The 54,089-nt window shown below is 35.7% G+C and overlaps 1 protein-coding gene across 1 annotated transcript; it reads right to left on the bottom strand.

The window, feature by feature from the left end:
• Positions 1-12,873: 12,873 nt before the first annotated feature.
• On the bottom strand, positions 12,874-44,327 carry LOC150101485 (cytochrome P450 2J2-like). The gene is made up of 9 exons (XM_090400805.1): positions 44,197-44,327; positions 41,556-41,672; positions 32,494-32,621; positions 25,109-25,215; positions 21,421-21,716; positions 17,209-17,324; positions 14,985-15,240; positions 13,302-13,489; positions 12,874-13,052 (listed from the first exon to the last, which is right to left on the bottom strand). The coding sequence occupies exons 1-9, from the start codon at positions 44,244-44,246 to the stop codon at positions 12,874-12,876; spliced, it is 1,437 nt and encodes a 478-aa protein (XP_090256931.1). The 5' UTR covers positions 44,247-44,327.
• Positions 44,328-54,089: the final 9,762 nt, after the last annotated feature.

Here is a 54,089-nt window from a genome sequence, read left to right as displayed (position 1 = left end):
CTTTTATATGTGAACTGTAGGTTAGTTTTCTATCCAGCAGTACACCCAGATATTTGGCTTCTGGTTTCCAGGGAATCTTGGTATTAAATAGGAAGATGTCATCTTTGGGTATGGGTATCGTTATCCAACAATTCACGAAAGGAAATATAAACCTAATACTACAACACGACCTCTGTAGGCAGTGATATGCAACTTTCATTATTTCATGTTATTGTCAAAAAAATCAACTAACGCCTTTTTATTCCCTAATAGGGAGTAGGCGAGGCCTTTATACCCTATCTAGCTTTTGGAGACTGAGTGGGCAGTTCAATTTCCACCTGTAGCCAATCAGAGATAGTTGGCCCATGTCTATCACTAATTATAGCAGCCACCGATGAAGAGGCTAGCAAACAAGTGCTGCCATCTCTTGGTACCTAACCCTAACAAGATATGTCACTGTCTGAAATAATGTGGGTACTACGGTCGATTTTCTTGAGTTTACGGGACGAAAAACCCGAGTTTCCGGGAGGAAAAACCCGCTTGCCCATGCCAGAGATCGACTAACTTGGGAACCGGTCGAAGATAGGCTTAGAAAAAGTTCCTCCAGTCAGCGACTAGACTAGAACCTAGGTCTAACTTCAAGCGGCCAAGCGCAGAGGACGCAAGCGCCACTTCCACTGAGCTACACAGGCTCATGTTATTGTTGTTTTTTTAATTCAACCGAAATATTGGGTTCTTCTTAGACATTTCTATAAACATCTGATATATTTATAAAGAGTTTACATACAGTTTTATAGTATAATACTGTATTCATCAACGATTATCTGATTAAATTTCGTCACATTTCCTTGTAAGTGTTTTTACTCACAGGCATGTAGTTTATGGTTTAAAATCGTTACATTTGAAATGTTTTCAACAAACAATTTATTTCTGTTGAAAGGCATAGGAAACGTTGCTCGTGTAATTAACATAAATAATCTTACAATTAATTTTAAATAAATATATAAATAACTGTTTAGGTATTTATTTAAACGTGATAGTTCGTAGGACTAAATCTTTCTAAATTCAATGAAAATATAAACAAAAAAAATATTTCGGAAAAAAATGTTGCCCATAATGTTTGTCTTTTAAAAGGAAAGTTTAACTTCTGGAGTAATTAAATATTTATTAAAATACTTTCACATATATGGCAATGAAATTAGGAATCAATTTATCAGTTCTATGGTTGTTCGTGAGAAGCGCCATCTTAGTTGACATTTAATTAATATAAATATGACAATAAAATAGCAAAAGTGTAAAGGAAAGAGGTTTAAAAATAGAGATGTGGTATCACGACTTCTATAAGATATCATCCAAAGTGTGTCGGCAGTATTCCATAAATGGACGTATTTTGAATTCATGCTGTGTTTGATGTGGTGAAGAACTACAACATAGGTTAAGTGCGATACTGGAGTTGTAGACTCGAACTATTTCAGCATGCTAAATTTTCAATATGCTCCTTAGACTGCCTTGACAATGTTGTTGTTGGAAAAACATGGTTAGGATGGTAGTCGGATATATTGAGCTGTGAAGACCGCCTGGTCTATTGTAGGCTAATATTAGTGCCCAATTTATGATTCATTTATACATTTATTCTTTCCTGGTTGAGTTGTGTATGTGTGTGTGGAGATCTTGGTGTAAACAAAATAAGGAAAAAGGAAATAGTATCTTTCTTGTGAGAAATCTGATAGGGCTGTGTTTTGATGATATCGAATTTCAAAAGGCTATCGAGATCTCACTTAAGAAATGCAACGAGATGAACTTAGGACATTAGTGAAAAAGGACCTTGTTGCTTCTAAAGATTGGACACTACCAGGTTTGTCAAATAAGGAAAGGGAATGTACAGTCACCTGCAAGCTGCGAATAGAATTTGAAGCCAGTAAAAGAAGATCATTTATATACAAGAGAAATAGGGTCGATAGGAGGACAATTCTGGGATACTCCTGCATTGATGGGGGAATCTGAGGACAGAAAACCATCTATTATGGCACATAGAGCGCGCGACCTTAGGAAAAGCTGACGACTTGGTTGCAAAAGATAGTAAGTAGACCATAGGATGATAGCGTACTGAATAGGTATCTATGAGAAACCAATTTAAACCTTTAAAAATGTCAAAGAAAACTACGTAAGTTTCTCCAGACCTTTCGATGGCTTGTATCCTAAGTTGAATGAAAACTGGGAGAATGGCTGAAGAGTGAGCGTTGGGAATCCACATAGCTGGTTACTAATTAGCTAGCAGGTCTCCAGGCGTTGACGAAATTAATGATTGATGACTTCCATGGTTTTGGGGAGATTGAAGTACGAGTAACTGGACAGAAGTTTAGCGACTGAAGTTTATCTCTTTTATGGAATAGCTTGAATGGCCTGAATGGAATAGGCTTCTTTTCATGCTGTATCATGGAAAGGAGACTGCATTTTTCCATGCATTCATGCCCGCTTAATCAGTGTAATTGGAAGCCAGTTTGCATTACGGATGTGGAAGTCCTGATCTCCATGTGATGGTCTCCATATTTCATGATTTTCGACTTCAGAAAATCAAGATTTAGATATAAATAGTCAAAGAGGTCCGAACAGTTAGCTTTTAAAAACCGGTGAAACTGATAGAGACGGCAAAAGCAATGTAGCAAAATTCAATAAAGACATTTTGAGAAATAGTACATCAAACGGGAAGGGGGACTTTGAGGGTTTACGTCTTGTAATATAGGATTCAGTTCTGATGAATGCACAAACACTGATCTAGTGGCAGATCGAATTATGTAAGGTGCATTTTGGGTAGTTAAGATAAATGGTAGTTATTGAATTCGCTAACTGAGGATTCGTTAGGAATAATAGGTCAGGTTTGGATGGCTGTAAGTGGCGACGCAAATCATTTATCCTACTGTTAAGGCCACGAATATCGTTAAAGTGGAAGCGAAAGCTGTGGTGTTGCTTATTTTGATTTCTAGTTGGACGTTCATTTTTTCAGATTTTTGGAACTGTGTTTATTGCTGAAGAATTTGTGATCGCAGTAAATCTATTTCATTCGTTGTCTTTCAGTTCGTGTGGAGAAAGACTTAGGAATAGGGGATCCTACAAGTGGAAGTGGAAAGACTTGCAAACATACCGCTCACACAAGAAGAAACAAACCCATTCAACCGTTCGCTTGTGGGATCGACTGGTCTCTCGTAAATAACACCATACTTTGACTCACTCCATGAATGATAAGGTACAATAAATAGTAGCACGAGTTTGCGATAGCTGATTGGCAAGCCTCCTAATTCGTTATTATTAGATGGTTCGTCACGAGTACTGTCCCACGGCCAGCCTAAGGACCTGTTTTCCTGTTGTATCTCAAATCGGGGTAGGATCTAGTTTCTACAGTGTATTTGGTAGATCATTGAAAGGTATCAGCTACACTGCCTATGACAAGAGGGGCAATGGGACATATTATCAGGGCCTAGCTATAACTAAAATACTAATAAGGTTTAATAACACACATATCGATAAAATTTCCGTTGAACTAAATTATTATGCAATATTATTTTACGTTAAGGTATAAAGCAGTCTATTGAATATTTCGTTGGCAAATACTGTTGACAAAATAATATTAGTCATATCTAAAAATTAATGCCCTAATCGCTTCTCATTTATCGGATTTAAATTTATTAATATCTCCCTGTAAAGAAATTTCTCTAAAAATGAAAATATAGTATGAGTGAACTCCACAGCAGTTCGAAACAAATAGTGGAGTCCTGGTTGAAACATTTAAACGACTTTTGATTTCAGTGAATCGCTATACCAGTCGGAAATGGACGTGAATTCATATTTCGAAGGGGGTTCCTATACTTCAACTGTGTACGAGGTTATTCCATACCTGAGATACAGCCCGTTGTAGCCGTGTGAACATCGACAACATGCAAAGCCGATACACGAATCTCTTGAATCACTTCATTGAAAATAATCAGAATAGCATGCAAGACTTGCCCGGAGTTGTGTTCAGTGCAATGGTTTGTCCTCTGCAAGTAGTAATTAACCCAACATTCTGACTCATTATTGTTGCATAATGATGAATACGTAGATGACCTTACACGTGTGAAATTCAACGAATGAGCTAATTTACTTATTTCTCAAAATTATGTTAATAAATATTCATTTAAGATGTTTGCTGATATTAAAAAAAAAGAAATTATCTTGCCTAGAATTCTTTTATTTTGTTCCCTACTAAAAATATTGTAATCCGTTAATTTAATATGGCATCTACAAATGTGTGTAATCTTCAACAATAAGCTGATCAGATTGTCGACGTCATCACGGATTGAACGATTTCTTATTGCCAAGTTGGCATCTTAAGCCGATAATGAGTTTCACAAGGCATGTACATTAAAACAAGGAATAGCCAATGAACACCACTATAAAATGTCCTTCAAAAGTACTTATTAGAGTTAATGTAGAGACTCACGAGCAGGTTATTTTTAACTGTGTATTTTCTGAGTCTCCAGAAAATTCCTAGAAAGCAATTAATCGAAATATATTTTATTTCAACACACGATAATTTATTAAACATTTCAGATATGAACAAAATTCAAAGAAACAATAGAAAAGGGCTTAAAAAGATTCATCCTTTTTAAGGATGAATCTTTTTATGTTTTTTTTTTGATAATTTTTTAATTTTTTTATTGATAATTTAATTCATATGAAACATACATATGGAAAACATCTGTTCTAAATTAAAGTAATTAGTATCTTAAAATATAACATGTTTATGTTATTCGTAATATGCTTTCAATCTAGTTCTTTCTGATGGATTTCGTAAAAAAATATTAAATTATCGTTAAATAAAGCATAATTGCTAATCTTTCGGCAGCATGTAAATTCATTCCTTGTCGATAGTGGCTCCATCTGGTAGCGTAATATCAAACCGCTGCAATATAGTCATAAAATGCAAGAACATCAAAATTTCCTATTTTTTTCACCACGTCAAGACCGTTTACCTATAAAGGTAAACAGATTTACATTTTTAAAAATGTAAAGAGCTGTTTAATCATTTACAGAGATGGTTTCATTTTTAACCATCATTTTTAGGTCTATTTTCAGAGATTGAAATGTGAATCAAAACATCGGGTTTTTTTTGGGGGGGGGGTTAATGTTGGGTCTGTACAGGAGAGTTTGATACCGTGTATGCGAATAGATTTCGGAAAGGAGGAAGTTGTTCATATTATATGCAAAAGATCGTGGATGTAGCAACGAGAGTAAGCGGAATTTATGGTAGATTGCTTGAACGGTAAGACTAAGGGCGAAAGTGGCGATGAGATGTTGATTGGTAAGACAGTGGGCGTAGGTGGCGGAGAGTTAGCTGCGGTAAGACAACGAACGTGTTTTTTATTTACAAGGGAGTGAAAATGCGATTTGCGGAAATGGCACAAGGTGCACAAGGTTTGTTTTTCCAGAAGGTAGATGAGCAGGGTGGTTGAAGCATTGGATAAGAAGAGCAAAAGAGTTGGTAGTGGTAGTTGGCACGAATGATCTGACTGGTAACAAGAAAAATTTAAGAAGGGATATCAGGAGAATGTTAAAGACAGTGAAAGATAACAGTGTGGTAGGTGAGGTAGTCAATGTGTTGACAAGGTATGATAATGATGAGTTGAGAAGGCGAGCGAATATTATGCATGGTATGCTAGCAGAGTTCTGTAAGGAGAAAGGATTTGAAAGGATTTGGTGTGAGTCACTTGGAGAAACTGGTTAATCGTTGCTCCAATAGAAAATGACTGTGTGAATGAAAGACTTGAGGTTAGCGGCATGAGTGAAGAAATAAGAGAGAAGGAACACAGTGGACCGAGGAAAAGGAGAAGTCAGGGGAAACATTGCGTGAAAAGTGTAGATGATAGTCTCAGGAGTAGATGTGCGAGTGCGCAAGAAAGGATTAAGATAATCAAAGATGTGACAGTTAGGTCATATTCGAGAAGTGGGATTAGTGGGACTTGTTATAGAAACAGAAATGAGCTGGTGTGTGTGTGTGTATGTTTATAAATGCTAGAAGTATTCGAAACAAGGGGAATGAAACTTTATCATTGATACAACTCATTCACCCAAAAATTGGTGGTATAAGTGAGATGTCGTTGAACGTGGTTGACATTCTGACAGGAACAGGACTGAGGAGACAGCATCAGGAACCAAAGAGAATGAATTCCTTGAGTTTTTAAGGGATAACCACCTTAAGTAGTACTCACCAGTGGTCACACGTGGATCGAGGGTCTTAGATTTGATTATCTCATCAGAAGATATTGTTGTAAATGAAGTGTCGCATCTTCCTCCAGTTGGTGAAAGTAACCATAGAGTGATCATATGGGTGGTAGCCAGCCATATCAGGACTTTTGTGAGAGAGGGTTATATGTGGAACTCTAAGGCAGGTGATTATGCAAGCTTAGGAGGCGGTTTGCAGCGACATCATGAAATGGAGAATTACATGAGAAGAAAGTCAATGCTGCTTGGTCTCTGCTCAGAAAGTATATGGTGGAAGCATTGAGTGTGTGTATTCCAAAGGTCGAGAGATTAAATAAGGTAGATGTAAAATGGATGACTGAAGAGGTGAACGTGCAGTCTAGAAGAAAACTTCTAGAAGAACGTTGCGGCACAAGATGAGCGGAAATAGTCAGTTACGTGATTAATACAAAGAGCAAGCAAGGAAGATGACTCACTTAGTAAGGGTAGCAAAAGTATGAGCAGCAGGTAGCAAATGAGACTAAAAGAAATCCTAGGTAGTTTTTTCGATATGTCGCCAGTAGAAGGAAGTGGGATTATGGGAGGATGGTGTTAGTCAATGATAATGGTAGAATGATAAACACTGAATAGGATATTGTAAACGTGTTAAATGAGCAGTTAATTAAAGTATTCCATCCGTGTGATTATAACATAATGCAGAACTTGAGAGCAATGGGAATGGGGGAAGAACCAATGATGGTAAGTGAACAGCAGCTATATGAGGAATTGAGTAAACTTGATGTGAATAAAGCCATTGGAATTTATATCACCACCTGCCTTGAAGGAATCTTCCAGGGAGTTAACACCTTTAACGGACATTTTCAACATGATTCTTACGTTAGCCCAGGTTCCAAAGGAATGGAAAGATGGCAAAATTGTTCTGCTTCATAAAGTGGATGAAAAGACTAAGGCTTCAAATTATAGGTCAATCAGTTCGTCTGGAGTTGTGGTCAAGGAGAAGGACAGACAAATATTCAGAACTGGGTAGACAGCAGTAGAATTCTCTTTAATGGAGAGCATGGGTTTGCTAAAGGAAGATCGTGTTTTAGTAATCTGCAGCAATAAGACTCGTATATTTAGATTTTGCAAAGGCTTTCAATAGATTGCTACATGACAAGCTACTAGTTAAATTGGAACAGATGCGGTATGCGGTTGAATAGTAGATTAAGTGTGTTGGACTGAAGATTGGCTGTCTGATAGGTATCAACAGTTTATATTTGGGGATGATATCCCAAAACAAATCCCTGGGGCATGCCACTAGTGTCCCATGGATCTGTTTTGGAACCATTGTTGTTTAATTTGTATGTCAATGCCCATTGTAAAGGGCTTAAATGGTGATACGCAGATGACGCAAAGATGAGGAGAGTTATGAGAAGTAGTGCAGATGTTGTAGCTTTGCAAGAGAACCTAAATAGACTGTCCGAATGGGTATCAAAATATTGTTTTGGTATCTCTGACGTGTAGTGTACAACTGCTACACTTAACAGCCCATTCGATTGTTTGTCGGCTGCGCTGTGTTAGATATGCTCGGAATAATATCCCGTCAGTGGGCTTTGTTGCTGAGGTGTTTTTTTTTTTTTTTTTTTTTTTTTTGCAGTGGGCATTAGTGTTAGCTTGCTCGTGGCCGATATCATATAAATAAAAAAGATGGGAAAATTTTTTACTTACTGGTTTCTCCAAGATATTAAACCTTTTTGAGAATTGCTGCTGCGGTTTCACTTGGTAAAAATTTACGCAAGAAATCACTTTTAAAAGGAGGAACACCTGTTTAGTTCATCATATTCCAAAACGTCACGAAGTGGCCTCGGATTCACCAAGTTTAAATGAATCTGCTTTTGTTGTTATTTTCATGGATTAATCACACGTGTGTATGTTTGATTACACTTTGTTAAAAGAAATTATACGAATGAAATCAGTCCAGTCGTAAAAAGAAAACTTTCAACTATTAGAAATGTTTTATTTGTGTTCACTTTCTCCAAAAGGTTGCTAAATTAACATTTTTGCCAGTGTGTTATGTTTGTTAATATCATGTGATCTTCCATTAATATGCCTGTTTTTCGGGATAAAAAAAAAAAGTTGCTGAGTTTCTAGGAGGAAAAAATCATGCCATCTCCGTCATCCGCTAACTTACCTTTCTCTTAAAATCGTTTATTTAGACTGTTTGTTTTTCTAGAAGAAATTCGAGTCAGCACTTCTTGGTGAACTTGGTGAATAATCCACTTGGTGAAGTGGATTATTATACTAATAGGAATTGTTTAAATGATACATTCAGGGTAAAATCTTGGATCAGAAGAAGAAAATAATAATCCAACAAATGAGACCTAGAAGTCGCAAGGATAGCTTTACTTGTCAATGTTATCATGATTGAGAAACTTGGATGAGTGTTGATATATAATTATCGCTGCATAGAAAGAGGAATTAACCAGATTGCGGTTGCTTGGATCGAAATTGTTTAGAGAAAAACACCATTCACAGGATGCTTATAAAGATCATTAGTAAGAAAAATCTAAAGAGAACTAGAATATCTGAAAAATGATTAAAATTGTCTAGTATTCTGGTAGGCATGAAAACAGTGATGTCAGTACATGCTTTAACATCTCTTTCTTCCTTCTGTGGAATTGTGAAGATTAAAATCTCCAAGGAAAATGTCTTCACTATTACGAAAATTCAACTTGGGGAAATCAAAAATTTCAGAATAGTCGCGCTTGGTGAAATGTGGCAGAGATTTTTAACTAAAGAAGATCAAAAACGATGAGATTCAAATTTGGAAAATCAGAAAAATTAGAAACTCACCATATTTCAATTTGGTGCTGAAGAAACTTAGATTTCAAATTCTATTAGAAATGTAGGGGTAGTTTTTCGGATTGAACAAAAGATTGATCTCCGTAATACATATAAAACATTGTAGATTTCTGTCTTAATAATAATAATAATAACACTTACAGGCCTTTAATGTCCAAGATCTGCCTATATGCTTTCACCATAATTTAGGCCAAAATGGTTAGTTGTATGCCTAACTACAGATTTCTGTGTTTAAATTGCGTGTGTTCTGCTGGGCAGTTTCTTGTTTGCATAATGAAAAACCTGAGTTTACATAAGAAAAACCTTCCACCTCCTTATGGACAACTAACTCACCTCCAATTGTAAACCTTTGATAAAGCTTCTGTCTCACATTCTAGAAAGGATTCGAACACAGTTATTTCTAAACAAAGGGTTGCGTTCAAACCGACTGCGCTACGAGGCTCTAAATATTCTCTCTTATCACTTCATATTCCACCTACCTTCGGTTATTTTATTTGTTTTGCCATATTTTTAATTATACGAGGTAACAGGTAACATTTGTGTTGTAGGCTTACTTCATTTGGTTATATCAGGTTCTTACTTTTTTTCTTAAAAAAAAATACTATCAGTTTCTATCACTTTAACTACTGATTTAATCATGAACCTTTCCTAGTACTTTTATACTAGTATTATTAAATTTGAAGTGCTTTTCTTTATGCTTAGATTTTTTTCACCTGTTGATTAATTATCAGCATAGCATTGAATATGTTATATGCTTCTTGGTGTCGTCCCAAATCATGAGAATTGGTCAGAACATAAAGCATAGATTCAGTTTTTTTTCTTAAATTTAACCTCAATCTCAGTTAAAATAAATGCTGATTTCAAAGAAGTACAATCACTAGTTCATAAACTAGGAGCTTCAGAAATTTACAGTCATCAAAACGAAAACGCTGTATTGCATTTTACTCAATAAAAACTGCGGTGAACTATTTGCATTAATGCCAAAATTATGCGGTTGCCATTATAAAAGGTCTGGTGGTCAAAACATATCCGATATTTAATGCTTCTTACTGGACTTATTGGTAATTTCCTCCTTCCCTTATTATCAATTTTTGTTTATCTCTTAATAAAAATATTCATATTCCTATAAAGAACGTTGAACGACTATACACTTCTTGGAAAGAAGTCAATGGATACCATAGTGCTGGCCTCGTTGGCCAAGTGGTTACCGTACCCGTTCTTCAACTAGCAGGTGGTGGGTTCGAAACTCGCTCTGGACATGAATGCTTGTGATTGCCTTTAGGTGGGAAATGGATTTCATCTCCGGTGTCAAACCACCTACCCGCTTATTGGAGGTGGCTTAAAAAAACATGTTTGGTCTGTGGAGCAGGGTTTTCGAATTATATAAAAAAAATAAATAAATATAAATAAATTTATATATATATAAATTGATAAAATGGGAGGAATTCTCAGCCCACCCGCGGTATAAATAACAAAACTATAGATTTACAAATAGCCTTCGCTGAGTGGGAATCACATAAAAAATAGTGAGGAACATATACAACCATGTCGTCCACTTAATAAGATGAAGGACCTTTTTCACTGCAATGACGCAGCAATCCTTAGAGCATTTGTGGAGCACACTTCCCGCAAGCGTACGAGAGCGATCAATACGAATTTTTTCCTGTGCTCATGTAACAAGATCCTGGACTGGGAGGGCGTCCCTTGCCTCACCCGACTTCCAGTTCATCGCACAGATGTCCAATAGGGTTGATCAGGGTTCTGAGGGGGTCAGTCAAGTATGGTAACGTTCATGTCCACAAACTATGCAGTTACAGGAGCAGCCTTATGACAAAGTGCATTGTCTTACTTAAAGAGACAATGGTCATCTCGGTGGAAATGCCACAAAGTAGGAAGCATTACATTGTCCAGAATGTTCAGACACTTCTCAGAGTTCAATGTTCGTGGCACCATAAACAGATGTCGGAAGCCAAACCAGGAAAAGCAGGAACACAACATCGCACCGTAACCTCCGAATTTCATAGTTGAGGATACACATTCTTGTACGAGACGTTCACCGGGCATCAACCGCACCTACACACCCATCCATCTGCTCGGTAGAGGGGTGTGGCGTGCTTCGCCCCTTCATAACACAGCTTTCTGAGCTCCCTCGTCCCACTGCACGCTCTTTGCACCACTGCAGATGACGCTGCCTTTTGGCTCGGTTAATGTGGCGCTTGCATATTGCAGTCCTACATTGAAAATCCGTATTACGAGCCTCGGTTTTGAATGTTTTTTGTGTAGATTCGTGTTCCTATAGATACTCGGAACTCCACATTCAACGTGTCGGCGGTTTTTACATATAATCCTTTGTAACACCCTACAGTTGCGTCTGGTAAGGGTGGTGCATTGTCCACTGTGGATATCACTTGCGGTTGACTCCCTGCCGAATGCGATGCCACACTGAGATGGACGCACCATCACTAATTTTTGACCTGGGATAGTCCATTTGTCAACAATTTGCCGGACATATAGGCCTGTAACACAAAACCTCCTTCAAACTCGTTAGATGGAACGATGCAACTTGCTCATTGGGGTGTCGGTTGACTTCGTGCCAAACAATGTATTTGATTCGTCCGAAAGCCAAACATCGTTTTTTATTTAACCAGTATTTGTTTAGCATACATTAAATGAAGATGTAATTATGATGTTTGACAAGATTTAAGAATAGTTGTTGTGTGTTCTTTTCTGGAAAGAGAAAGAGAGATAGAGATACCTTAATTTCTCTTAGGATAAAAAAATAATAATAAAAGTATTTTTGCCAAATGCACAACGATATAAGTATTCTGAACCGTATAGATCACAGTATGTATCTATGTATCAATATATTTGGACCATTAATGAACTAGTAGTGGTCAACAGCCTCTCCCTGTGATGACAGTTTCACGTTCCCGTGGTATAGCCTGTTTCCACAAATGGGACTCTGGCAAGGTCAGTATTGCCTCCTTATAAACTAGTTAGAGGTAATTCCAAGTAGACTGCAAGGTAGTAGATGACTTTCAATGCCTGTTGAAACCACTGGCTTGTTTGTTGAAGGATTGAGGGGGCTCGTTACCGTGCTTTGCTCCAGAGTAGAGTCCTCGGTTTCTGTCTTCTGTTTTTCTTTTCAGCAACGTAGGTGATGCTTTGCTTAGCATCACACGACACACTTTGTTTAAAACACATACCTGAGCTATAGTTGAGCAGACTCTCACAGCTCTGCCATTCAATACTGGAGATCACCGAGACTTTACACGCATGCATGGCCATGTTACTACATTGCCATGTGCGTGTGTGTGTGTGTGAGAGAGAGAGAGAGAGAGTAATATCTTTTATTTGGTTATTAATTTATTTGAAAAGCATATTTACAGGTTAAGTTCGATCGTACAGAATGTCTGAATATAGTAGCTCAATCACTAAATGTGGAATCTTACGTTCCACATTTAGTTGCTATGGTAACGTTGCATCACATCTCACTGCTAGGAATATTTCACATAACATCGCCTAATTGGTGTTACGTCCAGTTGCCCTGGTATAGATTTATCAGCATCCAATACAGAATAGTCCTTAACATATGAATACACAGATGAATTCATAAAAGAGGAAATAATTTGAATTGCGACTGTTCAAAAAAAAAGCATTGACATATATACGCATGCACAGGAAATACATACATCTTGAAAATATGATAATTAATATTTACTCGAAAAAAAACAACATTAAAATTCGAAAATGGATTTCAAATTCCATTAATTTTCAAAAAAAAGACTGCTATTTCCGAACTCATATTTTATTAGCTCATAATCTTTTCACTAAACACAACTTCTGAGGAACTGGTCGATAACTTGATTCATTAAAACCTTTCAAGTTAACAGTGCTTCCCTCTGGTGGCTTAATATTAAAATTTTGTAAAATTGTGGTGAAAAAGAGAAATACTTCAACAGATGCTAATTGCTCTCCAGGACAAGCTCGTTTCCCTGAAATGCAAAAGTAAGAGGCGTTAAAAAAATTAAAATAAAAATTGAGTTCTTTGATTTTCTTGAAAATACGTAAAGTTCTACGAGAAAAATACATTTTCTTATATAACTTTACGTATTTCCACACGTGTGTGTGGGGGGGGGGTTTGCACTGTATCTCGGAGGGTTGGTGAAAAATCGAATTAGTTCAATTAAAGTTAGCTAAATATGAGATCTGAAGCAAAAGAAAATGAGGAACAAATAACTTACCAATGGAAAACGGAACCAGGTATTCGGGTTTCTTCATGAGATTTCCATCCTCGGTAAGAAATCTGTCTGGTATAAATTTGTCTGGATTCTTCCAGTAGTTGGGATCACGATGAATTGCCCAAAGGTTGGGGATTACGACTGTCCCTTTAGGAATGTCATAGCCTGCTACAGTAATATCTTCATCAGTACTAAACATTAAAAAGAAAACAATATTTCCATCATGAAATAATAATAAATTAATTTATTATATAAACTTCATACGATAAGCATTCGATGACTATTGAAGCATCTACCAATCTACAATGACATGAGTTCGCCTGGCTTCTCTGGAAACTCTAAGCCATCGCTTGATTTTTATTCCACGTTTCCACTGTGCAATTATGACCTTCGAAGCATTTACATTCATATGTCCAAATCACAATTACTGTATATGTAAGGATATTAATAAATTCTTAATCATGATTTACTTAAATTGCAGTGAATCGTTTTGGATATAGATCACATCACATTTTCTCCTATATTTGTCTGACCGAGGCTTATCACAGCAATAACTACACCTTATATAAATCTAATTAAGGGAATAATAGGACGATTAATCATACTCTATATGACTTGCTATAGACATGCAGATTAGCATTAAAGAATCATATGTGTGCGTGCGCGCGCTTTGACTGTTTGCTTTGTGGGAACGAAGGAGGGGAACCACTGACTTCTCCATATGAGGCCGACTAATGCATCACATGAATGTCTTTAGCAAGTAGATGAATTTCATTGCCATGAGACATCGCTCTGCTTATTGTAAACCTGAAGATACCTTACAAAAGTTCATTGTTTAGTCTCCAGAGCAGGGTTTCCGTATTTTGTGGATTATCTAGCCCTTAGGGTACTAATTTATGGTACCACTCCTGTGATTGATCTTCCTCTTGACTTGGATAGCGATGTCTCTGTCGCCCATCGCTGTAATGCCTACAAAATAACTTACACCACCTCCATGAGGAAACCAGCCATTCGATCAACACTGAAATCTAGAATTAATACAAATCTGTCGCAACCATAGACACCTAGACAGTATATGTATACCGCGTGCAGTAAGACCTTTCCTACTCCAGCAGGCTTGGGTATGCATCGGCGAACAAAACATTCCGTCACCCCTTTGAACCCTTGTGCAACTTTAAATCTTATAACACCCACTTATCAAAATATCTAGGTTCAACTAAAACCATTATCTCAGAGATACTTTGTCAGAATTGTTCACATTGTCAGAGAGCCTTTACCACTGCTATTTGTCTTGGCGTTCACCGCTATGCAAAACATCCCAATGCTGTTGATGCTAAAGTTTATACTGAGCGGAAAAAATCACGATGGACTACTGAAGAGGGACATTCTGCAACTTCCAACATCTGTTGGATGATGTAGAAATATTGGAACTTCAATCAGGAACATGATCTCAAATTTTGTTTGCTCATTTTAAATATGTAAACTTTCAATTTTGGTTTCAGTCGAATGAGAATTGAATCAGTCTTCTTATGGTCAATCCGATATTGGTTTGAGATAACGCTTTTATTTATTTTTATTTTTTATTTTTAATTTTATGACTGGTATTTGTATAGGAATGGATAGCAAACAACGTTTGTTAGGTTCACGTGTCTTCAATACAGTTTGCAATTTATGCAGCCAACTTACATTCTGGGTAGGAGCAACGGAGTAACGATCTTCCACCTGGACACCTCTAATAGTGTTGAGAATGTATAACAAAGCTCCGTTCGGTCTTCCCATGAAGGCATCCTTTCCTTCCCAATCGTAGAATCAATTTCATCCTGCACCCGACGCTGAACCTCTGGATATGCAGCCATTACAACAATCGCCCACAGAATGCTTGAGGCAGAAGTATCACTCCCAGCAGCAAACAATGTCTGAATATTCCCAAGAAGCATCATTTCTAAAATAGAAAAATGTGAAATAGCACATCAGTACATTTAATATGCTTTTATTCTATTAGTTGTTTAATAAAATAGATTTTGTTAGTTGAATAAACCCATAAGATCAATGTGTATCTGTCTGTCTGTTTTATTAATTCTTTGCGTGTTTTATTAATTAATAATAACCGGCTGTGGTGCTTTCATTCACGCAGTCGCAAATCTCAGGGAATACAGAGCATGATATGCAGTAAATCCTCGACTTACTCTGTTAATTCGTTCCAAAGGTTTCGCGAAAGTTGAAAATGCGAGTAAGTCGAATGGTGCTTAAACATATTGCGTTTTTAACAAATATTCGTTTCAAAGGATACTTAAAGCTAAATAAGTTCTACTTATGAAAAGAAAACTTTGAGAAAATGAAAAGTCTACTCAGTCATGCTATCGAGTATATGATTATGAAAGCATATGTAATTGAAAGAAAAACTAATACAAACAATATAAGATTCATTATGAATATGTAATATTGTACGTTATTACATACACTGTCTTCATTAATTCATACTGAAAAATAAAAAGAAAAGGAAGAAAAAACTGCATACTATCGCATCTCTCTCTCTTCCCTAGTAAATAAGTTTATAGCATGCAATGGCATCGGATTTTTTATTGTATAAGCATAACACTCATTGGTATTCGCTGTTGCATATCTTCAGTTCAAATAGCTATTTCTTATATTAATATGCCTTTCCTTAGAAATGACATGAAATGGCACTTTGAAATGGGCGTGATTGTTGGAGCTAGGCTGGCAGTTGCGTCTGTGACTAGAACAGTCTCTAAGGTTATGTCAGCATGACAATCGACAGGACAGACATCATTAGCGAAATGCAACGGTGGACGAAAGCGCTTACTGCAGTAGAGGGACCTTCGAGCATTAGTGCGCTGAACCACCAAAAATAAGTGTGCTACTACTGAGCAGTTGTATGAAAAATTCAACAGCGGGCATGAGAAACCCATTTCAACAAACACTGCACAGAAAGAAAGAAAGAAAAAAAAAGATATCTGGATATCACGGTCGAGTTGCATTACACAAGCCTTTGGTCACTCCCATCAACGCACGTCGTCGCGTTCGAATGGTGCAAAGATCACAGGCAGTGGACTATACAACAGCGGGGGGGATGCGATATGGTATGATGAATCCAGGTTCACACTTTTTGCTGCAAACGGACGAATAAGTGTGTAGCATTAGCCGAAGGAAGCTTACCAGCTCGAGTGCTCATTTCCAACTGTGAAAGATTTTGGTGGTTCTGTAATGGTCTAGGGCGCATTCTCATGACATGATTTCGGTCCATTTGTAGTATTGGAAGGAAAAGTGGATGCTGCACGTTATCTTTCAACCATAAGTGGTCATCCCAGGTTGACACACTTTTCTCCTACACAGCCAGCCACGTTGCAACAGGATAATGCTCCCATTCGTCGAGGAAATGTGGTGACCCAGTGGTTTGTGGAACATGACGGTGAGGTGTCCTGTCTGCCATGGCTGTCCCAATTGTTAGATTTAAATCCTATAGAACATTTAAGGGACATTTTGGAGTGAGCACTTAGGCAACGTTTTCCACGAATGGTGTAAAATTCCTCCTGTTCAGATCTAAGTACTGACAGAGTCTCTCCCTCGAAGAATACAGGCTATACTAGACCCCCCCCCTCACGGCGGACCATCGCTATATATTGATCGAAACATGCCACTGTTTATTTTTTGTCCATTACCCGTGCATGCGTGCGTGCGTGCGTGCGTGTGTGTGTGTGTGTGTGTGTGTGTGTGTGTGTGTGTGTGTGTGTGTGTGTGTGTGTGTGTGTGTGTGTGTGTGTGTGTGTGTGTGTGTGTGTGATGGCGGTAAAATCATCACTACTGTCTAGAGTCTAGATGATTATTTGATGTTTTATTCAAACATGTAAAAGCTAAATTGACCATTTTGTGTAAATATGAGCATACTTACCAGTAAAAGAATTATTTTCATTTATTTTCATTTTCTCCATTTCAACCAGATATCCTTCAATATAATCCTTGACATCATCTGCATCTATATTCTTCCTATGAGCTTCAACTTCATTCCTGTGTTTTAAGAGTAAATTTATCTTTTATTATAAAAGACTGCATATGTCCAAATGCATGTGTTTATATTTCATCTGAATATGTTTTATCAATTTTCATCTTCAGAAAATAGAATATGAGTTAATCATAATTCAAGTTCTTTAAATCAATCAGAATGAAATAAAGTACAGAAGGAAAAAAAATTGTAAATTGCTAGTAAACTCAATTTTATAGCATCCAATCAATATCAATATAGTTACTTCCTAAGTTTGCCTTTGGTATTCAGTGATAGACGACTATAATCTTCCTATTATAGTACCCGTCTTTAAAAAAATAAAAGAATTCATAATTTAACCTTGCAGCAATGAACACCACTATCCGAAGATAATCTGTTATCCCAGGCTGTCCCGGAAAGCCAACGCAATAACCAGGAAACGTTTTTTTTTTTTTTTTTTTTTTTTTTTTTTTTTTTTTTTTTTTGGAGAGGGGACAATTGTGGTCTCTCCTGCTGCATCTTTCTATGGATTCTTCTTCTTTGAGTGCCATCTCCTATCGGAAGTCAGTGACCACCTTGGCAAATTTTGAGCTATTTTCAGCCACTCTGAGCAGTCTCTCAGAGTTCATGCCAGTCCACTGTCTGCCAGCCAAGAATTTCTTTGTCTTCCTTGTCCTCTTCTTCCATTTATCTTCCCTTTTATAATCAATTGAAGTATCTTATATTTTTCATTACGAAGCAGGTGACCAAGATATGCAGTTTTCCTTCTTTTTATGCTATCTAAAAGTTCACGTGATTTCCCCATATGTTCCAGTACTTCCTGATTAGACGTTTTTGCTGTCCATGGGATTTTTAACATTCGTCTGTATAACCACATCTCAAAGGCTTCATGTCTTTTTATTGATGTTGTCTTCAACGTCCAAATTTCTGCACCGTACAGCAGTACAGACCATACATAGCATTTAACCATGCGTACTCTAAGCTCTAAGTTTAAATTGCGGTTACACAGTATTGATTTCATCAAGAGAAAATTTTTTTCTTGCCATTTCAATTCTAACTTTTATTTCCATTTCTGGATTGCAATCTTCATTTAGCCAGCATGTGAGATATTTAAACTTAGACACTCTTTCTATTTGTTTTCCATTTAAAGAAAGTGCTGAATTAAGAATTGGTTTCTTGCTTATGACCATGAATTTAGTTTTGGTGATATTTATTTTTAATCCCATTTTTTCACTCTCTTCTTTCACTAGTTCCAGAAGATTTTGAAGATCCTGAATATTGTCAGCCAGGAGAGCTGTGTCATCAGCATATCGGATGTTACTGATGATTTCGCCATTTACATTAATCCCTTCCTTTCTTCCTTTCAAGACTTTTTGAAGTATGGTTTCTGAGTAGATGTTAAAAAGAAGAGGTGACAGCACACATCCTTGCCTTACTCCTCGTTTGATGTTAATGGAGTCTGTAATAATGTCATCAACTTGAACAGATGCCTTTTGGTTCCAATATAAGTTTTCAATGATCCTGATGTCTTTACCATCTAATCCAGTTCATTTTTAATAGTTCAATAATTTTAGTATGTTGAACTTCGTCGCTTTCTCGAAGCGATGAAGCAAATGAATATTTCCTTGTTTTGTTCAGTACATTTTTGGAATAAGATCTGAGAACAGAAAAGAGCTTCTCTTGACCCCAAACCGTTTCTAAAGCCGAATTGGGTATCACTGATAGTGTCTTTACATTTTCTGTATATTCGTTTTTGAATTATTTTCAGAAACATTTTGAGAACGTGACTCATTGGGCTGATCATTCTATAGTCATTACAAGTTTTCGCATTCGCTTTTTTAGGTAGCATGATGAAGATCGACTGTAACCAGTCTTGATGGATTATGCCTGTATCGTAGATCTTATTAAATCGCTTTACTAATATATCTAATATATTAATGTTGTCACCTTCTAATAACTATTTCTGCTGGTATTCTATCCGAGCCTAAGGCTTTACCATTTTAGTTGAGTTTAGTGCACATTCTACCTCTGATCTTAGAATGCATGGACCCTCCATATGTTCATAAGTATTTTCTGGGTTCTGTCTGTTATCAGTAAAGAGTTCTTCTATATATTTCACCTATTCTTATATTTCGTCATCCTTTTCGGATATTATTTCTCCCTTTTTGTTTCAAAGGATACAGAATTGCTTTTTCTTAAATATACCCGAGGTCTCTTTCAACTTTCTGTGTAGATTAAAATTGTCATGCTTTTCCTGTAGAATTTCTATTTCTTTACATTTTTCATTCATCCAGATTTCTTTTGCTTCTTTGATCTTGCATTTAATAATTTTCTGAACCTTTTTATATTTTGTTGGACTGTGATTTTTATATGATCTCCGTTGATCCATAAGAGAAAGAATTTCATCAGTTATCCACAAGGTATTGGTACATTTCTCTATGAAGACAGATTTTAATTTGTCCCATGATTAATCGACCCACATGATGTCATCATTCTTTATTTTTTACTATTGATAATCTATGGATTATCATTAGTAAAAATTAAGAACTTTAAACAGGCTTAAAATTCATAAAAAGGTGCTTATACTAGTAACTATATTCTACAAATAAATATCTTATGTACATATTTCATCCTCTGAATTAGTCCTAAATTAAATAAACCATTATAATTATTCTTAAAGTGTTAATTTTAAAACATAAAAGCATTAATTATGAAGCATTATTCCTTTATAACCTTTCCTGATATTCCTTAACATTCCAAGTTATTACCAAGGCACAGTGCCCTTTCGTATTTCCTGTAAGAAATATCTCATTTCACTTCCCCTTGCCTTTGATAACACTTGGATGTCTAGTCCAAATAAGAATTCTCTTCTTGAGTTAACTTACACCTCTTTCTGGCATAAACACACATCATATTCATAGCCTCATCCTGTCAAAAACTTGACACACACTTCTCATCTTGTACAACTCAGCATTATACAAATCCCACATTGACACAACTGCAGAAAATTGCTCTCTGAACAGCGCATCCGCTGAAACTTTCCTGCTAATATATCCAGAAGAGTAAAGTCTAGTTATAGATGACCTCTCCATCATTCCTGACATAGTCACCCCAATCACTTTCTCCTCAGTTTGTTTCAAGTGTTTTTTAGACCTATCCTGCTATCGTTGACCCCACTTTCATTTACTATTTGAAGCTAAACACTCCAGTTACTATCTGACTTCGAACTGACCCAAGTTCTCACTTTTTTCATTCCATCCACTTCTGTTCTTTGGAACAACTATCCTCACACTGTTTCCCTCCCCCCTAAATCATAGACCTTGGGGGAAAACAGTGCGAAGACAGCTGTTCAATAAACAATAAATAGACTCGTTATTTTTCCTTAACCACTTTCTCAAATATATCACTATCGTTATAGTTTTTGTGACCTCTGGCGCTTTGGTTTAATGCATTTTATGATTTTTTTTCGGAAGAAAACAATCCAATTTCTCTATGTCAAAGTTCGAATAATTAAAATCCGTTGAATATAAGATGCCTGGTAATTCGTTCTTAGACCTCTTTGGACCAGTTAAGAGATCTGTCCAGCATACATAAGACATCGATATGTGGATGTATTATGCTGAGACAAAATATGTTGTCATGTAATAAAGAGCCACGCTCATGATATCTCGTTCCTGCATCCAACGTCTGTATGTATACTGACGAAAATAGATGATTTCAACAGCTGTGGAAGGCTAAATATTTCTTTGTCGAATGCATTGATAAGATATCTTCTGCCAAGAATGTGCCTTCCGGTTCAAGTTTAATATTCTGCGATTCTTCAGTAATGTCCGCTATAACGGGACTCTTACGCAGTTCCTGATCGATCCTGTTATAAACTAAAATTTAAAAATTAAAACTAAACAAAAATCAGCCCACTTCTTCCTTTTTCATTTCCTTAGCTAAGATCTATTATCCCATTCTACATCGATGCTTTAGGCTTGTCCGAATGTATAGTTCACTGTCAAAAATAATGAACTTTTAATGTCCTCTCAAGACTAATGAAAAGCACAAATGTTTACAATATAAACATATGAAGACATATATCTCATACTGTGTAATCAAAATAATAATTTAACTTACCTGAACAACATTTCGGCTTCCTCAAATACTTTTATGTATGGAGAATGCTGAACAAGAAAAAACAGGAACTTTTTCAACCAAGGAAAATAAGTGAATGCATCAAAATAGGTAAACTTTTCATTTGCTAATCGCAGAGTTTTTCTCAAGACCTCTAGTTTTGGACTGTCGCGTTCAAACCTCTTCCCGAAAATCACCGTTGTTATATTATTCAAAGTACTAGTTAAAATAAGGTCAAATAGGCAGCATGGTTTACCATTGTACTCCTTAATATCTTTGATAAAGTTCGATAATTCTTCCTGTAAGTTTAAAAATAAAAAAAAAATAGCTATTATTTTCTCCAATGTTTTGGTGAATGTTTAAAACATAAATCAATAACTAAAATCCATTTTATAAAATACCAGAATACATATTCAAGAATTGACAAACTGTCGAGTCAAATCTTCAAGTAGAATTCTATCATTCTTATTCAATTTATGTAGTTTCGTTAATTGTTTGTTAATAACCAGTCATATGAACGTGTTTTTAAATGAGTCCATTAAAATATATTATATTTTCGTTATATCACATTCATTCCATTCGAATTTTTTCTGATATTAGATTATATTGAATATTTTTTGAAACAGGCTTCGTACCTTGTAACAGCTTTCCCCACTTTGCCTTGCCTAAAGAATCTTCAGTTGTTCAAAAAAAAAAAAAATTTTGTATATATAATTTACAACGGGACTGTCGTCTCAGAGTAAATTAAACATATATATATAGTATTTCTTAACAAACAAAAACCAGAGACGGTTAGACACCATTGTCGTCTTTCTATATTTAACATGGTAAACTTGAGTGTTGATAGTTCTTTTCCAATGGATATAATTACTATAAAACAGATAAAAGACTGAATTACCTCCTTCTAGCAATTCCATCATCATTAGTAGTACTTAATAGACTTTACAGGCCTACCACATGTCAAATGGTGGGCCTGTAAAGAATTATATTAGCAATTGTCAGTAGGGCACGTCCGAACTGGTAGATTGTGCTTCAGAACCGCTCGCACAGACGTTATCAGACGGAAGAAAAGAAAAGTGGTACTTAGAAGTCGTTACAATTCGAAGAGACTGCTTTAGGTTTCAGCTGAAGAGGAAAACTCCTGAAACCTTAGTAAGTAGGGCTGTATTAATTTAGCAAAAATATGGGAAAAGATAGTTTTATGGTCAGCTTCAGCTTTAGTTAAGATTTGCACAACTAGCAAGAATTCCAAATAGAGGAAAACGGAAGTCTTAGTCTGAGATGTTCCCTTTCAAGTTATCATACGTTATTTAAATATGCTTTCATAATATACGCGAAACTGATGTTGCAAAACTGGAAAGAAATCGCTTTTTTTTTCAACCGACTCAACTTTTTCAAATATAGAAAAGCTTTCGAAGAAAGGATAACTCTTGGAGTAAGATTATCTGTTATAGCAAAAAAAAAAAGGCCGGTAGTGAGCCATATTCTTCTAAAGAATGCCTTTTAATACCTGAAAATAATAATAATCTATCTTATCTTCATTTAGGTCTCAGTTCGATCCACAGACTTGACTGCCATCTCTTGATGCCAAAAGATCCGGCTTTATTATGTGCCTACCTTAGTCCTTATATTTCGCTCTTTTCTCACTGACCATACTTTGTGTTCTAGTCAGTTCTTTATGGTGATACATATTGCACAACTCTTATGTTGTGGCTTATAAAGCAACATTGAGATTATTTAAGTGTCATAGTCTCTGTGAATCCACATCCAGCCCTACATGAGACTATATTATGCCTAATTTGAACTAGATGAACGTGGGCTATATGAACCTTGTAGGAAGGGTATTTATCCTATCCTGACCAAATCTATATACGCCCATCCAGGCAACATTCTTGTTCCTTCACGCACCTAAAGATGTTGAGACGGAACCCTATTAGAGCCATTGAAGGGCTTCCCATCGACTGCGAGATATAGAAGTCTTTCCCATCTCTTTCTTTCTTTCAAGGTTAGAAACAATATGTATTCCATTATCATAAGTCCAACGTAGTACTTTAGCTAACTCTCATTGGATCAAAGGAGTTCTAAAGGCAGCTATAGTAAGAGGTGAAGATGAATATCGAAGTTTATTTAACCTTAGATATTTTAAGCGAGTAAACATCCATCTCATTGCAGGAATTCCTAATCCATCAGATTTAACGACCGCAACTGGATCTAAGTGGATCTAATCCGCCAAGATATAACTGCCTGATATACTTTTTATCTAATCTATTCAGGATGATCAAAGTCGGTTTTCCTAATACTAAACAATCGAATAATTTAGGTAACACAGTTTAATTTAACAACGCAATACGTTGCTGAAGCTTAAATGGAGCTTTACGCAGCTTATCCACAAATATTGAAAGTTAACTCGACCGCCACTCGTCCAAATTGCCGATATATTTAAAAGAACGGTTGGAAACACTAAAGATGGAATCCTGGACTTTCATTTTCCTGTCGTGACCAATGGTATTAGGGTGATGGTAAAAGACTTGGCTTCACTAATAAGAAGACCTCTGGGAGTAAAATACTGAGCAGCATGGTCTAAAAACTCCTGAAGCCCCAGTTTCAGAAACAAGTATCACATCATCCGTAAACGCCATCGCATTTATTTGGCATCCATTCAAATGAAAACCACTATATGGAGGCATAGATGAAACCACCAATAACAATATTACTAAAGATAAAATGGATCTCCTTGTATAACGCCACGTAATAGAAGGAATAGATTATTTTTTATTTCCAATACTAATTGTAATAGATGACCTACTACATTATTCAGAAATATAATCGATTGATTGTATCATATTATATATAACTCTCACTCTCATTTTTATAATTTTTATAAATTAGAAATCTGTAGTTCCAAATCTAGTATTAGACACGCCTACCAAACCTCGAGATTTTTTTTTTTAATTTAAAGTACCAATTTTCATTACAGATCACTTGATACCATAGTTTTCTACCAACATTCAACCTAAATAGTTGCTTCAGAAGCGTCCTAGACAATTAATAAAAAAAATCCAATCAGTAGCATCCGATGAAAACAAAGAATTGCTATCTTTGTATTCATTGATAGGTTATGTACAAATTATAAATAAAGCGTAAAAACCGTGTTTTTATAAATATTAAAACAAGTTTAATACACAACATAACAATGAATGGATAAAGTTAAATATAGTAATGGAATTTTGAGTATGTGAAATATCTTTCAGGGATTTATTTGTGTCAACACTGCAGAAACCATTTTTGCTGTTAATGCCATCGCAAAAATGCATCGATTTAATGGATTGAGGCATTTCGTATACATTGTACTTATAATTTATTCCAAATGTGTTCAGTATTATGTGAAAACATACTTAATTTTATATTTAAATGGAATTTGAAGAGTCTTAATTTCATCTACTGTTGTACTCTTTCATGTATCGATATCATTTGCTGAAAAAGTAAAATTCACATATTGCGTAAAATATCGAGAAAATAAAAACGCAACCAACTAAAAACTTCAAGAGAAAATTTTTAAATGTAAGCGACTGATTCATTCTATCTCATTTTAAAATTCATTTGTTTATTTTTACTATTTCGTCTTTGAAAAGTAATTCGATACATTGGATACATATTCATTATTATTGTTTGCATACTGTAATATGCATACCTTTATATGTTCTTCCATTTTACCTTTGCCAAAGCCTAAATCCCGTAGAGCGTGTAGGGCAAACCTTCGCTGTTCTTTCCACTCCTGACCGTTCACAGAAACTATACCTAATGAGAGAAAACTTGTACTAAAGTTGCAGTTTTAATAAAAGGACCTATTTGAACCATTTAATAATGTGATTCTTCGAAATACCAGAATGTTTAAAAAAAATAACTTAACAGCATATTACACATGAAAACGCATCATTTGCTGGGGAGGGAAGAATAGGGACATTTAAACAGCATCACATAAATATCGTACCTATGATGATGCGGCACCTGGGTGACATTACGCATGTTACATAGTTTTGCAATCCAACATCAGTTAGTAGAAGTATATTGGAGCGAACATCATTCACAGAACAGGTTTCGATTGGATGTATTTGCCTTTTGCTAACGGCAGGACAGATATCCAAGAAGCATCGAGTAGCTTCTGAGCTAAGTGGTTTGGTTCTAGACCACACGTTCTTGATCTTTCATCCTAGATTAGGACTGTCCATTGTCCATATCTTTTAACCACTGAAGTACATGGCTAGCAAGAAATTTGCAAAAGACAGTGACGTTCAATAATCTGTAATTTTCTGATTAAAAATTGCATGCTGGTGGAGATGCGTTGTACCATTAATAGACAAATGCATAAATATCTTTTTTAGGACTATATAAAAACGCAATATGTACCAAAGGACTCATGTGCCATATGTGCATCTATATCACATTAAAGTCGTTCACATAAGAGTGCTTTGTTACCTCATTTTTTGAAATCCTCGTATAAGCAAGTAAATTGAAATATATCCTTATTAAAATTATCTAGATTAATTTTTCAAGTATAAGATGTGAAATACGAAGCGTTTAGCTGAAGTAATAAAATATTATTTTTCTTGAGAGTTCACATACACACAAAGATTCAAGAGCTGATAAAGTTATCCCAGCAGAAGACCGCCTTATATATATATATATATATATGCAGCGAAAGATATTTTCTGATCTATTCCAGCAAACGGAGTGGTTTTGTTGGTTATCATTAGGATTATTTGAAAAAAGAATATGACTGGATAACGCCGTTGCATGAGATCTTTTGTAAGAGATGTCTCTCTTATGCTCTTCTATTCTTTGTTCAATAGATTTGTTTGTTTGTCGAAAGTATGGGATATTGCAATCGCACCACAATTTATATACTCCAGGGTACTTAAGGTTGTGATGGGTAGGTTTTGGATGGCTGATTAGAGAACGGATTTTAGGAAGTGTGGTGAAGAAGGTCCTGATATTATATTTTTTAAGAACTTTAGCTATTTTTTTGGAGACTGTGCTAATGTATGGAATGGAGATACTACCTTTAAAATTAATAGTCTCTGTTGTGAACTGCCTAGGAGGATCCAGAAGAAATTTCTTAATATTTTTTCAGAGTATCCATTTTGTTTAAAAATAAGAGTGAGGTGATTCATTTCTTTTTGTAGTTCATCTTGTTTATTTAAGTGAAGAAGGTCCTGATATTATATTTTTTAAGGACTTTAGCTATTTTTTTTGTATTTGAAAATGTATTGCTGTTTGCAATACATTTTCCCTTTACGTAAATGATTACAATTATTAATGATTCCCTTAAGTCATTTTCTCAACACTTCTTAAATTACGTTCCAGGAACTTTTTCAAATGTATAAACAAGATCGGGTAGATTTGAGATTTGTATAGATTAACATAGCTAGCACTTCTCACCTGTCGACTGGACAGGTGAAAAGTGCTAGCTTTGACAGAAAAGGTCAACAAGTGTTTTAGAAGCAGAGGAAGGTAAGATGTTCTTACCAGGAAAGCATAAAGATAAATATCAGCCCCAAAAAAGACAGCTGATGTGGCCTGAGAATTTGGGATATTATTCTGAGTTCACATCCCTTTCCCAAGAAGGAAAAGGGATGTGAACTGAGTTGTTTTTTTTTTTTTTTTTTTGAGATAGGACTGTGTTTTGATAGCACCGAAGTAAATCAAACTGTGAAATTCTACCGCGGGTACTGTTACCATTCTACAATAGACAGGTAACAAATTCCTCTGTCTACTATGCACGTTTTTAGCAAAAATCCAAAGGAGAGTATCATCTGTGATATCGATTAAAGTTGGGACAATTACTAAAATTGATGGAAACTTCGTATAATTTTTACATGTACGTGCGTGCGTGTGTCTGTGTGCTCATGCGCGGCACATGTAGAAAGAAAAGTAGCACAGCGCAACCTTATTTAGTTTGTATCCTCATTTAATATCGCTAGACTATGGAGGAAACAGATTCGATGCTACCATCACAAACACCGCACACCGTGCGACGAGTCTCTGATCTTCAGGACTTCAAAAGTGCAGTAAATAACCTTTACTACACTATAGTATTGTTAGTTACCTTTTAAAGCCGGGAAAGTGTGTTGTCTCTTCGCGCCTGTGACGCAATCCTCCACTACTGTGAGCAATCTTATATATTAAAATTTCATCACCCAGTATGAGGTCACTGTATTACTTATTCGGACCTGAATTATAACCTCTAATAAGTAGGATCCACATTTTTTTTTTTAATGTATTCTTGGAAGAAAAAGAAATATGTGCTTTTTCAGTTGAAGTGAGTTAGCTGATCTCATACGAAGGTGGCAGGATTTTTTTTTTATCCCGGAAACCCGGATTTTTAATCTCATGTACAGACAAATCGGCTATGGGAACGCACGCGATTTACAGACAAAAAAAAAAATGTTGGTGATGGTGGTGCTGATGGACGGTAGATGGCGTTGATGGTAGCAGTGTCGTTGTGTGTATTTAGAGAATTAAGTTGTAGGGAAGACGGTGCGATGTATGTAGTGGAGCCCTCTAGCGATGAGTCCTTGAAGGTGTCATGTAATAATAATACTTTATCTTATTTTTTGCTTCGCTTTTCCTAAATGTTTTCAAAGTAGTAGTGTATAATTTTCCTTCAGAAGATACGATATTTATTCATAAAAATAGATTTTTTGTGTCGCTTAACGGAGAAAGCAAGGTCATTAACAGTTTTCCTCGCAGATACGAAGTAAGATCATATTAATAAGGAAAATCCGTCTTGACTGTAATAAAGTTTGCTATAATTTCATTTGAAGTATTCTTTTTTCTTTTGGAATTATCTAAAAAAAAAATAAGTTCGTACACTTTAAGTTTCCTGTAAGTTTCTGCATTTTTTTAATCCCCTTAAGGAAAAATAATAATAATCGTTATTGCTTACAGAAATAAAAAAGCCTCTGCAGAACTAGGAAAATGTCGAAGATTAGTTATTAATAAAGTCTAAGTAGTATCTGAGATTGAAAAAAAAAAATAAGAAGAAGAAGAATGACATTATGAGTGCAGGTAATTTTATTATAACACTAGAAAACCAGAAACTTAAACTCAGTGACTTCATAAATTGGTTAGAGCTCAGTCACAGCGATATTTAAAAAAAAAAAAAAAAAAAAAAAATTTAATAAAAAAAAAATAGATATGTATAAGGATCATTACGTACCTACTGCAGGTCTCTGACTTTGTGCCGGTCAGGTTTAGCATTCAAAAATATGTGAGTAGACCTTATCTAAGACAGTGGGATCCAGTGGCGGCCGGTGAAAATTTTAAGTGGGGGGGGGAGGATATACAAAATTAAAAAAAATAACCAATTTATTTAAAAAAAAAATAAAAAAAAAATCAGCTAACGCCTTGTTATTCCCGTATACGAGAGTAGGCGAGGCCATTTAGCCCTATCTAACTTTTGGAGACTGAGTGGGCAGTTCAATCTCCACTGGTACCCAATCAGAGACAGATGGCCCAAGGCTATCACTAATTAAGCGGTACGCAGTGAAGAGAGACGGCTCAAATGTGCCGCGCGTTTTTTTTTAAACCAATTTATTAATAAATAAATTTACATATTAAAAAATTGCTTTATTAAAAATATTTCTCCTTCACCACGAACAAACGCCAATAATAAAAGTTTCGTATCTCACAGAAAAAACGCGCACATGTATACAATTTATCTGTAAGCTACACTGCCCAAACGAGCAGTGTCGGAATCACTTGTAACGTGCAATAACAAGCGTAAACGAATATCGACGAGTCTAGTTGCAATTGGCGCGATAATTCTCACACTGCATTATTTATTTCTTGTAGTGAAAATTGAAAAAATATAAGTATTTTCATATTTTCAACAGTGCCATCATCATAATTCAGCCTTATATCTATAATAAATAAATAATTATATTTTATAAAATAAGATTTACAAAAAAAAATAGTTCACCCTCACCACGAACACGCACCAATAATAAAAGTTTCGTATCTCAAAGAAATAACGCGTGCAAGCATACGATACACCTCCCAAACGCACAGTGTCGGAATCACTTGTAACTTTTGCAATGAGAAGCGCAAACGAATATCAGCGAGTTTAGCTGCAATTGGCCGAACGTGATAATTCTGACACTGCGTTAGATCGCAGTGCATTTGTGTTGTAATCTAAAGCGTTAATCGAACAATTCCAATTATTAACTATTCAATCAATGTTGAAACATAAGCTGTAACCTTTAACATGTATTGCATTTATATATTGTTGTAAGCATTGTTATTATTTATAAACACAAACAAAATTTAATTTTTTTTTATTTTTTCCTTAAGGGACTGCAGTGTCATAGTGCTTATGTACGAGCCGCCACTGGTGGGATCACTTAAAATGAATAACAGAGGAAAATCAAAGTTATCAAAAGAGGCATTTGATGGCAGAATGGTAGGGAAAAGGCTCCGAAATAATACCAAAGAATAGATGGGGGCGATATGACTGATAGGCGGAAAAGTTAGTATAGTTATCAAAATAGTCGTTTGATAACATGATGGTGGGAGGAGGGGGGGAAACAGTAAAATACCAAGAGTTAGATGGACTGGTATAACCCTTATCTGGTCACTTTCGACTAAATGTGAGTTAGCCGGTTTCATACGGAGGTGGAGGGTTTTTTCTCTCGGAAAATCGGGTTTTTCGTCCCTCAAAACAAACAAACTGGCCAATGGGACACATGCAATTTACAGACAAGAATACTTAGAGGCATAGAGATAACCGCCTTATCCTTGTATTACAGTTGGGAAGTCCAAGGATGCTTGGAAGGCTATGGGCGCTTAAGTGACTGTTAAAAAGCCACTGATAGATGGATGGAGATGGACTGATGCGCAGTATAATATATCAGTAAAATGACTGAAGTATAAGATTGGGTTCTCGACAGGTACATAAAGGAGGTGTGCTATGCTGTATTTAATAAATACTTGCAACATGGAATACTTTTAATCTGGAATTATGAGTATATTTGCACTTCCACTAAAGTACTACTAAAGCCAGATTTTCTATTTATGTCACTTTTTTTCCCTTTCCGAGTCAATAAAAAAATTCGTTTCAGTGAAGTGAATACGTCAGTCATCAAAGAGAGTCCCAGCATTTCCTGAGGATACCATTTCCAAACAGTTTATCCAGATCGGCCTCTCGATGGTATATTTGAATGAACCTAATGGTAACGCCACAGGAAGGCTTGCAAGTCGGCTAAAATTAGTGAACTTTCTGCCACGCATACCGGCCACTGAATTATACACTTATTTAATACAGTGATTTCCATATAGGCATGCGACTGCCAATATCGATCCTCTTCAATTCTGTACTCATGTCTCGGTGAGATATGGGTCGAGAACAGCTTCATTGAATGCTTCGGTGAACTGGGAAAAACAGAAAGTTCTGCTTGTCCCTACAAGCTTACTCAGACGAGGAGATCTGGTTTCAGACAGACTGCCTTACGACCATAGTTATACCTCTTAGACAAGCAATGTGGGTTATTTTGCCAATAATTAAACACCCAGGATATCTCATCGCTTTTGAGAAATCAGTCAGCTCTGCTTTTTTCAAAATCGCCTGTCCAGCTAGGTTTCCAACTTAGAATCTTCTCTTTCTGATCTTTAGCTAAAAATCTCTTTACCCCATGTCAGATTTATTCCTATGTAGACCTTTCCTAATACTACCATCTTGAACTTTTTTGATTTCCTTTCTTTAAATGTTGATTTTCTTGAGTCAGCTTTCCAAATAGTGAGGTTATCTTCTTTGGAGATTGTAATATTCATATAACTCCAAATGGCTTTTCTTTTCCAATGGTACAAATTAAGTAGCTTGCTAAAACTGGATATCAATGTGTCCTAGTCCAGAGGGTATTTGTCAGATTACACTTAAGATCTATGCTCAAGAGTTGATTCCAGTTCTATATTACCTTTTTTAATCTCATCCCTTCCATTCCACTGATATCTATCCTACAGCCTTGAAATTAGCCAAAGTTCTAACCGTGGTTAACCTTGCGATAAATCGTTGCCATCTAATTACCCTCCAATTTCAATCTACTCATTTCTTTATGGCGAAAGCTTAACATTCAACTTCGAGCTGGCTTAATCCTCTCAACTAATGAACGATTCACAGTATGAATTTGACTACTGTAGATCAAAGGAGGGGGAAATTCTTGCTTCCGCCTTTTGAAAAATGCCACTGAAAACTTTTCTCTTGTTATCTCTAAGCCATATGATTGTACCAATTTAGCACAAAGATCTAAAAAGCAAGCTTTGTTATACGGTCTATCTTCTGACTTCTGCACCTGTTGTCAGATTTCAGTCTGGGAGGCCAATTAAATTACATAATGCTGAATGAATCTTTATCTCTCAAACTTTGCAATTAATGTTAGTTCCACAATATTCTATACTTTCTCCTACTTTCTTCTTCTTCTGTATATGAACGAGCTCCTTCACCTGACTGCAAGTTCTACTTTCTTTTTCATTGTATTACAATATACGTCGAGATACTATTTTGTGTGTGTGTGTGTGTGGGTGGGTGGGTGGGTGGGTGGGTGGGTGGGTGTGGGTGTTCTACTTTCTTTTTCTACTTTCTTTTCTTTTCAAGTTCTACTTTCTTTTTCATTGTATTACAACATACGTCGAGATACTATTTTGTGTGTTGTGTGTGTGTGTGTGTGTGTGTGTGTGTGTGTGTGTGTGTGTGTGTGTGTGTGTGTGTGTGTGTGTGTGTGTGTGTGTGTGTGTGTGTGTGTGTGTGTGTGTGTGTGTGTGTGTGTGTGTGTGTGTGCGCGTGCGTGCGTGCGTGCGTGCGTGCGTGCGTGCGTGTGTGTGTGTGTGTGTGTGTGTGTGTGTGTGTGTGTGTGTGTGTGTGTGTGTGTGTGTGTGTGTGTGTGTGTGTGTGTGTGTGTGTGTGTGTGTGTGTGTGTGAAAGCAAGTCTTCGCTGTGATATTTATTCGAAGTGCACTTTTCTGATGAGAGAATTTTTAAAGTAATAAACATCATTAAATTTCCAAATAGCTGCTTTAACTTACTTTTCCTTCCTGGAAGTGGATGAACTGGAGATGGCTGCGGTCTATCCAATAATGCTGATTTTGAATAGGCTTCTTTGAAGCTGGCGAAGTCTCCTAGCACTACAACATAACGACTCCCAATGTTCAAGCTGAAATAACAAAAATAATTACACAAGGGGATTGTGTTTAGCAATATCTTGAATTCAGATTTAACTATCCATTCCATCAGACAATTTAAATTCTATGGTCTTCAAGAATGTAATGTTGAATTAAGTCAATAATCATTTCTATCAGAAAAAAAATCAATTTATCTTCATGCTACACGCCCGGAATTATTTTTATTATTTTTTATGTGAGTACCACATACGAAAAGCTGTTACTCTATTAACATTAGTACCTTTGGTGGACTAAGAGTTAAATAATCTGAAACCTCTCTATATACCATAAGTGAACTTTTTCAAGTCTCTTCGGGTATCCGATCTTCATTATTATTATTATTATTATTATTATTATTATTATTATTATTATTATTATTATTATTATTATAGCAAATGAATTCAATCAGCACTTTGTAGACTCCAATATACGAGGGTGATCTGAAAATATCTCGGCCTCGACCATAGATGGCAACACCATCGGCAAGAGATTTTTTTTTTCTAAGTTCGTACATCTGTCATGCGAAACTGCAAGTCATTCTATCGAGTAATTTGTTTAATACAACTGTCTGAAGCAAAAGTGTTGTCTTGTATCCCTTGAAATGGATAAAATTGAGTATCGTGCGGTTATAAAAGTCTGTAAAAGAAGGTTTAACGCCAAAAGCAATTCATTCGAAGTTCATAAAAGTTTATGGGCACTCTTGTCCTTCGTCTTCGACGATTAAAAAAAAGGCTGCCGAGTTTAAACGTGGTCGTACTAGCCTTGAAGATGATCCATGTGAAGGACATCCAAAAAGTGTAACAACACCAGAAATCATTGATCAAATGCACGATATGGTATTGGATGACCGGCGAGTCAAGGTGCGTGAAATTTCTAAGACTATAGGCATTTCAAAAGAACGTGTAGGATATATTTTGCATGAAGAATTGCATATGAAAAAGCTTTGTGCAAGATGGATGCCGTGCTTGCTCACAGCAGATCAAAAACGCACTCGCATGAAAATCTCTGAACAGCGCTTGAAGCGTTTTAACAAGAATAAAACTGATTTTGTGCGTCGAGTTATTACTATAGATGAGACATGGATTCACCATTACACACCAGAATCCAAACAGAAGTCAAAACAGTGGACAGAAGCCGGTTGTTCAGCGCCAAAGAAGACAAAGTCGGTTCCATCAGCAGGAAAGGTCATGGCATCTGCGTTTTGGGATGCTAAAGGCATTTTGTTTATTAAATATCTTGAAAAGGGTAAAACAATAACCGGGGAATATTATTCCGATCTTTCAACCAGATTAGACGAAAACATTCGTGAGAAAAAGACCCGTCCTTCATCAGGACAATGCACCTGCCCACAAAAGTGTTTTGGTAATGGGAAAATTAAGGGATGTGCACTATGAATTGTTGGAACACCACCCTATTCCCCCAGATTTGGCTCCCTCTGAGTTTTGTCTCTTCCCAAAACTAAAACTCTTCCTCGCTGCTCAGCGTTTTTCTTCGAATCAAGAGGTGATTGCAACTGTAGAGGGGTATTTTGCAGATTTTACTGTGAACCACTACAGGGACGGGATATTGGCGCTAGAGCAATAATAGAAAAATTAAAAAAAAAAACATTAGTTGGCCGGCACGTCGAATGCGGAGTTTCAGGCATCTACAGGAACACGAATCTGCACAAACCCATTCAGAACAGACTCACAACACGAGATTCCATGGCAGAAATATGCAAGACCCCTATTATTCGAACCAACATGCAGAGTCATCTTCAATGGTTCAAAGAGCATGTACAATGGGACCTAGAAGCTTGGAAAGCTGTGTTATGGAGCGACGAATGACACTGCACCCTCTACCGAGCAGATGGACGGGTGAGGTGATGACCGGTGATCATCACCTCACACTCTTACCAAAGTGCATAATCTCAACTATGAAATTCGGAAGTAACATTGTGATGGTAGTCTTCTTTTTCCTGGTTTGGCCTCGGGCCTCTGTGGTGCCGCGAACATTGACCTCCGAGAGATATCTGAACATTCTGGACCATGCCACGCTTACTACTTTGTGGCGTTTCTGCGCAACTGACCATTGTCTCTTTCAGCAAGCAAATGCACCACGTCCTAAGGCTGCTGTTGTAACTGCGTGGATTGTGGACATGAACGTCAGCACACTTGACTGGCCTCCGCAGTGACCTGATATCAACCCTACTGTGTAATGAACTGGAGCATCGGGTTCAGTTAAGGAAAGTCCACCCCACAACAGCCCAGGACCTCCTTACATGCCTACAGAAGAATGATCCAAAATTCCCATTGATTACTATCGTACACTTGAGGAAAATAAGCCCATAGGATTTCTGCAGTCATGGTTGTTTGTACCTCACACTATGGTGTTCGTTGACTTCTTTCCAAGCAGTGTTATACGACTAAAAGAAGTTCTCGCATATAAGAATAAAACTACACAAGTTTTTACATGAAACTATCTGAAGATACGCAAAAACGAGATAATCATTCTGTCTTCACTACAAATTAAGCATAATAATATCACTATAATATGAAATATCAAAACCGATCGACTGTGATCAAAGAAATTATGCTGCCTTTACCATAATGCAATGGAAGAACACAAAATACTTTTGACCTGTGCCACTAAATAGTGTTGTTAAAACATTATCTTAATGCTTATTAATTGACGCTTCTACAGTTTTAGAATAACATTCTAAAATGAATTAGCCGATCTCAGGCGGAAGTAGGCAAGGTTTTTCCTTCCGAAAAACTGGGAATTTTCATCCTGTGTACAGGTAAATCAGGTGGTGGGTGGTTGATGGCACTGTGTGTGTGTGTGTGTGTGTGTGTGTGTGTGTGTGTGTGTGTGTGTGTGTGTGTGTGTGTGTGTGTGTGTGTGTGTGTGTGTGTGTGTGTGTGTGTGTGTGTGTGTGTGTGTGTGTGTGTGTGTTGATGGTAGTAGTAGTGTCATAGTTGGAGGATTAAACAAGGGAAAGGGTAAGGATCCTTGGATGTGTTACATAATAATAAGATCGTAATCAATAAACTACTGAACATACAAATCACTGTTTCAAATCCAGACACGATAAATAAACTACCGTTTCAGAATTGAACCTTTCTTTTTATGAAGCGAATAGAGATTTATTTTGTTACATTATCCTTCAAATGAAAGAAACTATTTTTTAGATTTTTCTTAGAATCCTGTTACATTATGGCGGCCATTTTTACTCGACTAATTTGCATAATTTCAGAGAATTTTCGCACCTTATTTCCAAACTGTCTATGATTTCTTACAGGCATTTTCAAACAAATGAATTCTTTTAAAGATGGTGGCCACGTGTTTTAAGTGTTTTCTGATTACGTTTTTCGCATTTTGTACTCTACCCTGTAGGCCTTCGATTAAATAACGATACGTCTGATTTCAGTGCTTTTTATGTATTGATTACTATGAAGCCTTTCTTTTATGAAAAAAAATTACCTCAAAGTTTGGGAAAAATTTAAACTCGCTCACTTTCAAGCCCAAAAAAAAAGTTATGTGGAGGATGAAATAAAAATTTAATATATATTTGATACACTTGATGGGTTGCTATAAAGCAACATTGGTCTACTTCTCTTGTTTTCATCTCTTCATCCTCCCCCTCCTAGACAACGAAAATAAACAAAACCGCATTTTGTTCAACGTATTTAGTACATCCGTTATCAAGACAATTTTAGGATCCTGAGTGGTGTAAAGTAAGCAAACTACATGTTAAGAGTTTTTTATATCGCCAACATTAATGTAAAAGTATAATAAAACATAAAAAATGCATTTTTTTACTAGTATGCCAGTGACTTAGCTTTGTGAACAATGTAATTTCATATCGCTAGGGTCAGCAAACAGCAAGTGCACTGCAATTTGACATGCTTATAATTTTTTTTCTACTTTAACCTATATTTTCAATTTTTTGCTCTACTCTTTTAATTCTTTTAGAATAACGTAGATGAATCCATTTATTCATCCATCTGGTTAATTGATATTAGAAGAATATACTGGCTCAAAGACTACATCCCAAGGTGTTTCTTTTTCATTTTTTCATCTTCTAAGTCTGCAGGTTTACTTAAGTTTTCGAAACATCGATTACATACTGGGAGCAAGTTCTTAACAGTTCGCTTTGGATCTAAAAAAATTGAAAAAAAATTTTTTTTTCTACATACTACTTATACTGATATGTACAGATATTTACACCGTTATCTACGCCTGATCTAAAAGTTTTCCCTAATGTTTTAAATGTGTCACTCACTCTAATCTACTGTTTCTTAAACCAGTGGTTTTCAACCTTTGTGAGACGGCGGCCCGGTAAATTCTTTTTTTTATAAGACGAGGACCCAGTCCCAACAAATTTACTCGTAAATACCTTTCCAATTTTTTTTAAAGTTCATATATTAAACCAACATAAGTATTAATTATTAATACTTATTAATAATTAATTAATTAATAATAAGTACTGATTATTAATACTTACTCAATAATTAATCAATTGATCGATAATTAATTACTAATTAATTAATTAATAATTAATCATAAAGAGTTACTTAAATATAAAGAGCCAATAGGCTTCATTTCGGCGATATAAACATTATTTAAATTAACGGGATATTAAATCCCACATTGTTTTAAAACCGAATATGAAACTCAAAGATTGGAATCAGAGAGTTTCATGCCGAATATAGTAAACTATAAAAGCATCGGCGATTACTAGCGTGAGCTAATGCAAGTAGGCCTAGTACGTAGTACAATCTCGGGCAACTCGCAGCAAAGGTGGTAAAGTTCTGATAGCTATTCTTGGTATTTTCCATAATGTAAAAACACATTTCCTATGAAATGTATGCTATTATTACATTATGGTGGGAGGTCACTACCCAGACTGGTTTCAGCCTTTATTGAGGCTTCATCAGTGAGTAGCTAGACCAAATAAATACCAAAGGGTATAACGAAAAGAACTTATATACTCTGCTATACGAGTTGTCAGAAAGGTGCAACCATTAAGTTACTTAAATATAAAGAGCCAATAGGCTTCATTATATAGTTTACTATATTCGGCATGAAACTCTCTGATTCCAATCTTTGAGTTTCTTATTCGGTTTTAAAGCAATGTGGGATTTAATATCCCCTTAATTTAAATAATCATAAAAAGTATTAGTACACTTATGTATACGATGTGGCATGTTGACAAATATAAAATTACATTTAAATTAGGTATCAATCACTGGACTAATGAAATCTTGTAGTATATTGTAGTTTCCTCAGGCCAACCTCATTAAATTAATTTGTGCTGATTTTCATTGATTATGATCCCATTCTGATCACCAAAAAGTTATCATATTATTCAGTGTAAAATTGATTATTGTATTATTAAATTTATTTTAATAATGTTGGTTTTAAAAAAAAAAACGGTAGTGAGAAAAATATTTATGCATTTTAACTCGCCATGGAGATCTCTCTGTAGGCTTGAGGTGGATGAATCACTATTTGTTGCGTCACAAACACCTTCAATATGAGATTTCTTAACACCAAAATTAAACAAAGTTCCTTGTCACTTATTCATATTAAAATTTAAATCTGTAGACCTATTACTTTTAAAAAATCAAGGCATATGGTTTCTAAACAAGCACTTTCACCCTACAATACGAACTTGCGAAGAAAGTATTCAGTATTATTAGATTTGAGAACCGGATACAGACTACCTTAATCTTCAATTTCAGTGGAAAAATTTTCTTTATACTTCCTTGCTGATTGATCACTAACATTTGCAACACAGATGTTATTTCGTTCAGTTTTGAGAACAGAGGATACGCCCATTATTGTAATTGGCTTGCAGGCAATTTTTATGACTGGTCATAAACAGCGGTATTCCTTTTCCCGAATGTTGAAAGATTTCGATGTGTGAAAATTAACGGTAATTCATGAATACTTCCATGTTTAAAAATACGCGGCTTGGTCACTGAATAAATCTGCTACGCAGATTTATTTAGGCATTCTGGGTCTGAACTTTTCGACACATTCACGAATATTATTCTCCTCAGAATATTTCCACTATAAAATATTTATTCATGAAAAATGCTTAGAAAACTAAAATGACAAATTCCAGGAGAACTCGGGGCCCGGTCTAATTGATGCCAGAACCCGGTACCGGGCCGAGGCCCGGCGATTAAGAAATACTGTCTTAAACTGTGCGCCGCGCAACTTTAAAGTTTCGCAAAACCTCGTAAGGTTTGCTGTATTCCCTACAAGTATCATGGGTTTTGGATCCATTCAATTTCGGCAGTAAAACAAATGCTCTATACATGAAGAAGATATGTTGGTAGATTTTTCCTCAGACATAGCAATTAAAAAATTTGAAGAACAATTTATTGCTTAATGTGTGAAATTTTCTTAGACCTTTAAGTGAAACAGCACTTATGATTCTCCTCCGTTGCAATAACGCTTGCCGACCTGGCTGGCCGAGTAGTTAGCGTATCCGCTCTCCTGCCAAAAGGCTACGAGTTCGAATCCCGCCGTGAGCTTGGATGTTTGTGACTGTCTGTGAAAATACTAGTGGTGGGCGGTAGATGGCGTTGGCGTAGTTGGTGGATTGTGAGTGATGGAGATAGAGTTATAGAGTAGATGCCCTCCCCAGGGGCGAATTTGCTATGCTTGCTGCGCAAGTTCATTACTTGAGAAAGAAGTAATATTAATTTGTTAATAAATGCATGGATTTATAAGCATTCCATTTAGGCTTTTATTTTTGTAGACAGAAGACGTCTTATGCTTGCGCGGTAATAATTGAGCTTTGCGCTGTGTATCGAAGGCCGATGCTTGCTCGTCTAGTCAAAGCTACCTTGGCTTGCTCGGTTGTGGGAACTTCCAGGTCCTTGCTTCAGCACCGTGATTTCATGCTCGTGCATAGCCATTTCTGCTCTCTCCACGTCATTTCACCCTGTTGCTTAAATACGGGCCATACGCAGTCAAAGTAGCTCTAGCCAGTGAGCTTCAGCCAGCTTTTACAAGTGTGCATGTTGCTTGGGAAAATTAAGTTACAACCAACTTTTTATGACGATCTTATTGACCAGTTCATAAAGAAGAACCGTAGGGTAGAATTTGTATTCAAGTAGCTAAATTGATAAAGATAGAATATCATTTGTAAAATAAATGTTGTATTTGTAGGATTAAATGTACATAAATTTCTAAATATATAATTTTAGTGGTCAGTAATTCATTATTCCGCTAATCAGACTTCAATCGCACCTCTCCCTGAATGATAACAAGAGCAAGCGTGAATTTCAAGACCAGCATTTGCCCCTGGCCCTCCCTCGATGAGTCATTGGACTCCCTGGAGTTGTCAAGTAATAATAATATGTGAAATTGGATTCTCAAGTCTGAAACCTTAACAAAACAGCGAAATTATTAAAATTTCGCTGTTTTGTTAATAATTTGACGCCTATTTTAAGACTGTCTTTAACAAACATTATACCAAATTCTGATAATTTATGTCGTTAGACGCAAGCTCATATTTCTCACTAAGATTTGTCCATTTAAAAAGTGGACATTTTTTATTAAACTAACTTATCTCTAGAACAGTTATACTACTTTATTATTCGTAATATTATGTACCCATGTTCTCTTGATTAAAATATTTTGCACATAACTGTTCACTGTCATATGTACTTTTCAATATATTTTTATTGTGTACAGCAAATGGATCACAACATTTAGTGCAATACAAATAATAATAATTTGTGAAAACTCTCATATGGGTGTCGATAAAGTAAACATCTTATGGGGTTCCACAATTTCAAAAGGTATGAGAAACACTGATCTAACATAAACAAGTCTATGGTGCATTTTTTAAACAGAAAAAAAAAAAAAAGCGGAGCACTTCATGAGCTTAGGACACACAACTTGCAACTTCCCATCAAGACAGCGAAGAAAACTGTGGTAAGAAATGGATGGGTTAACAAGTTGAATCCTGTCGCATCCTAAATCAACATGTCGTTTAATGGGTCATAGACAAGCATGTTCAAACTTGCTTGAATTGCCACAAATTATGCAAAAAAAATCCCGTCTAAAACGATAGGATAACCAAATAACTCACTTCCATCAAAATACAAAATTATGTTATTTTTCGGCTGTTCTAACTGCGTGGTTTGCAGCATGACGTCATCACACTTGACTGGCCTACAAAGACCCCTGATCTCAACCCTATTGAACATCTGTGGGATGAACTGAATAGTCGGGTCAGGTCGCCCTACAACAGTCCATGACTTATTACATGTGCAGGATAAATGGTCCAAAATTCCCATTGATTGTTATTGGAAGGTGTATAAGATGTGGAAAGTATGCCACATAGGGTTGGGGCAGTCATCGCAGTGAAAGGTGGTCCTACATCTTATTAAGGTGGGCGACATGGCTGTTTGTTCCTCACACTAGGGTGTCCGTTAACTTCTTTTCAAGCAATATACATACTATATAAAAAAAAAATATTTAACAAATTCGAAAGCCGAAGAATTATTTCAATAAAAATTACAAGATGTTATGTGATTAAAGAGTTGTGTGGGTATGCCTGCTTATTCCATTAAAATAAGGTAGGAGTCGGTATTGCAAAAGTTAAAAAAAAAAAAAAAAAAGCTTAGTTATATTTTTATGGTGTACAAAATTTGAGTCAGTGATTCGCGCGTAACAAAAATTTAGATGAATCTAAAAGATTGATACACTGGATAATAAGTGAATCAAAAATTGATGAAATCGATTTATTGAAATCGTCATCATTATAAAAAAAAAAAAGTTTTTAAATGTAAAAAGAAATTAAAATAAAAGCTCTTAAACTGAACCACAAAGGCAGAAAGAAAAAGGCAAGAATCTAATTTCACCTAACTGTTTACAAAATAATCCTTGAAATATTAAGTAATCTTTAATTATTGATTTACCTGAATACCTTGCCATATTTCTCAGCAAGCGTCATCAATTGCAAATATTCGTTCTTTCGAAGAAATGGCATGTATCCCAAAATGGGTAATCCAATTGGACCGGGTGGCAAATTTCTCCTACGCGATAAACGAAAGTAATAAAAAATCGTTAAAACTATCAATGATGTTACAATCAGCATTTCAAAAGGTGTTGCAGTAATAAAATCGAAGTATTGAAGTGACATCGTCATTTGTCAAGTACGAAACCGTGATTACTGTAAGAAACTAATAGCGACGAAACCAGTTTACTGTATACTGCTTATGCATTGTTACAGCCTGCCCTCTAGCGAAGAAGTATAATTAATATATAAATTAAAAATGGGTTGAAATATTATTATTATTATTATTATTATTATTATTATTATTATTATTATTATTATTATTATAAAGGTGTCTCCGTGGAGTCAAAAGACTCATAGCAGGAGACCCTACATTGACACACTAACCATTATTCACACAATACTTATCATACTTCTCCTTAAATTCATTTACAGACGAAGCATTCACAACCACCTCTGGCAACGCCTTCCACCCATTCACAAATAATACCTAAAAAAGAGAAATTATGCAGCTGGCCAAGACAATAATAAATAATATATAAATAATAATAAAAATAATATCTAAGAAAGAGAAATTATGCAGCTGGCTGAGACATAGAATTGGCAGATAACCAAAACTTATACACTTACAGAAGCAAGTTTCATCGTAACGTTTTGTGTCTCTCTTTTCCTGGAGATTTTTCAAAGGCAAGTGAAACCTGTCCAAGATTCATAATTCTATAATGAATGCTGTTTTTCATGATCTACAAGCATTGCGTGAGATAATTTTAATGGAAGTTCCTCGTAGATTAAACACGCTCGTATAGTCTTCTTGTCCTAAGATGTCCCACACTTTTGACGTCACTCCTGTCCTTATAGATAAGTACATAAGTAATGACATTTTCCGTGTTTGGCAAAAACAACTTGAGTTCTCCTCCCAAATTTAAAAAAACTGAAGTGATGTTGAAACCGTGATGGATATTAACTTTCATTTTCTTTGGGAATCGAAGAAATTTCTTGGAAGGAGAAAGTTTAGTTACTTTCATTGTAGTCAATTCTATTATGTTGCTAACAGTTGGTTTAATTTTGATCAATGCTGTCTTAATTCTCTATTGAAATACATAACTTTTTTTTTGGGGGGGGGGAGCTGGTTAAAAGAACAGGTCCAGAGTGTTGAGCGGATGGTTGGTTTGAATTACGATCGAAGTAACTAAAGCTAATGTATTATGTCTATTAACTGCGTACATTGTTCTGGCCAGTTTGCCTGTTTTGGGAGAGAAAGATCTTGTTATTTCAGTATGAGAGTCTCTTACCTATATTTCATCTGTTAAAAATTGCTCACTGCGTCATAGGCCTAATTCGAACTCATATCTTTTCGAACTAGGAGAATGATCAGGATTATCTGGTATTATGGCGGATATAAGGAGAATATATATATATATGTGTTGTGTGTTTGCTAACAGCCATTACTTTGACATTTCTCTAAGCTTGTCAAATTCATTGGAATTAGAGACGAAAACAAGTTCAGTTATAACATTGAAGTCTCCGTGAGGAAGATGGACGTGAGGAAGATTTACTTTTTTGATAATTTCATTGCAGGAAAAAAAAAAAAAAAACTTTAGAGATGATTGATCAAGTGGTTATCAGCAATTGGGGAATCATACAGCAAATGTAAGCAACAAAATGTTGAAATTTTGATCTACAGCTTTTCATTATTGGTGACATCAGAAAATGTAAATAGCAAGGAGATTCAAAGTGGCAGAAAAAGATTCACAATCACTTCTGTCAAAAAAAAAAAAAAAAAATCCAGTCCTCCTTGAACAATGTATAACTTTGACAGTGTCTGATAAGGGAGTAGCAGATATTTTCTTGCAAAAATGCAGTAAAACTAACCAGAAGAAAACACACACAGTAGCGGACGTTACAAACAATACGAACAACTCAATTGACTGTATGATAATCAGATCTCCATTCACCCAGACTAATCCTCTAGCTAGCATACTCTTTTAAACAAAAGTAATCAGCAAGTGGATCATGAAGGCACTGCACTCTCCATGTAGGGATGGGGGGGAGATGTATTGCTAATTTCGTAATACATCAAACGGACGTTCAGCATTCATATTACACCGCTTGTGTGAGGCTATACTATCATTGGTGTTAAATATTATAAAAATAATCCTACTTTATACATCATATTTCTGTCAGTCATTGAAAGATATTGATACTAGCTCGATAAAATTAACATTGAAAATGTGGTGTGACTCTTGCAGTTTGCGATTAAGACAAAAGACAAAGACAAAATATCGTGTGACGTACAATAATAATGAAATGAAGAGACAACGAGAAACTTGGAACAGATATAAAACATATTAAATAAAGATGTATAAGACATACCAAAAAGTTACAGAAGGCAACACAATATTCTCAAAAATATGCGTATAGCGCGTGATCCCCTGTAATGGCTAAACAGGTATGACAGCTGAGGACCATGCATTATATAAGGTTATCTATAAGATTCTATGGCAACAAATCACATTCTTCCACCAAATAAGAGTTTAGCTCACCAAGACGGTACCTGTCGGTATGCAATGCGACACCCAAGGGAGTCCCACATATGTGCTGACCACGGCAGTTGTTAAATATATTCAGTTTCTAGATACTCCTTCATTTACTGTTTTATTAAATTGAATTTTGCTAGAAAATTAGGCGATTTTAAGAGAAAAATTATTGTTTGGTAATAATGTTATCTTCAAGAAATGAAACATTTATAGATTGTGATAACGAGTGACACCATAGTAACAATGACACTACAGGCTTCCTAGATGCCCATCAGAGTATTTATTAACTACGGAAACTTGTCATTGGAGTTCTGTAATGAGTACTATATTCACTTATCAGTAACTATTTAGTAAATATTATAAAAATACGTAATTTAGAAAACAAATAACTTCTTCGTTACCATAGCGATGAACCATCACAGGTGATAAGAATAACGAATGATCGCAAAGTAGAGTGTACAAAACTACTGCGAAATTTTAAAAAGTTTCCAGCAATTCTGGATATTCTTGTGTACTGTATTTAAAACACTATATTCAACAATTTATGATGTGGGATTGACAACACAGAATTAATTGTTTTTTATTTTTTATTTTTAATATCATATCCGCACAATTTAAAGGTTACAAAAAACCTACATCACATCAGTTGATGTGATGCGTGTGTGTTTTGTAAGCGTGTGTGTATGATGATGGTGACTTCAGCAGACCATTGTCTGCTGAACTAGTTACCATGTAGAGAGAGAGAGAGAGAGAGAGAGAGAGAGAGATGAGCTCATCAATTAATAGGATTTCTTCTATGGCATCAAGATGTTTTAGGTACGCCGCCCCAAATATGTGAGATATACTCCAAGTAATGGCTGATTGGATACTACAGTGTGAGAAGTCCAGGTGAGAAGTAATGTCTTGTGCAGAAAAGTATACCTAGTATAGTATATACAACTTACTTTTATAAAAAAAAACAATAGCACTGCTCTTAATTGCCTGCTCTTACCAGAGCAATGCCATTACAAGAGCAAGGAAGCAATATGCTTTAATAATCCTCATATACCGTACCACATCCAAAATAATTTCCGTTGTGTAAGGTAGTATAACTCGAGCACAAAAATTATCAGCTTATTTAGGTGTATATAATCTCGTATATTCAAGAAATATAGGAGGTTGGCCTATTCTCTCTACGCTTATTTAATTATCCTACTCATGAAGAAGAAACATGTACGCAATTTGAAAATTACATAACCCATACGAATTTATCTAGAGTAATAATTTTTCTTTTTTTATATCCAGTAAAAGTTTCGTCACTTCTTCCAGAGATGCAGATGGAATTTTATTAGGGACAACTTTTTGTTTTTAATACAGATGGAATGTACAGGCATAGAACGAAATAATTAAGACTACCTCTGTGCCAAACTGTAGACACAATTTCTAATTTCTATACTTACAGATGAAGTCAGTAGGTTACTGGGGAAAAATTTGTCACTGCGTGCAAAATTAAGTGCAAGTATTCAGTGCGAGTGCGCTTTCTAAGAGGCTATGAAAGTGTTTCAAGTAAGTACTAAATTATGATTTGGTATATGTCAAAATGATTAGCCACATTGTTCAAATTTGCTGACTCATTTCATATTCCATGCTCCCCACACACCCAGTCCACTTTTTCTACTCATTTAACTGTTATGATCATTGTTTTTACTGAGATGACGATTTTTTCCCTTGCATTCATGAGCATTATATTCATGGACATTTTTGTACTTTTCCAGTGGTTCTGTAATAATAATGCAAATATTACATTTGATTTACTCAGAATTAAATGTTGTATTATTTATTGAATGCAGTGTCATATCTCAAGTGAATCCAAATGTTGATTTGTCTCCTGATTCTCACTGTTATGAATAATTAATCATGAGCATAAATATTGGAGAGACAATCATCTCCTAAATAACTATTACTTTTGCCAAAGATTTCGAATATCTCCAAGGGAATGTGGCGCAAGTCAGATATTAGTGATAAGGAATAGCTATTCTGTTGGCTGAAGTCAAGGAAATATTAAAAGAATAGTTATACTTTGCGTGTCGTTACGTTTGACTTCTGTATAAAGAAATTTATTTCACGGTCGAATGGCATGATTTCTCAAAAGATGATAGATAAGCCTTATCCTCTAACGCCTTTTATTCCCCAAAAGGATTAGGAAAGGCCGTTTAGCGCTAAATAAATTTTGAAACTGGGTGAGGTGGAGGAAGGTAGTTAATTTCACCATTAGACAATCACAGACAGCTGTACCTAAGTCTATTAATGATTTCAATTGGCATCTGAGGAAGAGAATACGGCAGACAACTGCTACCATCTGGTGGCAGTTGTCTGCAGTATTCTTTTCCGTATTCTATGAACCCCACCCATAAGCAACAGTTGTGTTAGAGATTTCTCATAGCTGCGTCTTTATTATAATCGGTAATACGTACATAATGACCCTAAAAAAAGTTAATTTAAAAAGGACAAATATTTAATTCTAATAGACAAAATATTATCCAATCTACATAAATGTTTCACGGGCGTCACTGAATATATCACTCTAGTTTCGCTGGTAGCTGTGAGTAGATGTATTTCAGGTTGATATAGCGACAGCATTTCCGCTTCTCTTCCTCAAACAATAACCTTTAACTTTTGCATTTTAAAATGTTTGTAAGTCACAGTCCTTTTAATCCAATCTTTCATAAAAAGACATATTTATAATCTGGGTCATCATTCCTGATTATATTCAGATAGTTATAAATTAATATATTTTAAATTAATATTGAATATTTATAATCTGGGTTATCATTCCTGATTATATTCAGATAGTTATAAATTAATATATTTTAAATTAATATTGAATATATTAAGGTAGTTATAAATTAGTATATACAGGTTAATAATTAAAAAAAAATATAGAATGCCTTTGAATTCTCCATGTCGGTGGAGTCGGTTAAATGGTAACGTATGTATTCAAGTGGTTGGTTTTAGTACCTGCAAAATATTTTAATTAAAAAAACAAAAAGCAAATGGCCATAATATAAGCACGTAAGGTTGGCCGAGTGTATAACTACCAGCTCTCCAACCAATAGGCTATAAGTTCAAATCCACCGTGAGCAAGTACGTTTGTTAAAGTACATCTGCATGTTCAGCGAATCCCTATATGTTTTCACAGAACCCCAAGATCCCTAAGAACAAAATTTAAGAAACAGCGATCTGTTGGTCATTACTTCCGCCATCCCTCAATTCCCTGTCTTTCAGTATTTATGATATCCGCACTCCACTATTGCAGCCTGAAGATTTTCGAACAATATGGCGAATAACAGCAAAATAATTTTTGTACCAAATCTATTTAACTTTACCACAAAATAATACATTCATACATAATACGATAATAATACATAATGAATCAAAGAAATGCCTAATTTACTTGTAACATTGTCATTGCATGTGCATATAAAACATTTTAGCTCCATTATTAGCACGATGTGTTTAATGCATGACTGGTAGTGTAGAGTTGTTTTCCTGTCAGCTTAAAGGAAACTTTACCATAAGGTAGAGTCATGTACACATTCCTTCCAGTAAACAGTGTTGCAGAAGAAGGAGGAGGGGACCATATGCTTTCTCACTGAAAATCCCTATAACTAAATATATACTGTATATATATAAGCCAAGAAATGTATGTCATCGAAACTCGATTTATCAAAAATATCATACTAGTTTGATTTATGTAGCAAGAAAGAAAATGCATGAAGCGAAAAGTAATATACATGATTTTGATCATTAATTTTAAATTTCATATCATTAAAAAGTTTGAAATGTAAATAAAGAAATAAATAATGAAATATATCAGGAAAACTTGAAGGCAGAGCTATAGGAATATATGATTAAGGCAAAGGAATTTTTCAAAGTCATACTTTAGACATTCTTAAGCAGTTGATAAGGTTTATCGCATCAAAAAATGACTATTAAAAAAAAAAGATGATAATTTCATTTATAGAACTGAATCATTTGTGAAAACGTCTAAAAGATAATGAAGTAAACAGTGAAATTAGATACAACGCTTCAACGATAATAATAATAGTGGGTTGTTCCAGTTGAACACATTACGTCTCACAGATAAATATGATTTATTATAAGATTTCTAAACCAGTGGCACCTTGACAATTCGCAAATAACAATGGAAATAAAAAGAAAAACAAATGTCCTTATCGACTAGTTAAGTTCATCCCTAGTGATAATTTGTAGATTTAGAATGGCCCGAGTATAGTACGCCCACAGATACGAGACCCTTCGACACTTCTGCGCATGTCAAAAGAAGGAGAATCCATTCCGATAATAGGGTAATCAATCCGTATTGTGAGATCAGTGTTTATTATTACGCGTCAGAAAATTAACTTCTCTTTCATGATCATTGTAGTTTTTAAAGTGGTAACTATTTTGCTTATATAACATAACAGTTGGAAAATTTTACGTATAAAGTACGTGATTTCGCATGTTGGTGACCAATTCGTACAGTGCCTTATTTCTTTTATCCCTTCAACATGAATTGACTCTTCTTGGCAGTCTGCCAACGACAGCTCTCGCTTATGTGGCCAGACTATACTGCAGAATAACTGTTCTCGTGTTCCTGCCTCTAACTAGTATGGCCTAGAAAGAGAGGGAAATTATTCGGTCTATTTTCCCAAGTTGCGAGGTTTAAACCAAGTGTTTTCAGATGAAACTCTATTTGCCTAAGATAGACTACCTTGGAAACTGGGGTAACAAAAGACCTAGAAAAGTTCCTCTAGTGATAAACTAAAACGTAAGAGTATAATGCTTTTTCTTGTGACATCTGTATTCATAGAAGTCATCGTGCACAAGGCCGCACAAGCACCTTTATGCTGCATTTCAATGTGATAAATGGAAATAAAAATCAGTTAGCATGTAGTAGGATGGTATTAGCAAAATGGAGGGCTAACAGATCGAAAATACTGCTCTAGAGATCGAACATGAGTTTTTTTTCAATGGCGATGAAAATTTAAAACACTCATTCTCACGGTGAGATTCGAACCCAAAGCCTTTGTTGGAAAGCACACACATTATTTGAGCCAACTAGGCTGGCCATTGATGTTTCAAATATTTATCAATCGATCTTTCCGCCCATATCAAATATTTCTATTTCTGTAAGCATTTGATTACTTCTTAAAACTTATCATTTCGAGCACACTATTTTCTTATTGGATATTTATTATCCTTCTTTCGATAAGAGTTTGTGCCTGAGTGATTTTGGACTCTTTCCTTCATTAATTTGAAAATACAAACATGAAATATAATTTTCCTTTTTATATTGCCTAAAAATTTCCATTTATCACGGATACAGAAATACCAAGAAATGGACGGGGAGAGAAGGGGGGGATAAAAGCTTCCTGGAACACACAATGCTTCATTAAATCACTGATGCTGGATAATATGACACATGAAAAGTACTTTATAAAATGTTTCTCGTTTTGAGTCGCAAGTCAGATACTTATATTTACAATAATGAATAGCATATTATATCTTTATCTAACCTTTTTGTGCTTGCTATAACTCTAGTAAATATCTTTTTAAAATTTAATTATGAAAAAACTTGTCACAAAAAGCAATAAACATTATATTTATCGGTTGAATATTTCTCCCTTTATATAATTTCCCAAGACTCCGATCACCTCCAAATGCCCATTCTGTAAATTACAGCAAATAGCAAAAATGACACGTAAAATTAAAGTAACGGAAGCAGCGTAACATGAAAAAAATGCTTCCATTCTTCCTCATCACGTGTTTCACAAGAAAAATTAAAGATAATTTTCAGGATTTTCATAATTTCATAATTATTACGCGACATCTCCAAGGTCTGATGGCGGGAGGACAACACTCTAACCCTCTCCCTTACCACTTAATTCTACCACACAACTACCATCAACGCCATCTACCGCCCATCACCACCGTCAATAGCTTATTTTGTCTGCAAATTGCGTGCGTTCTTAAGGCTAGTTTGCCTGTACCGGGATGAAAAACTCAATTTTCCGACAGAAAAAAAAAAACTACTACCTCCGTATGAGATCGGCAAACTCACCTTCAAATGAAAAAGCCCATACAAAGATTCCTCTCCTAACGACGAGAATCGAACTTATGCCTTTTCCAATTGAAGGGCGCGATATACCGTCGTTCTTCCAATTAATAGAATCCATATATAATTAATATTTTATTGTCGTTGTGCACTTCTCTTGGAGTCAAAGATTCATCCAGAGAAAAGATCGTACAACGAATTATACCGACTACAAACCTTCATAAATGGATTCCACAAACTTAAATTTATTCACACTTAGTATTAACAACACATTTAGGAAGGCCGTACTTATACTTTTCCCGAATATGGCGGGGCCCGAGGTGCTAGTGTTCCGGTTCCCTCCGAAATGTTTGGGGCCCTTAAATTGGCCTTAATGTTTCAGGAGTCCCAGCTGGATCCTCGTGCGCTTGTGCATAAGTACGGCCCTGTATTCAGGCATGGTTTTATTCACTCGCCACTTTCCATGTAATAAATAAATAAAATTAAGTTAAAAATACTCGCTTCTGCAAAATCCAAGGATGGCCCTAGTCTCTTTCCATGTTCTACCATTTGAAAAATCTCACCTATATCTATACAGTAAATACCTCTAAACAGCTTAAAAATCTTAATTATGTCATCCCCTTCGTCATTTATCTACAACTCTAACGATTACCTCTTCAGTCTACCCTTTGTAGTTAACATTCCATGCTCCTAAAACACTTTTATTAACCGCCTCTGAATACTCTCTCAAGTTTCTTCATTCCTTCCAAATCCTACTGAACAGATATGAATGCAAAAAATCCAGATGCTGTCAGATTAGAGGTTCTATAAGAGAACCACTGCTTGTCATCTGCTGATCTGTGTTCTTAGTACTGCAGCAATCTTTTAAGTAGTCTTTACTAAATTTGCAATATGACTCTTGAATTTCAAATTTCTTTCCATCACTCTAAGATCCCATGCCTCCTCCACTTCGTTTCTCTGTTATTAATGCAATAAGTTGATAATAGTGACATCAAAATCTCTCCCAATTATCTCTACTCTTCCCTCACACCATATTCGTCCATCTGCTGCCTGCTATTCTTATCTCATCTCTCTGTTTCTTTCCTCTCCCTCTGAGAATGCAAGCTATAGAAAGGGCCGTCCATCTGTCGTCTTTCATCCTGGGTACATTGCCAGCCCAGTCCACATTAACTGTTTGGCTTCGTGAAAAACATCGATGATTTTTTGCAGACATTAAACTCTCTGTTTAATGTCTGCAATTTTTATCTTATGTGATCTTTTATTTCCCGAAATACGGCTCTGCATTTTTTTTGGTACGTTCTAAGCTTTTTTTTTTTTTATCAAGGATCTAGTTTGACACCATATATCGATGCGAACGATATAACGGAATTGATCAGTTTCCATATAAGAGAAAATGGGCAAATCATCATCATTCATCCCAGCTTAGTCTCCAGTAATTACTCCATGCTTTTGTTATTCTGGACTGAGTATTTAGGTCTTGCCTATTATTGAATGATACACATGCCAGCTGCCAGCCACTGAATTAAATTAGAAACCTTTATGCAGATGTACATAAACGTCACTTACGCAGTGTATATGAAAAATACTTAGTCGCGTGCATCACATCGTGTTCTAGGCGACTATTTAAGAATGCTTCTGGTCAATAATCGTCAACAAAGGATCTTTTGGACTTCGATAAAAGGCTTATTGGGGATGACATCTGGCTGGTGGCGTGCTTTTGAAAACAGCAGGGCTAACTGGTTTCTCAAAAGATGAGATATCCCCCGGGTGTTTAATCAGTGGAAAATAACCCATTTATACGCTGGTTTAAGCAGTGGAACTGTGGTCCCAAGACAGTCTTATCCGGAACGAAATTGCAGTCATCCGAGAATGCTTGTATGGACAAACAGAACTTCTTGGATGCAGCAATTGACTGAAGCAAGAAGAGCGTCAATCTGGTTCTTCACAGTTGCGAAAAACCAGAAAGTTCATCTACAGCAATGCGACTGGACACTGGAAGAAAGTCATGTGGTCTGATGAGTTACAGTGCACCATCTGTGGTGACGGTACAGATCAAGGTGTACACCATGAAGGAATGAACCCAGCTTGCCTTGTAAACAATGCAAGGTTGTAGAAGTGGTGTTAGGCATGTTCTAATGAAACAGAACGGATCCCCTGATGTTGCTGGAAAGTGGGGTGTGCTCCAAGGAATATCTGAACATTGTTGCTGATCAAGTCAATCCTGCAATATTGACTTTATCCAGCAAGCATGACAGCGACTTCCACCTTCTCCACCGGCAATCCCACAGCCCAATCTTAATCATGATTACACAGCATGGGACATATTAGAAAAACAGATCAGGGAGCAAACCCGCTTCCATTAAATCTGTCCACTTAAAGGATTGTTTGCTGAACACCTGGTATGTTGTAGATGTAATCCACTGTGTGGTCTCTATGCCAAACCACATATGTGCTATAATTAGCTAAAGGAAGTCCAACAGAGTAATAAATAAAAGTTTCTAATGTGGCAGGTATGTGTATAAGAGTATTTAATAAATTCTATTTTCCTTTACATGTGTAAAACCATTATTTAAAAAACATTCGATTCAAACATGCTTATACAAAAATAAACAATAACCATAACCACAGTAATAAACTTTAATGAAAAGTACAGTATTTCGTACTGAAAGTAGCAGTCATCTTCAGTGTGTGAAAACAAGCAATTCAAAGAAAAGGGAAACAAGGTGAATACAACAATTGGTTTACCAATTAAAAATGATAGCCATATGCTATAGAAATATTTAAAAGAAAAACTATTCTTGATATTTACATAAAAATTTCCCAGACTTGTGGAAGAGAATCATTTTGATTCAAGTTAGGCCACTATAAAAGAGCTTCACAACCTTCTTTGAAAAGGTATTCATATTTAAATTTAAAATTTCTATGAAGACATGCTTCATCCCACAAGATACTGTATTTAGTGTCAATACTCTGCATTTTCAATGCATAGTTTTAAGTATCAATTCATTTTTTAATGTATATCTTGTCTCGAGAGGAGCGGTGAATGCAGCTAGGATTTGTAGACATAAGTGATACAAATGTTAATGAGCATGGTTATAAATCTGCTGAATGGTTATACTCTACTTTTTGGATTCAGGCGTTTTGAGTGTGTCTAAGAACAGAGAAGAGCAAGTTGACCAACTGGGCTCAACAGACTATAGATTTAAGTAGAAGAAAAAGTGAAGTAGTAACTTACCACCGATGCCAGGAGCATTAGAAACAAAGTGATGAGTTATTTGCTTTGGTGAATATGATGTGGCCTAAAATTCTCGGCATTAGCAAAACCTGGCTCTGAGATCCACATTTCACTAATGCAGTGGAATTGAGTACAAAGGTATAGTACTTTTAGGATTGACAGAAGAGATAGGGAGAGGTGCTACTAATGATATCAGACGACTTGAGTCTAGTTGGAATATACACATGAAACCAATAATGATAATATATGTGTTGCATTGAGTTTGAAGTTATATGGTGTGAAGCAGAGGCCAACAGGATGAAATATATATATATATATATGGTGGGGACAAAGAAATGAGTGAAGAATTATCCTAATTACCCAATCAATAATCCTAATATTGATTGGGTAGCAGAGAAAATTCATACAAATGAAGTAGAATCTATTCAGCTGTTGCATGACAACTTTCTCAAGCAGCATGTGCAAGAAGCAACTCAAGGACAAAGTGTTAGATCTGATCAGTGCATCAGAAGGTGTCTCATTAAGGATGCGACTTTTTGCCACCAGTTGGTGACAGTAATCATGCTATAC

This window comes from Typopeltis vanoorti, chromosome 11, assembly GCF_054136105.1.
Source record: "Typopeltis vanoorti isolate ZY-2024b chromosome 11, IOZ_Tvanoo_1.0, whole genome shotgun sequence".
In the NCBI taxonomy this organism is placed as follows: domain Eukaryota; kingdom Metazoa; phylum Arthropoda; class Arachnida; order Uropygi; family Thelyphonidae; genus Typopeltis; species Typopeltis vanoorti.
Note: the sequence above shows the minus strand (reverse complement) of the source record. Positions and strands in the feature narration are given on the sequence as shown.

Coding starts and splice junctions, on each gene's coding strand:
- LOC150101485 (XM_090400805.1), bottom strand. CDS start 44,246: ATGTGGGACTCCCTTGGGTGTCGCATTGCATACCGACAGGTACCGTCT. Junction 21,717..25,108: donor AAATGGAAGAACATATAAAG/GTATGCATATTA, acceptor TTAAACTTACAG/GAAGAATTATCGAACTTTAT. Junction 15,241..17,208: donor TGAAAATAATTCTTTTACTG/GTAAGTATGCTC, acceptor TTTCTATTTTAG/AAATGATGCTTCTTGGGAAT.